Consider the following 72,089-nt stretch of genomic DNA (forward strand, 5'->3'; position numbering starts at 1 on the left):
CGACGCCTTCAAGAAACAGGGAAGCCTTGTCCTGAGGACCTAGACCAGTGGTCGCCAAACTGTTCTGCTCTAGAGCTAATACTGACATTGTGGAGGAGCATCTCGGACCGCATGTGTACCGATCTTATTGTTAACTGATAACCTACATAAATTAGTATGTTACGAGCCCCTAAAAAACTAGCTATGATAAGGGCGCGATGAGTTTGCCACCGGTCGCCAAGTACTGATCGCACCATTCGGAGCACCTCATATTAACTGTCCGCGGCTTCAGATTGTTGCCATCCTCAGCGACCCCAACCTGTGAAACTGTTATTGCCTGATGAAGTGCTCTTAAACTGTCTGCGCGTGCGGATGATTAACTGATTAATAACAGTAATTGTATTTGTATTTAAATGCATTAAGCAACAAAATGTTTATTAAATGTTTTGAAAATCATTTTTTCTCCTACCTATTGCATTGTTTTACTATGGCCTCAATTTAATTTCAAATACCTTGATACACTAATTATGTACGGTATTTGAAGATGACCTTTTTTATAATCTGAATTCGTCACGTCATTTTACTTCCATATGAAATTTATACCACAGCAGTTGATCGTTACGAGGAATACACACGGCCGTGAATTGTCAGCACTGGAAGACAAACTAGAACACATTCCCCTCACATTCCAATGACTGATCCATCTGCCTCTGCACCCAGTTTCGCCTTTGAGGTGGCCAGTCAACATTATGCGCGCCTGTAATAATTCCTGCAGTACACTTTTGATTCGACGAAAGAATCAGGTACAGCCAACGGCACCAGATGGTAAGTATTTTTTCTTCACCGGTTTAGGATATACGTAAGTCCTTCTTCTTCAGAAGCTTCAATTAAAATTAAGAATTTCTTAAAATATCACTGTCTCTGCAAGTGTTTTCATTTGTTACGGAGCTGGAAATTAATTCTATTAAGAATCTCTTAGCATTAGTTGACGTTTCGAATTCGAAATGGTTCAAATGGCTCTAAGCACTATGGGACTTGACATCTGATGTCGTCAGTCCCCTAGACTTAGAACTACTTAAACCTGACTAACCTAAGGACATCACACTTATCCATGCCCGAGACAGGATTCGAACCTGCGACCGTAGCAGCAGCGCGGTTCCGGACTCAAGCGCTAGAATCGCTCGGCGACAGCGGGCGGCTTCGAATTCGACTATTAGTTTCTACACGCATATTACTGCTGAGAACCGCGGGTCGCATGAGTATATGATTCGGGTTGCAGTTTGACGAACACTGACTTAAAGAGGCAAAAGACTCGACGTAAGCACACAGCATACTGATTCTGCTGTGATACAGAGGTCTAGTAAAGCACCTCTTTCATCCTGTACGCCTGCTGTGGGCGCAGCTCACCTAACCACATGGAATTTCTCTCTCTCTTTTTTTGGAGGGCACGAGGGGAGCAGATGGGGGCCGTCGGTCATCGCAGCAGAACATTGCACCAGTCTCATCTGAGAATAGGACCTACACCCAATTCTGAGATGTTGAAACTGCCCGGTAGATTCAAACTGTGTGCCGGACCAGGACTCGAATACAGAATGTTGCCTTTCGCGGACAATGCTCTATCGTCTGAGATATCCACTTACGACTCACGGTTTCACTTCCGCCAATTCCTCTCGGCACAGGCTGCTTAATTGTAGGAGGGTAACAACAGTTTCTGCAAACAAATGGTAAACATCGGGAACAGTATGTCTGCTATGACGAGCAACCTCTGCTTACAGGATGATGGAGCTCACAGGTACACCCTTGCAGATGCGCGAACACAGCTAATCATTGACTATGGATGTCGTTGGATGGGACCAGCAGGAACCATTGCGAACCCGGCGCTTTTGTCTGATTTGATGCAGGGTTATATTTTTCTTTCGAATTGGGGGGAGAGGGGGTTCAAATGGGTGGTGCACAAAAGCACATTTTCCAACAGAGCTGAGCTAACGACCGAACTAACACGAAACAGTATCCCTCCATTGTTGATTGAGATGGTCTGTCATTGTTAAAAAGACATCGATAATTTAATGAGGCTGAGGGAACACTGTTTTAACATTTCATAAATTTCGTGAATTTATTCAACCGAATCTTTAATTAAACGTAATTTGTTTGAATCACTTTTATTCAGTATCAAAAATTTCAGCGAGAGAAATTTCAGAGGGGCATCCATCCCGTACCTAGGGCCACGTTTAACGATGTTTCTATAAATGAAACGTCAGGGGAACAACAAATACAATTATCACTCTGCTGTCACTAAGAAATTAACTCACAGAGACCACCGATAGCTGAAGCATACTGCATGAACCAGTTGTCAGATCCTTGTCAACTGTTGCAAATGCATTCCGTTGCAGCTCATGTACAGCTGTATGTGACAGGAAGATTGAAATTTCATTGTCGTGCTTTAGTCCGTAAGGCTCTGTTCCGAAAAAGGAAAGTGATTGTGAGAATCATCTCGCTGTCGTCTCTCACAGCGTCAATAGACGATCCACACAGGCTCCATCTCTGATTATGCACACCGTCCACAATGTGCTTCACAGAGAGCTGAAAAATGACAAGTGTCTATGGGTTAATCATCACCGGCCATGAGGTCCTTTCCAAAACGATGCCTGACCCACATGCGTTTTAAATGATAGCGAAAACATTATGACCGCTGCCCACAGTGACGTTCGGTGCCGCCTGGTGGCGTTGCGGGCACATTACGCGGTAACGAAAGTATGTAAGCGAAGAAGACTCAGACGGGGTATCACCCCAGCGAAGATAGGGCTGCAAATGGGGAAAATCCATTAGATAAGCTACTTTGCCAAAGGGCAGAGCATCTTGAAAACGGCGAAGCTGGTCGAATGTTCACACGCTACTGTCGTCAGCGTCTATGGAAAGAGGCAGAAGGACAGTGGAATTGTCACTTGCGCTAAAAGGTTGGACGTTCACGATTCATCACAGAACGTGGGCTTCGGAGGCTTGGCTGCTGGATGAAGTAGGACAGATGGTGATCTGTGGCAGAACAACACAAAGCTGATACACGCACAAATGTTTCGGAGTACACCGTTCCTCATACATTGTTGAACACGGAGCTTTGCGTCAGAGCACCTCTACGTGTTCACATGCTGACACAACATCTTCAGTTATGATTGGAGTGGGTACGGGACCATCGGGATTCGACCGTCGATCAACGGAAACATGTCGGCTCTTCGGGTGAATCACATTTTTGCAACACTAGGTCGATGTTCCTCTCTACAAACGCCGTCCTCGAAGTGAATTGTGGCTCGAAACGCGCAGCGCGCCATGAACGCAGACTGGTGGGAGCTGTATTTGCAGTGGGAGACATTCTCCTGTGCTTGCATGGAACCTTTGGCAGTAATCGAAGACACGGTGACAACTGCGAACTATCTGCATCCCTTCACGCTTGATGTCTTCCCCATCGGCGATGCGATGCCACCTTTCAACAGTAAAATTGTCCGTGTCTCGGAGCTAGAACCGTGCAACAGGGGTTTGAGGAGCATTAAAGTGAACTCACGTTGATGCCTCGGCGACCAAATTCGCCTAATGTAATTCCTATGGAAGCCATATAGGTCGCTGACGGGCACTATCAGCGTGTGCGCAAATCAGTGGCCTGCTATTTACGCGAATTACGTAATTCGTGTACACATCTAATGGCACATACCTCCACAAACTAACAAACTATCAGATCCCTCATACACAGAGTCAGTGCAATATTTCGTTCCAAAGACGGACTAACAAGCTATTAACCAGGTGGTCAAAATGTTTTGGCTCTACATCTACATCTACGTGATTACTCTGCTGTTCATAATAAAGTGCCTGGCAGAGGGTTCAATGAACCACCTTCAAGCTGTCTCTCTCTACGGTTCCACTCTCGAACGGCGCGCGGGAAAAACGAGCACTTATATTTTTCTGTGGGAGCTCTGATTTCTCTTATTTTATCGTGATGACGCATTTCTCCCTATGTAGGTGGATGCCAACAGAATGTTTTCGCAATCGGAGGAGAAAACTGGTGATTGAAATTTCATGAGAATATCCCGTCGCAACGAAAAACGCCTTTGTTTTAATGATAGCCACTCCAAATCACGTATCATATCTGTGGCACTATCTCCCCTACTTCGTGATATTACAAAACGAGCTGCCCTTCTTTGTACTTTTTGATGTCATCCTTCAGTCCCAGCTGATGCGGATCCCACACTGCACAGAAATACTCCAAAACAGGGCGGACAAGCGTGGTGTACGCAGTCTCTTTAGTAGACCTGTTGCACCTTCTAAGTGTTTTGCCAATTAATCGCAATCATTTATGCACAACAGTGTATAAACACAGCAACATACTGATTCAAGGGCAGTGTTCATCTACTCAAGTGGAAAAGGGTAGTTTCGCGGCTAAAACTGTCGTTAGACGGGAAAAGTTAGCAAACGTTCACGTGGTGCTCTAAGACTTTTGTGAAGTCACTTCCTGCTATTTCATGTGACGAGCCATTTCCTCGCGTAAAACACAAAATAAGTCCTGCGATACTTCACCGACGTGCCACCTAGAGCAGAACCAATAGGAAGCAAGAACGCTCCCTACATCACAAGCAGAAAAGGAGATGCTATATTATACTTGTCCAGAAAAGGAGATGCTATATTATACTTGTCGTGTTCTGTAGAAAGCCATAATCGGTGGGTTTTATGTTACACCTTACACTGTATGAATATCTGCTGTTTCTAAACACCAGCACATTGATTGTCTCGAGAACGAGTCGTTTTTGGTACGATTTCTTGTAATAAAGAGATGGTAAACGTCATATTAGTGGTTAAGGCAACAGCACTTTGAAGATTCATGAAAAACATGTCGTTCTTGTTAGGATTCGTTATAATCAAATGTCAGTTAATAACATTCCGGCGATAAAAGCCTTCAGAAGACCGTAACATAAACTGCACTGTCTCTTACTGTACAGCTTTCGTGTAGTGTAGTTTATACAGGTGCCACGCTATAGAACAGAGGCAACGGAGTTCACGTTCTGCAGTAACAAATTTTTTTTTCATATTTGCATTTTCGATAAGGTAGCGTGACTTTCTAATGAAATTAATAGAAATAATTTGATGTTGTGCGCTCACTGTCAGAAATGAGATTTGATGAACATTTATAAGCTTATGTCGTTATTGACACGTGAGCCGTGCACGGCTCGTGTTCTTGCCATTTATTGTTTGTCATCTTCTATTACGGTACTGCCACTTCGTTTTCTTATTCCATTTGCTGGCGTCACTAACTTCCTGCCTTACTTGCTCGTGAGCGGCGGCAGCAGCAGCAGCAGCAGCATCACGTATCGATAAGTGCACTGTCGTACCATCTCTGGAGCGACTGATAGTATTTTCGGATCGTCGTGTGTCTGGCAGTCAGTTGGGGACGGACCAGCAGTGCAGTCGGGATGCAGCAGCAATGAAGTCGAGAACGGAGCGCCGGTGAGGCGCCGACAGCCAGTGCTCGGCGACGCCGACTGCTGGCGACACACATGAACTGTCCGACGGAGGGAGATTGGCGCGGGACGACCGTTGGGTGGTCGTTCGGTTGGTCGTCTCATCGGCCGACGTATTTTTGGTCCTTTCACCGTTTCCGGACCTGGGAGTTGGTCAGTTGGCATGGAGCAGCGAGGAAATCTCCACGGCGCGTAGTTTAGCCGGGCCCGCTGGTGGCCTCTATGCGGTGTCGGAGTGGGTGGTACTGTTCCCATTGCTACGAGGTTCGTAACTCACTGATCCTGGACATGAAAGTTAAGTTTTTACTTAATCTACCAGCAGTCACGAATGTTCACACTGTGTCGTTTGGAGTTTGTTATTGGGATATTCCCACGAGCAACAACATGTGTGTTGAAGTTGGCAAATTTTAGACACCCTCAGGTGGAGTTTAACTGCACTTGGTTATTTGAAGCGAAGTGCACCAGCAGAATCTTCTGCCTTGTGACCATTAACATTCCGGTTACCTGCCTTAGCCATTGACGTAAATTCAGGCAGTGTATTTTCCTCATCGTGTTGTCGCTGTCCAGCATGGTGTGTAGCTTGACAGCTCAGTGTATAATTGGTTGTGGCCGCCAATACCTTCTACGTTGTTCCATTGAACTCCCTGTTGGGTGCTGATCGGGTGAAGCGGAGGTTATCTTGTCGGTGGGTCTGTTGACTGTCTGTCGCTTGGGTTGTCGTCGGATCGACAATGGTTGGGCCAACTGCCTGTCTCACTTAAGCAAGTGTTAGTGTTTGAAGTCCAGGCCGACCCTCGGAACTTCTGAGCATCCTTGGGTGTACTGCCTTTTCTTGTTTGTTCTTGTTGTTTGTACTGGTATGGCTTCTAGCCAATTTTTAAATTAAGATTGTTTTGCCCTTAAGGTGTCAGACGGTTTGAGCCTTCAGCCTAATTTAAGAACTGTTTTACGTAAAGCCTTTGGCAATTTTTTTAAATTTCTGATTTTGGTTGAGCTTTAAGTTATTGGCTTTCAGCCGTTTTAAATTAAAGTAGTCATGCCATTAAGGCATGAGATTGTATGGCGCATTCAGCCGCTAATTAAGTTCCAAAACTAAAGCTGTGTTTTTTTTTAAATTTCTTGGATTTTGTAACGTTTGATCAAATAAAAGGTTGTATGTTCCAGTGTAAAGGACGCCACTCATTTTGGCCCCTTTCCACAACTTAAACTACATGTCCTGTCCTGCGGGTTTAGTAGGACGTTTCAGCATGAAACTTTCCTTTTTGTCTTATTACACGTACACGGGTACTGGAGTTTTTATTCATCTACACCACAGACAGAACCACGTACGTTTTAACAGAGCTAACGTAGAAAGTTTACGTGCGTCTGTTTTCGTGAGCTAAATGTATGATTTGCGAGCCAAATAAAACCGATAACTGCCGATGGAGAGCACTGAGAGAGCAAAATCATGTTAACCGGCTCGTCCCGTGTGCCAACGAAGCTGTCTCTCATGACGTTGGATTTCCCCACTTGTGTACACGTCATCGTTAGCAGTCTTATCCCGTGTGACGACGACGTAAGTGTAGGACTACATACACTACGTGATAAAAGTAACCAGACACGTCGCTGAAAATGACTTACAAGTTCGTGGCGCCCTCCATCGGTAATGCTGGAATTCAATATGGTGTTGGCCCACCCTTAGCCTCGATCACAGCTCCCACTCTCGCAGGCATATGTTCAGTCAGATGCTGGAAGGTTTCTTGAGGAATGGCAGCCCATTCTTCACGGAGTGCTAACTGAGGAGAGGTATCGATGTCGGTCGGTGAGGCCTGGCACGAAGTCAACGTTCCAAAACGTCGCTAAGGTGTTCTGTAGGATTCAGGTCAGGACTCTGCGCAGGCCAGTCCATTACAGGGATGTTATAGTCGCGTAACCACTCCGCCACAGGCCGTGCATTATGAACAGGTGCTCGATCGTGTTGAAAGATGCATTCGCCATCCCCGAATTGCTCTTCAACAGTGGAAAGCAAGAAGGTGCTTAAAACATCAATTTAGGCCTGTGCTGTGATAGTGCCACGTAAAACAAGGGGTGCAAGCCCCCTCCATTTAACGCGACCACACCATAACACCACCGCCTCCCAATTTTACTGTGTACACTACACACGCTGGCAGATAACGTTCACTGGGCATTCGTCATACCCACACCCTGCCATCGGATCGCCACATTGTGTACCGTGATTCGTCACTCCACACACAGTTTCTCCACTGTTCAATCGTCCAATATATACGCTCCTTACACAAAGCGAGACGTCGTTTGGCGTTTACCGGCGTGATGTGTAGCTTATGATCATCCGCTCAACCATGAAATCCAAGTTTTCTCACCTATTGATGTGGAGTACCTGGCAGTAGGTGGCAGCACAATGCACCTAATACAAAAACATAGTGTGTATAAAGGCTTGAAGTTGAATCCTCATCAGGTCGATCCGTCTCACAATGAGACGATTTTTTTTCTGTCAGCAACGAGTCTTTAAATCCTGACCTTTCTTCCCCTCTCTCCAAAAACTACCCTACAAGCTCCTCCCGTAAAAGTGACCGCAATAATTACACCTCGCAAAGACGCATATAAGTAACCATTCGTTTTTTGGTCTCCTATGACGTCATTTGGATGTCACTATGGTGGAACATAGGGTATCTCAACGACGTCTCGGCCGTTAATACCGGCTTTTCCAAACCGGAGCTATTTCTGCTACTTTCAGTTGATCTTCAGTCATTCTTCAGTTTTCCTCCGGAGGTTAGATACACCTCATTGTAGTCATTTCCCCTAGCACGAGAACAGCATGTTGACTTGTATAACGGTACCAACAGCTTAACGTGGAATCCTGTTCAATGTGCAACTTGGCATATTTCACTTGTACAAATCATTGAAAGGGTAGTAAATGACCGAAAGATGGAGGAAGACAAAGACATACCATCTCCAATATGACTATGCCTAGGAACGCAGTGTGAGGCTAAAACCAACCTTCAAACTGAAGACAGTTTCTGCTAGTAATCGTTTTAGTTTGGACTCGCTTTGGTCGACCGAAAAACGGTTGCAGATGTATGTGAAATAATTTCAGACGTCAGCACGTTTGTCACACTGTAGCAACAAAATACAATCGGACGTTGTCTGTATTGGCATGATAATACTACTATCCAACGACCTTCGCATATAGTTTCGAAAAAATTTAGATGGATTTCCTAGACTAGTTTGCTTAAATTTCCAATCTCCAACTCATGGGACGTCTTTGAAGTAAACGTCAGCGTCTGTAGCGTCCCAGATCCATTTTTCCTACTATCCCAGCAATAAACGCCGTCATCAGTGTTTCAGAACTCGGTAGGAAGTATTATCCCGAAGATGAAGCACTGTAACAAAAGCGAATGGAGGTCCCACAAGGTAATAGCCGTATGACTGACGTCTCTGGAACCGAGAGGAACGGGTGTCCTGAGACGTTGGTCCCCGTGCTGTGGACTCCGGTGGAAGGAGCGTGAGCTGACGGCCGCGGGCCCCGCACGCAGCACGCCACGGTGACCCGCCGAACGGCGGCCGCAGGTGGGGGCTGCGGGTGAGTCAGTCACCCCGGCTGACCGCTGTTACCTCCGCCGCTTCGCTTCTTCGCTTCTCTTCTCACGACGGAGCCACCACGAGCCGCTATAAAGCGGCCGCCGGCGCCCGCGACGCCAGTTTTCAACCTGAGTGCTCCGCGGACGGCCGGCGCAGCACACACACACAGACACAGGTAGGCGCTCCCGCTCACTGCCTGCGCTTGTAATCACTTGTCAGTCCAACTTCCTAGTCGCCTGCAGTTCAGAGCTGCATAATATCAAAAATAATCGGCCACGATACTTCTACACCTATTTATGCAACCGGATCACCACGGTTCCTAAAATATTTTAGGAAAGTCATATTCACCGAGATAAGTTGCTGGTTGGACCAATGATTTTGTTTACAATTAGTTTCGATTCCACATATAACCACCAGGTATTAAAATATGTTACTTCTGCATATTTAACAGATAGTACTTGTATGGCAATCACACATTCGTGAAGTGAATGTGCGTCTTGAGTGAACAGGATTTGAAGATTGACAGTAACAGATTCGTAATAAACATGTTTCACAATTTTTAACGTGACGCCATACGACTATCACAGCCATGATGCTGTTTGTCGTTATTAGTTAAAACAGAAACCCACAGATTATATTCCGTTATTGACGACAGTTGAGTATTCTGGATTGGTATGTTGATGTGTGTAATGGATACGGGTAACTGATAAAAAATAAAAAAAATAAACCCTCCGAAGTCTGTCTTGGTGACTATGGCAAGCTTCAAACGTCTGTCTAGATTTCTTGTCCGACAGCTACGGAACTGTGCATACAAAAGGGTACCCCCCAATGATATTTATAGGGGGAGATCAAAAAGTTTCCGTTTGAAGGCTTTGCTCAAGCTTATATGCAACGTAGCGCGACTCCTATGCCGATATGTAAGCACTCACGTGGCGACAAGGGATTACTGTAGCATTCGGGTCTTTCTGATGTGCGTGCGGTAAATGCGGGAAAGTGAACTATGCCGACGTTATTGCCAAATGCGTCCAAACGAGACCAACGTGTTGCTATTCTCTTCTAGGCTGTCGGAGAACGAACACCGGTAGACATCCATCGGAGAATAAAGAATGTGTACAGGGCAGCATGTCTGTCGGAAACCGGGAAACTGTGACATGCTCCTTCGTGATAACGCACCTCCCCATATCGCCAATGTTGTAACGCGGAAGTGAGGTCAGCTCAAGTGGGAGACACTCCAGCACCCGGCCTATAGTTTTCATCTCTACCTATACGGTTACCACCACTTGGTTCCCTTAGGAAAGACCTTGAAAGATCGATCATTCCTGTCAAACGATGACTTCTTCACGCAGCACGGCACGATATTTTACCAAGAAGGTATCTTCAACCTAATTTTTGACCGCCCCTTATACATCAGTCCGTCTTCGCACACTACTATGGCTGTTGTTTAGATGCAATCTCCTGCCCCGTCGTCGCATAGCAAATGTTAAGTTATCCATTCCACATCAGCAACAAAGGATTTATCACATTTATCCGAACCTATATGTAACAGTCTTCGTGTTCGTACTAGACACTTGACTTGCCAAGTAATTTTTTTTTTTCTTGGTGAGACAGCAGCAGTATGTTAACACATTTTCCTCCATACTGACGTCCAACTGGCGCCGTAAGAGATCATGAGACGAATGGCTACTTATAGCATTTAGTCGTCTCCCATTCAAAGGAGCCAACCCAGTATTCGTCTTAGTAGCTTTACAGAAGAAGCGGAAAACCTAAACCTGGATGTCAGAAAGCAGCTCTTCCCGAATGTGAGTTGAAAAACTTGACGAAACAGTCATCGCCATCAGTTGATTTCTTAATCAAAACACGTCCTCGAAATTTTGAACGTACTTTTCAATGAAATAAGCGGCATACTTCTTGACGCGCTTGCATGTCCAAATTTTAAACCGTTCCAGTGACATTTTACAGGTAAACATCGGGTCATTCATGATTTCCTTTGCGTACGTATAAATCAGCTGTGTGACCAAACTAATATTCGTCTCACACAAAGTGAGCAGTATTCAAATACAAGTATTATGATTTAGTGCAATTTATTTCCTACATGAATTACACTTCCTCATATCTTGCTAACGAACTGAAGACTGCCAATTTATCTATTGTCAAACCTGGGTCTATCCCATTTAACATATTTTGCTGTTGTATACGTGAAATCATGAATGATTTCCGACTCACTGGCACTGTAGCTCTTGACTACTAACATGTGGCTACTAAATTTCCACGCGAACTTCCAGAAATAGTTACCAATGTTATTAACATACGCCAATATTATTAAGATGTTACCTTATATTTAGACAAAACATTATGAAAGCATTGGAAAAAAGGAACGATATCAAATTCATGTGTTCGCATATTAAAAGAGAGCACCAGTAAGCAGAAAAGGATAAGACAGCTGCAAAGGGTACAAAATCGGCTATGAGTTTGTTAGGGAATCAGTCAACCACTCGCAAGAAGTTATTAGCGAAAGTACGACAACTCTACATTATGAGCATGGCTTCAAGGGAGTAATAACTACTGCGTCAATTCCACATTCAGACATGTCTGTAAAACCAAGTAAAAAATCTTTTTATCGACAAATCTTTTTTATTTTGCTACTTGTGACTGGTTTACTTACGAGTAAGGTGCGACTTTTACAGCTTCTGCTACTTCTATTACTAACATCAGGGGGGCGCCCCTAAACAGCATAAAAATATAAGTTCATTTGCACACAGCAAATGTGCTGTGACACCCCCCCCCCTTCCCACTCCTGCTCATTATATGGGCAACCACGCTGTATACGCGGTTGACCCGCAACGACCTACGACTTCGCCATCCTCTGCTAAAAATCACATCTCGCTGGGAAACCTACAAGCAGTGAAAAGTGAACTCTCAGATGCTGCATTGTAGATGGTATGCGACTGACGTCTTCATCAATTCGGACGACTGCTATGCCTCCTGGACGAAGTGCCAGTACATTCACGTGCACATGGAACCGCTCCTCAGCCGTGAGCAATGCATATCACCACCACAAACAGGACTTTTCCAGCGCACGACTGATGGGCAGAACGGATTCCGTACCGGTATGACCTCCAAAGGTCGGTCAGTGACATCTGCGGTGTCAGCGCAGCAATGGAATACAGTTACCACAAGGTCCTCTCCTTCATAAAACATTACACTATTAAGGCTACCGCTGACTACTAACCAGCAACATTTTCACCACCAAGAGTACAATGGAGTACTGCTAAAAAGTTCTATTTCTCGCTAGTGTGTCCTTCAGTTGGTCATCAGTTGGTCATCCTACGTTACATGTGCTGATTTAACATCAAATGGAAAACTTTCCCGCGAAAGGCAAAGGTCCCGAGATCGAGTCTCGGTCTGGCACACAGTTTTAATCTGCCAGGAAGTTTCACGAATAACATACTTGATCGCAGCAGGGCGTGAGAAGCAATGGGCCATAGGTTAACCATGACATCATTCTGAGTTTCATGTGAAGCGATTACGCGCAACGACACTGATCTTCGTCTCTAGAACGAGAGTAGACCTTGGTCACAGATACTGGCTGCCTATACAGCGCTTCCCACATTAAACGAAGGTTGTTCAGCGGCCAAGACCTTGCTTAAGATTCAGGTGCCGGAGCAAACACCTGGCGTGTTTTGCAGAGCGCCTTGGTCACTGACTCGGCAGGCGACGCTACGTGCGCGGAAAGTGGTAGGCAGCGAAAAAGCCATCACGTTTGGCTCAGACTTTGAGTCTTCCCTGAACTCCCATTTGCAGCATGTTGTTTCTGAATAGCAACTGTTTAATGGAAGAGACTGTGACGATTGCTTGTAGCGTTGATTTGTCTTTATTGTGGCAATGGCAGAAGTTGAAACCCCAGGCCAGCATACAACCTTTTCATCATGAATAATAACCGAGACTGTTGAGTTAAATGTCCCCATTCAAAGGAAGGGTCTCTCCACAACATATTACGGAAAGATTTGGAGTTCAGTCCAGACCCTTGGCGTGATGTATGGTGGCAAAAGCTTTCCGACACAATTTATCCTGCACTTACTGGCCAGATACTGGTTAAACTAGTTTTCTCCCGCAATGAGGATACAATTGGGCAACCAAAAGGACGACTGCCACCGCACTAATGTGTGTTAAAAACCTCAGCTACCTGTAGCGACCAGTTGTGATTACGGGCAGCAAATGTCTGTCACCAAACAAACGAATCTTCCTTTAAAAAAGTTTCCCTAAGAGCGAAGCGTGAGACGTACGCCCACTTCATCACAAAAACAATTACCTGAAAACATATAGAAATAGACCGTTGCGAAAATTATTTAAACAACTTAATTACCATGATTACAACAGCACTTTCGGATTTCCTGTTGCGAAGTTGCCACAGATGCTCGATAATAGTCAATTATCAATTTCTGGGCTGGTCACGTGACCTAGTCAAAATGCGGGCACAGGTAGCTCTGTGGTTTGGGACATTATCTTCTTGGAAAACGATATGTTTGATGTTGAACACCTTCCTCTTAAACTTGACTTTGTGGCACATGATTGTCAAAAACAAAAGCTAACCTGAAAGGACGATGATTTTGTACAGATGACGAGTTTCTGCAGGCATAGTACGATGAGTGTGTGTATCTACAGAAAACAAATTGATAAAAATGGTTACGATGAAAGAAGGAATATGTTCAGTTTAGTAGAAAATTTCTTACAGAGTAACGTAAATTGAGTTGTACTGCGAAACTCCTCTAGTACCCTCTGCACAAATGCAGTTTCAAAGTTAAGTGATAACATTTTTATTAAAACGTATTAATTACTCCATTTTCTGACACTTGCTGATGCCGGTCAGGTGTCCCGCTGTTTCAGCCTTTTGAATCACAATCGAAATTTCGAACATATCCTATAGTCGCAAAAGTTGAGACTATGGAAAAATGAATGTTGGCCACGTATGTGACATGTTTGGAGATCATTCATGTAAAAATTGTAGGTTACTAATATTGAGTGGCTTAGAAACAAGTTTTGCGTTTCACTACATCTTCATAGACAAGGTCCAATCACATTAATGTGAACACCTGTGTTCGACGTCAACCTGTGCAACAACCACTCACAGATAGCAATAGTAGCAGTAGAGGACACACAGGGTGTCTGGGGACGCGGAAAAAAGTGCACTGGTTGTAATGCGGAAACGGAGCGATTTATTTGACGCCTAAAAGAGCGTGATCATTTGCTTTACGGTCAAGGGTGGAAGCATTTCCGAAACGGCTAAATTTGCAAATTGCTCGTGCGCCGCATGGTTAAGGTATAACGTGCATTGGAAAATTGCGCTATCCAAAACCGGTGCCGAGGCAACTATGGTGCACACTGGACCCGTAGATGACAGGAGTGAACGACGGTTCCGGAGTAGTGTATGTGCGAATAGACGTGAAACTGTTGGGTAACTGATCGCCCAAGTGAACCAAGGGGCTACGAAGAGTGTCTCCTCAACGACTGTTCAGCGAACTTTGCCGCATATGGGCCTTCGCAGCGAGCACCTGAATTATGCACCCATGCTGACTGCTGTTCATCGTACGCCAATACCACAACTGGACGTCCACTGAGTGGCGACACGTGATATTTTCAGACGAATCGCGTTTTATGCTCCGTCGGGGAATTGGCCATTGGTGTGTACGGCGAGAAACGCCTGAAAAGAAACACCCTGCAACAATCGTCGTACGGGTCGAGGCCGGAGGAGGTAGCGTCATTGTCTGGGTAATATTTTCGTGGCATTCTCTGGGCGACCTCGTCATTCAGGAAGATTCAGTGGATCAACACAAGTGTGCATCTCTCCTTTGGAATCATATTCACTGCTTCACGCAGTTTGTTTTTCCTCGGCACGATGGCATCTACCATACAGTTTGTAGTGTACGTGGCAGTTCGGAGAGCAGATTTTAACCCAATCGAGTCTCTATGGGACCGCCTCGATTGGGCTGTTCGCGCCATGGATCCTCAACCATGAAAGCTAGCACAGCTGGGCACGTTACTCGAATCGGCATGGCTCCATATACCTATCGATACCTTACATAATTTCGCTAACTCTCTTCCTGCACGTTTTGCAGCGGTCTGCAAAAGGAGATTATTCAGGCTTGTGACAGGTGGTCATATTAATGTAACTGGATAAATTATCCGTAAGCCAATGTACAGTGGTTCGTAGCAACATTGGCGACTTACTATCCTATTCTGTTCGATTATGGAACGAGGAAAAACTTATTGTCCATATACTTTTATATGCCATACATTATTCTCGTCGCCTCTACGAACAGTATACGGTGGAAGCAGAGTTACCCCAAAATTATCCTCGCGAACATGTTGCCTGAACTTAGCCATCTGTTTCGAGAGACAGCGTCGTCTTTCTTCTAAAGGATTCTCGTTTAAGTTTCGTGGTCTCTCTGTTAAATTTCTGTATAGACTATACCAACATATTATGATCGTAGCAGTACGGCTCTGAATGCACTCGCAGTGTGCTGCCATGCCTATTTCATGAGGACTCCCAAATCTTCGTACATTACTCGAGAATTGGTCTCGCTGACATCTTATGCTGAATTTACTTGTTAAAACCACTTAATATAGCGTTTTGCTATTACTCGTATTTAATGTGTATGACAGGCTCCAGACGTTTAACTTGTGATTAGGGATTACTTATTCTCTCATTCTGCTGTGGTCCTTAACTTACATTCGTCTGCATCTTAACAGAGAAGTCACTCGTGACACCAAATGGAAATTCTGCTACGTCGTAGTGCATCTCCTTTCTATCATCCAGCAACGATACTTCCCCGCAGACAACAGTTCCGTCAGCGAACCATCTGACAGTGCTGTACTTCTGAGTTACCTACATGTTCCATAGGTCATTTGGACGATTCTTCTATCGAAATTATGTTTTAAATAGTCACTTTACAGGATTTGTATGTACTTTACTAAGAACACATTACAGTATTTTAGTCCTCCTCACGGAGCTACATTTAAAAACAAGTGTTTTTTCTCCAGGCTGTCAGTTCCTAAAAGGGAAACTCGACCACGGAATTGAAGGCGTTGTCCAGGAGAAATGATTTTAGGTTAGATTTTTAACTTGCTTTGCTATCTATCAGACATTTTACGTTACTGGGCACATGATCAAAACCTTCTGCTGCTGTGAAGTCATTTTCGAACTATTGATAGCTTTAATAATGTATAATAAATGTCATTTTTCCTCTATTGTTTTACATTTGGACATTACTATTCTTCTCAAATTGTGATGGATTATTTACGACGAATTTCATTACGAACATATGTATTGCGATGGTGCAGTCAAAATGCCATGAACAGGTGCCTACACTACGACATCTGGCGAATACCGCATATTATTCTTACTCCTCGGTTTTGTGTAATCAATTCTTTCCTTCTAAGTGACTAGTTACCGCCGAAAATTATTCAATAAGACAATATTGAGTGGAAATATACAAAATATGTCCGGAGGTTGATCGTTTGTTTCGAAGACTGGTACTTATATGAAGAGCAAAAATACCTGTAAATTGCTTGAGAAGCTCAATAACACGCTTCTTCCAGTTCAAGTTTTCACCAAAATGTACACTCCAGAATTTGGATCACTATACCATCCTTAATGACCCCTGTACACATGCATACCAGTTATTGGTACGGCTCTTTTTGTTGTGCAGAACTGAATATAGTGCGTTTTCTCAAAATTTAGGGAGAGTGTTAGCAGAGAACTGCTTAATTATTCCAGAATTGCTTAATTATTCTTTGGAAGACTTCGGTAACAATCTCTTCTGTTGCTTCCTTCCTTACTGACCCTATCCAACAAATGGCTTAAGCTTACTGAGAACATCTGTGGGCCCATTTCGCCTCCTGAGGCATACTTGATGTTACTTTCCCTTTTGTTGAACATTTTTCGCCTAATACAACGTACTACTCATGAACGACTAACTGAGTTGCCACTCCGCGAAGTAACGGAATTCTTCACCAAGTCTAGTTTGCATGTTTTATACACACGAATCTATTTTGATTCATCTGAGAGTCATTCTGTAGTGTGCTAAGTAGTTACGCCGAAAACAGGAAGGTCAAACGATGAAATAACAAACAAAACACTTGATACATTTGAGGATGACTAGTGACTGCGTGGAAACTGGTTTTGTGACTAAAACAACATAATACCTGGCAACTGAATGCTTTAATTTCAACAAAAATCATGGATTCTGATAATCAAAAATTCTTCAAGCAAACCACATATCTATGAGCATACTCTGTACGATCGTATCTTTATTATTAGTCGACAATATGGTGATAGTGTGGAACGCCTATCGAAAATCTATAGAGGCAGTACATACATCTGCTTTTGCAAGATACACTATACTTCAACGTGGCAGACGGTGCGTTTGGCACATTCCCCCCTCACTTCCCTGTGGCATTCGCGACATGTACGTGAGAAAAACGGCTGTCGAAAAACCTTCGTATGATCTCTAATTTCTCAGATTTTCTCGTCGTGGTCATTTCGCAAAATATACAAGTATATGGGAGAAAGTAATATATTGCGAGACTCTTCTTCGAACTACGCTCTCGGAACTGTAACAGTAAACCTCTTCGTGATACACAGCGCCCCTCTCTCATCTTCTACCGAAGGAATTTTCTGAATGTTCCCGTAACGCCCGTGAAGAAACCTGCAACTCTTCGTTGAGTCTTCTCACTCTCTTCTACAAATCTAAATTGGTAAGGGTTCCTGACTGACGAGCAGTACTCAAGAATCGGTCATACAAGTGTTGATTCTTTCATATTAGCTAGTATGCTATGGTTTGGAAAAACAGTCCATGCCTCTGGTGTCGTCACGCCGCACTGGAAAGCCAGTAGGTAACATGATATAATGAACATTTGAACGTACCTTGCAAATCAGTAACAAGAGTTGGTAAGCTTCGTTCCATTTGGGTTTATGAACAATGAGACAATGTGGAAATAGCTCATGCTTACCGTCACTGATCGTCCCCGCTGCCCCACCTCTGTATCAATGAGCGTCTGAAAAGAATACCAGCGATCATTGAATAGTGGCGTGGGAGAACGAGCAGTACAGCGATGACGCAGGGTTTTCGCGGCCTATTTGGTGATTCCAGACGCACTGGCGCACTCGCACCTGCATGCCTGTGCCTGGGACGACTGTGCGTCAAGTCATTCCAACGGCGCGGCTGGTAGCGGGCCAGAAACGGAGGCCGCAGGCTCGCGGGCAGATTCTTGAGACACTGCCACCTTACCATTAGCATAGCGCTCGTCCGGGTTCGTTAGTCCGTAACAAAACAACTGGGACGGAGATCGAAAGCCCAATGCTCGCACGGAAAACGCTACATCAAGCGGGAACCAACAGCTTCCAGGCAAGTGGGTCAAATATGGTTAGAGAGCGAGTATTATGCACTGATTCTCATTCGGATCCTTAACGGATGCTTTCTTCCTAGTAATGCACCCCGTGTAAAGCTCTCGCGCACGAAATTTGAAGCTTCTTGCTCACAAAACGGGGAGTCTGGAGTTTTCAGCTCATGACTCCAGTTAATTTGGCGGCTATCATTTCCTTGTGCAGTTAATGGTGAATAGATGTGGAAGAAACTATTTGTTTGTGGAATGAACACAAGCAGATGAGATATCGAAGAATAGTACCACTACATTGTGTTCACTCATTTTTAAGAAGCGGAGTTCCTTTAAACTTTACCTTTTAATTTTAATCAGGGTTGGAGAACTACGAACCAAACCCTTTCAATCGCTTCAGAAAATCAATAAAATTTAAATCTATGATATACGTTCGGCGTACTGTACGAGATGCAGATAAGTTTCGAGCTTGATTTTTTCAGATTATTTCATGTATGAAGGAAAAGTAGAATGACATCATAAGAGCTCCATTAGGCGTTCAGAATAATGCTTACTAACACATACTGCACGCTTCACGCGGATAACAGAAATATACATTCCAAATCTTTGTATGGCCTCAACGAATGTCGTAACTGGGTAGCTGCGGTACGACCACGACTAACAGAACGTATCGTGTGTGCGACGATGAAATTATTTATTCCCCTACCTACAAGAAGACTAAAGGCTTCCTCCTACACCAATTGGTATATTTTTGTAGGTTAAAGACTATACTGGGTGTTTTTCTTAGGCTTAATTTATTTGAGGGGCATCAGACGCGAGTTACTTTTAAGTATTAATTATAAAATGAATTACTTTTTCATGGTAGTGGGCGCTTAGAATAATATTAGCACTCGCTGCGTCATATATTCTGGTACAAATGGTTCAAATGGCTCTGAGCACTATGGGACTTAACTTCTGAGGTCATCAGTCGCCTAGAACTTAGAACTAATTAAACCTAACTAACTTAAGGACATCACACACATCCATGCCCGAGGCAGGATTCGAACCTGAGACCGTAGCGGTCGCTCGGCTCCGGACTGTAGCGCCTAGAACCACACAGCCACTCCGGCCGGCTTATTCTGGTACATAACTTTTCTTTACAGCCCAGACCGACAGGCATTGGGACACTTGGAACGTGTGCGGTGTTCTGCCAGGGCTGGCGCCATCAGAGACAGCAAATGGAAATACGCTCTAAGACAAAAAACAAAAAGGCGCACCACGAAGGAATTATCCGAATAGGACAGAAATCGGTACATGTCACATGTACAGACAAACAAATGATTGCAATTTCAGAAAAACGGATGATTTATTCAAAAAATAGAGCTTCACAAATTGAGCATGACAATAACATGCTGGTCCATCTCTTACCGTTATGCATGCAGTTATTCGGATTGGCGTTGACTGTTACAGATAGTGGATGTCTTCCTGGCGGATATCGTGTCCAATTCTGTCAACTGGCGCGTTAGCTTGTAAAAATCCCGAGCTGGTTAGAGGGGCCAACCCATACTGCTCCGAACACTCTCAATTACTGGGAAGAGGTCCGACGATCTTGCTGGCCGAGATAGGGTTTTGCAAGTGCGAAGACTAGCAGTAGTAACTCTCGCCGTGTGCGGGCGGGTATTATCTTGCTGAAATGTAAGCCCAGGATGGCTTGCCATGAAGGACAACATAACGGAGAGTAGAATTTCATTGGCGTACCCCTGTGCTGCAAGGGTGCCGCGGATGACAACGAAAGCGGTCCTGCTACGAAAAGAAATGGGCACTCAGACCATCACTCCTGGTTATCAGGCCACATGGAGGGCGACAGTCAAGTTGGTATCCTGGTACTCCACCGCCGTCCGGGACGTCTCTAGACACGTTTTCGGCTTGGAATCTCATTGATTGTCTTCAATGATTAGTCCCGCTTCGAGCTGTGACCCGATGACCAGCGAAGGCAAGTCTAGAGAAACCCCAGAGAGCGGTGAGATACCAACCGATCGCACACCATACGACCCGACAACCAGGAGTGATCGTCTGGGGTGCCATTTCTTTTCATAGCAGGACCGCTTTCGTTGTTATCCGCAGAACCCTTGCAGCACAGCGGTACGTCGACATATTCTACGCCCCGTTTTGTTGCCCTTCGTGGCAAGCCATTCTAGGTTTACATTTTAGCAAGATAATACCCGCCCGCACACGGCGAGAGTTTCTACTGCTGGTCTTCGTGCTAGCCAAACCCTATTTTGGCCGGCAAGGTAGCCGGATTTCTCCCCAATAATTGAGAACGTCTGAAGCATTATGAGCAGGGCCGTCCAACCAGCTCAGAATTTTGACCATCTAACGCGCCAATTGGATGGAATTTGGCACGATATCCCTCCAGATGACATCCAACAGCTCTAGCAATAAACGCAAAGCCGAAAAACTCCTTGCATACGGGCCAGCGGTGGACTAATGCGTTATTCACTTGTTCAATTTGTGAAGCTCTTTCTCTTGAATAAATCATCCAGTTTTTCTAAAATTGTAACCATTTGTTTGTCTGTGTATGTAAGTCAGATCTATCAATTTCCGTCCCATTAGCATAATTCCTTGGTAGTGCGTTTTTTTTTTTTTCTTAAAGAGTGTATAAGGCAAACGCTCTTCCCAGTATACAATTTGGCATCAAATAAAACTTATCAAAAGTTTGGTAAGAAGTGAACCATTTGGAGTTATTTCTATTTTACTGCTAGAACACCAATTAGCCAGAAAAAGCTTCGCCCACGACACACCAATTCTACGAACCGCATGGGTTCTCAGAAATTATGTATTACTATGTTAGGAGGCACTCCTCCCACACAGCTCACTGCTGTCCCATACAAACGCGCCATAAATAGTAACGGTGCTACAACAATACTTTCGTGCCTTTAAAGTAACTGTGTGACTGACGTAGCAAACTTGCTCAACAAGAATGTGTGTGTATCGAGTGAAAAGAACCGCTTTCTTCACTCACAGTTAAGATATTAGGGTAAGTAAGTAACCTCGATCAACTTCATACTTCTAGAAGACTTTACTGTCTGCTTCAGGTTTTCATCCCACAATAATCAACTAAATAAAATGCTTAAATGATTCGTTTAGTTGCCCGAATGGTTTCAGGTTTGTTTTCTTCGTGAGAGAGTAACAGAAATACTGATTTCAACTGGTAGACATTCAAAAATTCTAATACCTCACAGATTTTCAGGGCGGCACCTGCAAACATTCTCCAACCTCTGCAAACCGAATCTGTGAAAATAAAATATGAATAATAACATATTGTACAGTGGCATACAAACAATTACTATTCCCGCGGTCCACCCGTAAATGGAAGAGGGCAAAAAACCTTAATTTATTGAACAGAAGATAGCCTCTGAGACGCAATATCACATATCTCGATTCGTTAACGAAAGTGGAGGTTCCACTTATATTAATCCGCGAGATATGACGTAATTCCCAGTAGAGAATTTATGAATTACGCAACAGTTATTTCCTTCATTGTACTTATCACAGAAGCAAAACGAGATTACGACACTCGAGATTCCTTCCTCAGTTTCAAAAGTTGATTTATTACAATACTGTTGCAGTCTCTTGTAGTTCCTATAAGAATTTTTTCGCTATTTTGATTCAAAAATGTGGTTCAACGACGATTGTTCTGAAGCAATTAAATAGTTAATGTCACACTTATTCTGGGTGTTTGGAGAGCAAAATGCAGGAAGACAGCACTCTTCCGGGAAACATGGAATAGAGACAATTGCCTTTCTCTGACGATGCGGTGGCTTCGAAAGCGAGTGTGTCTAGTTCGAGCTAATGGAAAGATCAATGCTAGCCCGGTGAGCAAAATGAGCCAGTACCCATATATCCTCCTCACCTGCATCATTGTTATAATCTTGAATGTAGCATTTGAAGCACCTTGCTTGACGTGAATGGATTACCACGAATGTAAGGAAACGATAATAACAAAAAATACAATGGAGAGCTCTACCATAGAGACTCCATATCGTGGGCGATCGACAACAATCATGATGACTAAACGAAACGCTGCAGACAGGTTTGAGATCTAGTGTAGAACAGCCTCCACGTGCAAATTCGTGAACGTAAATCTTTTCATAAGTTCTAGGTAAATAAGGTTTCAAAAATGGTTCAAATGGCTCTGAGCACTATGCGACTTAACTTCTGAGGTCATCAGTCGCCTAGAACTTAGAACTAATTAAACCTAACTAACCTAAGGACATCACACACATCCATGCCCGAGGCAGGACTCGAACCTGCGACCGTAGCGGTCACGCGGTTCCAAACTGAAGCGCCTTTAACCGCACGGCCACACCGGCCGGCGAATAAGGTTTCAGGGCAGTGCTATCATCGGGGATTCGGCAGTAGGCCTACGAACGATTGGTGTTCTGTATCCTGAGATTCCTAAATTAGTACGATCGAGCAGTTGGTTATATATGTAACATCGAGATCACCTTCAGGTAAAATTGGTTTGCCCTCCCCTCCAAGTGTGCTTCCACTGTGTTCGCGAACATACACAGAACTACTCACAGTGTGACCAAATTGGCACGTTTCATTGATGTGTGTAAAGTCTTAGCAATAATTGGATTTTATTGACGTATGGCATTATAACACACCAGAAACATAGAACGTAAAAAAAATTCTGAAATTTCAGATTTGATACGTTCTCACACAAATAGTTAATTCGATCTGATGACACGAATAGGAAAAAATGGCAAAAGCCGACAAATCAGTAGACTTACACAGAAGCCAAGTACAGTATAATATGGTAACACAATCAAGAGAAATAGTTCTTAACACAATCACGAGAAACAATTTAAGTCGTGCGCTCATATTCCTGTAGAAGACACAGTGTATAGCAATCACAGGTGTTGGCAATGCGTATTCTGCTGTACCTTATACCTAGCAGAGAAAAACGTCAACTTCTTCTATGAAGTTTGTTTTCTGAAAAACAGTTCCTTTCATGCTGAACGTATTATGTCATTTGTCACTAGCAAAAGGTTTATATTTCGCAGTAGAACTGTTTCATTGCGGTTGAAACAAGCATGGTGGTCACGTATGGAAGCAGGTCAGCTTTGCAGGTCAGAACGTCCGATTTCATCCCTGTATCTCATATGGTGAGTCGATGTGATGCAGCAATAATAATAATAATAATAATAAGACTGTACCAGCCATTCGGAGACAGATGTTTAAGTTTTGGCCCAGTTATTCTTATTATGCTTTCCGGATTTTTTTAGTGGTTTGGTACATCATGGACAGCAAATTATTTGAGATAAAGTGTTAGGGCAGCTAGACAACTATGTTAAACAGGACTGGACATATTAATGAAGCCACCACCCTGGCGTTCATCATAAATAACAGCGTGAATGCAAACTCTGTGACTAGGATGACAAACAGCCGGCCGATGTGGCCGAGCGGTTCTAGGCGCTTCAGTCTGGAACCGCGCGACCGCTACGGTCGTAGGTTCGAATCCTGCCTCGGGCATGAATGTGTGTGATGTCCTTAGGTTAGTTAGGTTTAAGTAGTTCTAAGTTCTAGGGGACTGATGACCTCAGATGTTAAGTCCCATAGTGCACAGATCCATTTGATGACAAACTACCCTTCACTCCTGCCCTACCTCTTACTACCACAAATTACCCTTCATAAACTATACTATTATCAGAAATCAGAACTCCTGTCTGTAACAACCGCGCTTTCCACGGGACTGTAAGCCCAAATAAAAAGAGGCCTAAACGTAACCGCTAGTGACAACGTATCTATAACGCGGTTAAGGAAAGTTGCATTGCACCGTTAGGTGGGACACCTTAAGAGGAAGGATCAGGTGTAAAGTCGGAGAAGTTTTTTCTGTCTTCGTACACAATAGCAACTCCCGTTCGTACAGTTTTTGAATTTTAACTGCAATGACCAATAAGTGCGTGCAGAATTTAATGCTGGATTTGTTTTTTTTCTTTTTTTATGACGATGAGAGAGAAGTGAGAGGGTTAAATCCTGTGCTAATCTACTTCTCTCCAACAGCTTCAAATGGACTTCCGAGCTTAACGTCCCCATCCGACAAAGGAGTCACCATGCTCTCACTCTGGGACGCTACGAAGAACTTTGGGGTTTAACCCAGCAAACTGGTGCACAGAATGATACCCGCCACTATCGTCCACATACTAGCGGTAAAATTTTATTCTGAGCGTCTAACTGTGAAATGAGCGATACTGCAGTAGCTTGCGTTAATGACTGCTGAAGAGGGGGTTTGTCATGCTGTGAATGACACAGTTTAGGAACCACTATAAGCCATGTTACCTTTACAAATGCTACGAGAAAACCGACCCAAGTTAAGAACTGTAATACTGTGTGCAGGGATCCCTCTGACAAGAGCACGCTACACAGCCGAGATGCAGCTGGTGGCAGCGGCGGCGGTCACGTGGTTGGCGGCAGTAGCCGCGGTCGACGCCTTCGGCGGTGGCGAGGACAGGTTCATCAGGAAGTACGCCATGATGAAGGTAAGTGGCGCATGCAAAGCGAGGCGCTGGATACAGCTCTGCCGCCCATTTAATTTTTCGAAGTCCCATCAGCTGTTCGCAGTTACCAATGACTAACACAGAAAATTTTAAGACACACAAGACACATACACATTTCCCGCAACTAATAAAGCTTTTCATACAGTGTACATTACATCAATAAAGTGTGTCCAAACCCTTGAAAAATTCTAACCCTTGAAAAATTCTAGAGAGTGCATGTTATTAATGTCCTCGAAGGAGTGCTTGACAAAAATTTACAAACGAAAAATTCAAATAAGAATGATAGAAAAACTAAATTTTCCAAGCGTCTTCCTAGGAATAATGCAGCTCTGTTTCTTGGTTTTTGCAAACAAATATCTGCTGTGATAATCTACCAGGACGCAGTTAGTTCCAAAAAAAAGGCTCTGAGCACTATTGGACTCAACTGCTGAGGTCATTAGTCCCCTAGAACTTAGAACTAGTTAAACCTAACTAACCTAAGGACATCACAAACATCCATGCCCGAGGCAGGATTCGAACCTGCGACCGTAGCGGTCTTGCGGTTCCAGACTGCAGCGCCTTTAACCGCACGGCCACTTCGGCCGGCTGTTAGTTCCATTTGAATACAGTGGAGCCTTCTACCATCGCCAATGGTAAGGCATATTGTCCTTGTACTGAGTGTTTGGAACGTAATCAGTGCCAATGTACCTTTACCACATGTTCCGTTGCTTGAAAAACCAGAAATCACTGCATAATGATCCACTGGTTATGAGGCAGAGATGCCGAAACTTGTTTGTGCTCTAACAATAACAAGATACCTCTGTAAATGCAAAAGCCAAACAACAGACAAAATCTCACCAACTGGTTTTAGCAACTTTCCGGCTTCGCGATAAGAACGAATTTTTGCAGTTAAGTAACTTAGAAAGTCATCATCTTCCATCACGTATGTCGTCTCCGAAATTGAATGCCTGTTTGGGTTTTTCCACGAGCTGAATTCTATACGTATTGCAATATGTGAAAGTATGTTATGCGATGCCAAACTACGTGGCCCAGCGCATTTTTAACTCTTTAGCTGATGTATACGTGGAAATAATGGTTGATATGCGCTGCGCAAATAGGATTAAAGCTCACATTACGCAGATCAACACGTTATTTTTTGCGGAACGCTTCAAAGCGGACACAGACATGTGTTTTTTTTCCTTGATTCTTTTTAAGAGCTGTCGAATGCCGCTAAAATTACTTCTATATTCCGATAGATAAAAATTTATAGTTATTAACTATGCTACACTTTACTTCGCTCTGCACGCACTGCCACTAGCGAAAAATTGTTTCCAGTAACTTCTTTCCTCTGTGAAATATCACTGTTGTTCATGTTATGTGGTATCATGTATATCATACGAGAGTTTCATGAACAACAATGTTCTTATGGAGATTCTATCTATCATTTGTGCGGGGAGAACAATATCTGAATGCCAAACCCATGGGACTTACTTTGTTTCCTCTATCCAGTATTACCGTTGGGTTTTGCCATAGATTTTCAGTGACGATACTGACTTTTTTACGGGAACACTTTCATGGAACGAAAATTCGGGTTTAACGTCCCATCAATGACAACATCGTTAGAGACGGATTTGAAAGCGTTGAGGAATCCAGGCATTCGTCTCAAGCTATTTCGACCCAAATTTGAATGGTAAAAGGGCAATCTGAAAACCGTTCCTCCCGAACGCAAGGTCAACTTTTTCACCCCTGCAGCATCTTGTTCGCATCGTATTTCGTAAGCATTTCGTATGTCTTCTATGGTACAAGCGCCTAGGATACATGTCACGTGCTGCTATCGAAGAGTAACTATTTTTATCATTAAGTCATGGCAGGAGTTGTGTGTTGCAGTCCAGCTACTTATGGCAAATAAAATTATGGCTGTCTTATTATAAGACAGGAGAGAAACTTCCACCTTCACTAAAATGTCAAAGTAACACAAGAATGCTGCCACACCTTATGTGTATGAGGAAGTAATAACGATGCATAACTCTTCTGACAAGCCGTTACCGTGTACAGTAGGGAACCAGACACAGTACTTACAATGGAAGAGTGCGGGAGTCACGTCCCACTACGTACTGCAGAGTGTAACATGTTTATGTTTGTGAGTTAGTAACATTAATAAGTGATGGCACTGAAAAGGATTTGAAATGGTGTTCATTTTTTTTCAGGCAATGTAAATAATGTTTCTAACTTGAGAACACCAGGAGTCCTCTCCTTCTCAACAACCAACCCATTAATATCTTAACACAAGCCTACGAACTAACTGTCCCAGCCTTTCAGATTAGTCAGACGTGATAAAGTTCAACCGAGTGAAGTGTAAACCCTTGGGTACAGCTACTTGGTTTAGTTGTGGCTCCCAAAATCGGTTTTCGTTAACTAATTTTCTAACACGCCTACTGACTGCTAATGTAAACAGTCCAACATCTTTCTTCTCCTTTTTCCTGGCCTTTATCCCATACCTACAACTGGTTCGACATGTTATTCTGGATTTGGCAATGTTAGTGGTAGAGGATGACCGGATGTCCTTCCTGTCACCAGCATCTCCCCCAGGACCAAAACTGTGTACCTCATCTGTTTGCGTCTAGTGTTATACACGTGAAAGTGTGAGAAAGTTTTCGAAATGTTTGAGAATCGTGTAAATAAATCAGGGCACGCATATCAGGACAGTATTCGTCTAGCTGGGTGTGGGAAACAGCCCAAAAATCACATTCATGCTGGCCAGCACACCGGTCCTCGTTGCTAAACCGCCATGTCTCCCCGAAGCCCGAAAGCGGAGTGCTGACGCGCGCGGCTATCCGGACAGGTCATAAAAATTATTTTCGAAATGCGATTCTAGTTGCCGTATTTCCTCTTCCATAATCGATCTTCAATCCCACAAAAACACTCAACAATGTTAAAAACATGCTTGGATTGTTAGGTATCGCGTAATCTAGACTGAGAACTTTTTGTGCGGCGAAGGAGAATAGGAAATGCGTTGTAAGATATGTATAAAAACCGTCGCTCCACGAAGGAATTATCCGATTTGGATGCAAATCGGTAGATGTGATGTGCATGTTCAGACAAGCAAATGATTACTATTTTCATAAAATTTGATGATTTATTCAAAAAGAGCTTAACAAATAGAGCAAGCCAATAACGCATTGGTCCACTTTTGGTCCTTATGCAAGCAGCTTGGCACTGATTGATACACTTGTTGGATATCCTGTCCTTAGATCGTAAAAATGCCAAGATGCCTGAAGGACCCTGTCCATAATGCTCCAAATGTTCTCAACAGTAGAGACGACATTGCTAGCCGAGGTAGGGTGTGGCAAGCACGAATACAAGCAGTAGAAACTCTCGTCCTGTGTGGACGTGCATTATCTCGTTGAAATTTAAGCCCAGGATGGCTTGCCATGACAGGCAACAAAAAAGGGCGTAGGATGTCGTCGACATAGCTCTGTGCTGTAGGGTTATCGTGAATGACAAAGGGGTCCTGCTATGAAAATAAATGGCGCCCCAGACCATTACTCCTGGTTGTCGTGTGACGCCCGACAGTCAGGTTGGTATCCCACTACTGTCCGGGACGTCTCCAAACACGTTGATCTCTCATTGACTGGAGTAGAACCACCTCACTGACGAGTCCCACTTCAAATCAAGCCCTGATGACCAGCGAAGACGTGTCCGGAGACGCCCCGGACAGCGGAGAGATATCAATTTGACTGTCGCCCGCCATACGGCCTGACAACCAGGAGCGATGGTCTGCGGTGCCATTCCTATTCATAGCAGGACTCATTTAGTTGTCATCTAGGGCACCCTTACAGCACAGTGGTAGGTCGACGACATTCCACGCCTCGCTTTGTTGCCCTTCATGTCAAGCCATCCTGGGCTTACACTTAAGCGAGGAAATACCTGCCTGCACACGGCGAGAGTTTCTACTACTAGTCTTCGTGCTTGCCAGATCCTTCCTTACCCTGCAAGATCATCGGATGTCTCCCCAACAGAGAACGTTTGGCGCATTATTGGCAGTGCTCTTCAACCAGGTCACGATTTTGAAGATCTAACACTGGACAGAATTTGGCACGATATTCCTCAGTAAGATGTCCAACAGACCTTATCGTCACATCTACCAATTCCCGTCCCATTCCGATAATTACTTCGTGGTATGTCTTTTTTTTTGTCTTGGAGTCTTTTACACTGGGTAAGACGTTATCCATCTCTTATAAATCATGAAGGAGGAACTGTTATCGCCCTAACCAAACTGGAAACCAGAACAGCTGCCTTCCGGGGTACAATCGTATAATTAAACGGAACGTCGGAAAACCCAGATATGACAGAGCTAGCAAAATCTGTTCAGGTCTTAAGATGGAAACACGGTAACGGAAGACTGATCCGGAAATTCAGTATTCGGCTTCAGGAAGTTGTATCGCATGTAAACGTAACAAGTGACACATCTGTAAGTGCTGTCGCGCGGCTAGTTCAGACGGTTTTGCCGAACAATGAGAAATAACGCACACGCAACAAAAAGAGCGCCAAAAAATAAGAATGAAGTTGTTCCTTTTAATTTTACTTTTATGTTACCGCCAAGTCTTTCCTGGCAGGCTTGTTGTACAAACTGTTCTCGGTGCAGACGTCGCGTTAATTCCCAACGAAGATACGAGATTTCAACATCATCCGCCATTGTTCTCCCCTCAACTGACTGTCAGACAAGAATTTACGCGACAAGCGCACCGAGAGTCATTTATATTACTTTTACACTACAGCTCAGAAGATTTAGATCACCTATCACAACTATGTATTTGTCTTTAAAACTGAGATTTGATGTTCTATGATATCTCAATTCTGATAATAAAACAAGTATAAACATGCAAAGACTGAGCGCCTCCGTTGTGTATTTGACTGCTTGCTCGCATAGAAGGGCTCTGATGAGTATCCACAACACCGACGTGTCTTCAGCTAAGACAATTCCATTCGAACGGGCCTCATTCCATCAGCTCCTTGTGTCGCAATCACTTCGCATTACGCTACAGTACATTGTGTGCATCTAGCAGTGTGTTTGTATACCTGATCAGATTCATACTATATTACCTCCTGATGGGACGGAAGCAGGAAACCGGAATTGAAAAACGCGTTATAACTGTAGCTTTGCATCGGAAAGGTTACTCTAGTAAGACAATAGGAAGAAAAGTTGACGTAGCGCTATCTACAGTGCTGTATACATTGCAGCGGTACAAGTAAACTGGAGCCAATGCAAGTGTTTCGCCATCTGGAAGACCGACCCCGAGTCACAACATACAGGGAAGATAAGTTCATTTGTGTGCAGAGTAAACGTTAGAGGACTCGTACTGCACCTGAAATTCGGGAGAAAGTAAGTAGTAAGGGAGCAGCTCCAATCTGTCTCAACAGTGTAACGCTATCTTAATGAACAAGGTTTAAAGGGGTGTACAGTGGCCACAAAACGTTTATTACGCAAACCAAAATACGGTTTTGCAATGGGCGCAGCAACGTAACAACTGGAGCATGTGACAATGGTCCAAGGTGTTATTCACTGAGCAAATCTAAGTCTGAAAAATTTGGAAGCCAACGGTGAAGCATGGTGGAGGGTCGATCATGGTGTTGGGAGGTTTTTTGGGTGATGAAGTTTGTGATACAGTAAGAATTAATGGAACATTATAGAAGGAAGGATGTCACAGGATGCTGACCAACAATGTAGTTCCATCTGGCAAAAAACTTCTTGGTCGTGGGTTTGTACTGTAGCAGGACAATGATCCCAAATACGCTTCTAAATTGTGCACAGTGTGTGTCAACAGAAAAGAGAAATATGGGGTGCCGAAGAATATGATTTAACAAAGTCAGTCAACTGACTTAAATCCCATCGAGCTCTTATAGAATGAACTCGACAGGGAAGTCAGAAAATTAAGGTTATCTAATGTTGAAGATCTACGGAATAATTTACAGGTATGTTGGACGGCAATGCCTGCAAAGGCAGTACAAAACCTTAGCTCCAGAATGACAATAGTTTGTGCAGCTGTTTGAAGAGGCTAATCTCTAAACCACATTGTATTGTACTTGAATGATAGAGATAATATTTATTTTGTTGGTCTATTCTGTTTGTACGATGAGTTATTACATTGAAATGAAGTATAAGGAGTGTCTCTCCCGAGAGTCGTCAGGCCCATTTTCTCTAGTGTTTCAGCAGGTATTTGCAATTTCAGTTTTGCATTGTGTAGTTAGAGTCAGCCCAAACAAATAATGCTCATAACGTCTTTCATGCGAAGCCCAGTATCGACGAAAGTGACAGTTTGTTTCCCGTTACAAAGAAAGTTAATTTTAAAACGGAATTTTACGTGACCATTCGTTTGAGCGCTCCCAAATTAGACTAGTGCCATGTATGTTTTATCAATATGTATTAACAGAGACAGTAAAACAGGGTCCCGCAGCGACTCAGCAGCGCTGGATGCTTGGCGGTTAAAGTCAGCCCACTGCTGTCGCTGCTGGAGTACTGGTTATTCATCGACTTTTACGTCCCTGTTGATACAGTTAGACGAAACATATATCGCCTTAGTCTAATGGGACGGCTCGTTCGAATGGACGCGTAAAAATTTTGCTTTAAAAATCATATCTTTCACGGTAAACAAACCGACGCTTTCCGTTAACAATGGGCGTCGCATAAAAGACGTGACGGGCATCATTTGTTTGGGTTGACTCAAGCTACGCAATGCAAAAACGTAATTGCAGAAAATGCGCCTGGCGACTCTCTGCCGGCCGAAGTGGCCGTGCGGTTAAAGGCGCTGCAGTCTGGAACCGCAAGACCGCTACGGTCGCAGGTTCGAATCCTGCCTCGGGCATGGCTGTTTGTGATGTCCTTAGGTTAGTTAGGTTTAACTAGTTCTAAGTTCTAGGGGACTAATGACCTCAGCAGTTGAGTCCCATAGTGCTCAGAGCCATTTGAACCATTTTTGGCGACTCTTTAGAGAGACACCCTGTATTGTTTTTATCACGGGTGATCGAAAAATTTTGACCAGAAGTAGTGTCATCAAATATTTGTCTTTATTTCCCCCACGATATCTTCGTTAGCCGCGGTCTAGGGCGTCTTGTCACGGTCAGCGCGGCTCCCCCGGTCGGAGGTTCGAGTCCTCCCTCGGGCGTGTGTGTGTGTGTGTGTGTGTGTGTGTGTGTGTGTGTGTGTGTGTGTGTGTGTCGTCGTCTATACCGTAAGTTAGTTTAAGTTAGATTAAGTAGTGTGTACGGGACCGATGATCTCAGTAGTTTGGTCCCATAAGACCTAACCACACACATACATACACATACACATACATACATACATCTTCTTAACCCTAGAGCAAACTCTAATTTTCGTAACAGGAACGGGCGCTTGAAGTACTTTGTACACAAGTGAAGAATAGCTGTTTTTATGTTACCAAGGTAAACATGTACGAGTAAAATCACAGTTTAATCTCAGTTTAACTAAACAACAATAAAATGAACTTATTTGAGCTAAATCACTGTTGAATCAAACAACAATAAAATAAACATATTTGAGCTAAATCACTGTTGAATCAAACAACAACAAAATAAACTTTCATTATGTCACACTGTTGCCGCGTACAAGTGTTACCCCACAGTAATGACCCACTCGAAGCATTAAACGGCGCAGTTGCATCAAGTCCCAGCCAAACGCTTTTTCAGTTTCAAATTATCTCGTAGGCAACTACCTCATTATGGGGTTGTGTTGCAAGCTCAGAATCTGGGGCATTTTCTTGCACGTTTCGCGAATTTTTTCTCACAAAATTCGTTATTTATTTTATATTACTACTGCTCACTTGGATGTATGACAAAGCCACCTACCATTGAGTTTGATGAAACAATAATGAAGGAATATGTATGGGCTCACAATTGTAAAATAACAATGGAACAGTAAACAACTTTATTTACGGATAGCACGCTTTATACAGAAACACGCTGCTCGAGATTACACATTTTCATTCTTTGAACCCGGCTACTCTATTTTTCACTTGCGCTTTCTTCCCTACAAGTTCCTCAATTCGACGCAGAGCTCCACACGCGCTTTCAAGGTTGCCACCTCCCTATACAGTTTCTAGTGTAGTCACTACTATTGTGCTTGCAGGTGTACGAGAGCTGCTTCGGGGCCGACGTAGTGCGCGAGGTGCGCCAGGAGATGCGCGCAGCTTGCGCCAAGTGTGCGTCCATGGCGCACGGCTCGCCAGCGCCTGCCGCGGCGCAGCAGGAGGCGCGTCCGCCTCCACCGCCACCGCCGTCGTCCGCCCCCACGCAGCGGCCCCCGCAACGCCCAGCGCGCCTTCCCGTTGCAGTCCCCGCCCCCGCCGTCCGGCCCCAGCTGCAAGCTGAGGCGCTGGAGGCGGCCGCTGCTGCCATGGACGCCGCCAAGTTCCAGCATGCCATACTAGCTCTTAGCAAGCGCCTGGGCCCGGTGAGTTTCCCAAGTCGTGAGTGGAGGTTCACTCGTATTGTCTAGTCGCTACAGACCACTATATAAACTACAACAGCGGTAGCATCTTTGTGTTCCACAATACACAGCAAAGTTAGAGGAAGTTTATCACAAAAGTTAAAAAAAAAACTACACAACATATTTCTGGAGCAATGTGCACTAATGTATTATAGAACACAAATAAGGATCTACGTAACTTAAATTAAATTAACTAGATACCACAAATTACGTAAATGACAATGCCTTCAATGTTAGAACTATGGAACTGAACTTGCTTTCTGACTACAGGAATCAGTACAGTGAGCTTATATCGTACCACTAAAGGGTCCTGCACACGTTCAATATTTATTGACAAGCACTAGTTTGTCAAACCTTCAAGATACAGGGTGATTCAAAAAGAAAGAACAGATTCCAGCTCTTTATTACACAGAAATTATAAAAGAAACACAGTGTGTATGATAGAAGAAGCTTCGAATTTTTATGTTCGCACAGACACTATAGCATACACTCAACATGAGCATCATGCATTGCTCGAGAAACATCGAGACAATAATCCATTTCATTCCGCACATGAGTTAATGGGTCTCTATTTATTTAATCGACAGCTTCAACAATTCGATTATTCAGTTCTTGAAGAGTAGCTGCCATAGGTGGGACAAAGACTCTTTTTGAACCCCAACATGGGAGAAAAATATCGCATGATGTGAGGTCTGGTGACCTGAGAAGCCAAAAGCAATGAACAAGATCTTGTGCACCTCTTACAAACCAATGTTGCAGTGTGGTGCTGCTAAGGTAATGCCGCACTAAGAGAAAGCAGACAGGACGCCATCGTGCATAAAAAAGAAATCATGGGAACATGTCCTTATATGACATTCCTGTCACAGTTTCCTCCACAAAAATGAAAGGTCCATAAATTTTGTGAACAGAAACGGCGCAAAACACGTCATTTTTAATGCATCTCTTTTATGTGTGGCGATGACGCCATGATTTTGTGACCCCCAAATTCTTACATTATTGCGGTTCACTTTACCCAATGAACGAAACGTCGATTCATCCGAAAAGATGAGTCGTTGAAGCTGTCTATCCAAGAAACAGGGACCTGCTGATTCCCGGGTGGAATGAAATGGGCTATTGTCTCGATGTTTCTCGAGCAAATCATGGTGCTCATGTTGAGCGTGCGCTATAGTGTCTGTGTGAACATTATACTTTGAACCTTCCTCCATCATATGCATACGTCTCTATCTTTTATAATTTCCCTGTAATAAACAACTGAAATCTGTTTTTCTTTTTGAGTCACCCTGTATTTTGAAGGTTTGACAAACTAGTATTGTCGGTAAATACTGAAAGTGTTCAGGCCCCTTTACTCAGTACTGAATTCCAGCAGTAAGAAAGCAAGTACAGTTCCATAGTTCGAACATTGCAGGCATTGTCACTTACATAATCTGTGAACACAGTTAACTTAAGTTACTTACATCCTTATTTATGTTCAGTAAAACGTTAGTGCACACCGCTTCGGAAATATTTTGTGTAAGTCATACTATACACTCGACATTTTCATCAGACGTGCATGGCCGCCCAGTGCTCTTCTCTTCGCTTATGCTACCAACGTCCAAGCGTTTTATATGCGAATCATAAACTTGCTTGCGCTGACTTCTTAGTGAATCGACGACGGAAAAAGAATAGCAGTTTAACAATGGTTTGACTTCGCGCCATGTTGCTACAAACAAACAACAGTGCAGCTGTGTCTAAACCTTGAACCTTCTGTCAAATGACATGCGCAATGCGTTACTATCTTTTATAGTTCGTCTGTAATAAACAACTGAAACCTGTTCTTTCTTTTTGAATCACCCGATATTGAAGCGACCTCACACCATCAAAGATACTGGCCAAAATTTCAGTTGACAACGTAGTTTAACAAAGTTTAAGATATCTAACATCCAAAACAAAGCGAGTGCTCCAATTATATTAACTATAGCTTGCTAGCAACAGAAAACAACGAACAAGAAGAAATGGGTCCGAGAGTGGTTGGAAATAAGAAGCGACTGCTCAGATGTTATTTTCCTGACTGAAATGAGAACCACGGACCCGAAAGATTTCATCAAATATTATCGGATGAGTCCTGCACCATACAACAGGTTATCTATATCGATACGAGATAAAAATTGAGAGGCAGAATACGTTAGTAAGAGAGGCAATCACAGTCGACGAGAGGTTAGGTGAAACTTCGATGTTTCTGGCGACAGGTAGAATGCTCGCAGTTTAGTTCTGTAATACCAGCGAAAACAATTATTAAAATTCTATGGAAACCCGTGAAGCACTCTACATCTACAAGAATACTCTGCAAATCATATTTAAGTGCCTGGCAGAGGATTCATCGAACCACCTTAACCATAATTCTCCATTATTCCAATACCTCGAACAGCGCGCAGAAGAAACGAACAGCTGTATCTTTCCGTGCGAGCTCTGATTTCCCTTATTTTGTTATGATGATCGTTTCCCCCTATGTAGGTTGGCGTCAGCAATGTATTTTCGCATTCGAAAGTTGGTGACTGAAATTCCGTGAGAAGATCCCGCCGTTGTTTTAATGATGTCCACCCCAAATCCTGTATCATGTCAATGACACTCTCCTTATTTTGCGATAATACAAATATTGCTGCTATTCTTTGAACTTTCTCCATGTACTCCGTTAATCCTATCTGGTACGGATCCCAGACCGCGAATCAATACTCAAAAACAGGACGACGAGCGAAGTGTAGGCAGTCTCTTTAGTAGAACTATTACATTTTCTAATGTTCTGCCAGTAAAACGAAGTCTATGGTTAACATTTTCTATATTTTTCTCCAGTTTAAGTTGTTCGTAACTGTAATTCCTCGGTATTTAGTTGAATTTTCGGTCTTTAGATTTGACTGATTTACCATGCAACCGAAGATTAATGGATTCCTTTTAGTATTCATGCGGATTACCTTACACTTTTCATTGTTTAGGGTCAATGGAAAGCAATTGTATCTTCCTGGCAAGGATATGTTCAGACAATTACCGTACAACATTATCTTTCCGTTTCATTTCCCCATTTGCAACTCGTATCTTCTTTAGAATGATTCCCCATTAAATTCCCCCACATGGGCCGCAGGCTGCCAGCGGTACAATCATTACTCTCTTCAGCCACATACTTCAAAAGTATAATCGAAGACGAAATAAATGTGATTAAATAGTTCAATGTTCCCATTCCTCTCTGCCCCAATTACAAGCTTTCCTTACTGTCTCACATGCCCGCAACGCCACCAGGCGGCCTCCAATCTCGCGGTGGGCAGTGGTCATAAGGTTACGGCTAACCACTGTGTATTCTTGCGTGTCAAGCCAAAATTCACAAAATTCACAAAATCATACAGACGAAAATACTTCAAATAAAGGTAAAACACATCCTTTTGTTAAGAAAATGTAAAATCAAAAAACTTTCATCCATATAAATTGCCAGTTTTATTTTATTTGTGCAACAAGTTTCAGCATTACATTACGCCATCTTCAGGCCTCTGCCGACGTGTGGGAAGAATCCCACCTCTTGTCCACTAGAAACAGGGGCCAGCATTTAGTCATTGTTATCTATAAATTTCTTCTTAACACAGCGATCCCTTCGATCATCTTGCAGACTGTTGAAGATGGCGTGATGTAACACTGAAACTAGTCGCACACATAAACTGGAAATTTAGACTGCTGAAGGTGTTTTGATTTGACATTTTATTTTGAACAGCCTTTTATAAAATGGACATACAGATATTTCTGTTAACAAAGTTGTTGTTACTCCCTGTACCACAGTCGTATTATCTGATTTTCAGCTATTCTAGGAATCATACCCTTTTTCCAGAGAACGATGTCCTCTTTCTGGATAACATTTATTTTGGCTTACAGCCACACCAACACAAAACAACGAGTGCAACAAAATTGTTGCTTGCAATATCTGGTAAGGACAGACTGGGTACCTGTTAATTTGGTAAAGTGTTCACAATTACTATTAGGCGCGTCATCAGAAGAATCTGTCATAACATTTTCCGTTAAGAAAGTGGCGGCCAACTAATCTATGGTATGGCACCTTTTCATAGTAATATTTATAGCAATACAGACCACTTAAATTTCAACTTCGTATTTGCCATTACAGCAGCACTTAAAATTTCCCCTCCAGTAACAGTTTTGCGTGTTTTTTGTTACTTAGCTCTGAAAACATAAATTTGCTAGACTAACCTTTTTTGTTCCATGAGTTAATGTATGACAACACAACTTCCTGTGAAAAATGGTCAAGTGTTAAATCTGCAATCGAGCCAGTAGTTTCATTGCATTTGTCTTTTTCTGCTCCCTTTCGCTCACCCGAAAACCTACTCAGACTAGTTCTGGCAACTTCCTGGCCTTGTTTTCGTCTATATTTTCCTCGTTTTCATCTTGTGGTAGGCACTAAGTTCAAACCTCTTCGTGGCAACTATTTCTAACATTATTGTACTTCCTCAACCAGTGTGGTAGCACGTTTTGTTTCATAACAGCAGCAACAGAACTCATGTCATGAAGCATGAGTAGCATTTTTAATGAGTAACGGAAAAGATAAAATTTATTCCCATGCCAGGAATCGAACCCTGGCCTGCTGAGTGAAGAGCTATCGTATAGACCACATTTGGTATCACAATTAATAAAATGTTCCGCGCTATTATGCCGTGGTCGAATGGTTTTCACTTTAAAACCCGATTTTTCGTCCCCTTCTGCGGAGGGCATTTTCAAGAGGGATCGTAGCTTTGATGAATGTCCGATTCACACTCCGGCTCACTAATGACTATAGCAACATTCCGCTTCCGCGCAGTGGCGTGACATCGCGCGTTTTGAATACGCGAGCACACTTGGTCATTGTCAATTAGCGTCGTTCGCTGTTGCTATCATCCCATGGTGGACGACTTCTTCTTCAGCACCAAAATACAAATGTCACTCAATTTCACGCCCTCCTCCTTCCTATTGAGATACCTGAGGTGTTTACAAACTCTATGGTCTTTCTGCCTTGCGTTGTGTCGGCTTGTGGCTGCCAATACTTGAGTCCAATCAAAATGAATGTGGTGGTCTCCTGGCTGTAAGGCATGTTCCACCTGATCCGTCAATCTCCCCTCTTCTGCAATTGCCGTTGCGCTCTTGTAGTCGTTTTTTGACAGTTCTTTTTGTCGTACCCACGTACATCTTCCCCAATTACACGGAACCCTATAAATACGAGCTTTTCCCAGCAGTTGGCGAGCATCGTTAGCCAGTTTTAGGTGACCTTGTATCTTCCATGTAGGTATGTAGATTACTGGGATGTTCCACTTTTTTAGGATTTTTCCTATGCAGTCAGTCACGTCCTTAACGAATGGTAGGAAAACTTTCGTTTTCACAGGCACTTGAGCATCGCTATAATTTCTACCCTGAGGTATCAACGCTCCTTTCACCTCAGTGAACGAATAGTCATTCTTCAACAATGCCTTGGTGAGATGTTTTAATTCTGCGTCAAGCAGCTCTGGTTCGCAAATTTTCCTTGCTCTATCCGCCAACGTTTTTGTGATGCCTCGCTTTTATTGTGGGTGGTGGTTCGAATCCCGCTGCAGGTAACGATCTGTGTGCGGAGGTTTTCTGTAAACCATGCGACCCAAGCCACAACCTTCTATTTTGAATTTAATCTTCCGCCTGCCTCCTTCTCCTCCTTCGTAAATTGAATCTTCGGACCGACGCCGTTTCGGATGTTTGTGAAAACAATCCATTTCCTCCCTGCCATGCGGCCACAGAACAAATGTATCATCATCGTGGTGGAACCAGATGTTCGGTTTCTTGTTCGCGGTTTCCAATGCCTGCTCCTCGAATTTTTCCATAAAGAAGTTCGCTACACCTGGGGTTAACGGGCTCCCCATTGCGACACCATCCGTCTGTTCATAGAACTGTTCGTTCCATTTGAAAGTTATTGCTGTTATCCTATACCCATTCTTTCAAAAACAATTGGAAGTATGTTTCTGTAGTTCCTTTTGTGACCTGAGCACTTCATAATTTTATATAATTTACACTTCATACATATGTGGAATTCAATTTTACTGTCATCTCCCAGATCACTAATGACGTAGTTCAAGTATTACCCCATGAACCACATTGTTTTTTAAAATGGGGAAGGTGTGGAGCCTGCGACCTGCAGAGCATTATAGGTACCTATAGGCCTGTTGAAGATCTTATTAGAAAAGCTAGCTCTTCTCTGAGCCATTTCCAGTTTTGTATATTGCTGGCACATTTAAACCTAACCTTTCATTTATGTTGACTATATTATTTACAGTTTTATACCATGCTGTACATGTTTCACACGAAAGACTGCCCATGTCGATATTTTTCCATACAGCATCCCATTCGATATTTTTGCATTTCCTTTCTATTTTGTTTCTCCCTTCATGTTTCTTTCTGTGCAATACGTCTCTGGACGTTATACGTTGCGAAGTAGCGATCTCTTTGTTGAGAGAACTTATTTCCACAAAATACGCCCTTTCATGCAGTAGCCAACGGTTTATTTTTTTGCACATCTACCGACCTTTGGATACTTTTGAGCTTGGGAATTTCAAATAATTTCATTGTAATGTTGTCTGCATTTTCTTTTAAAATAACTGTGGTCCTTCTGTGCAGAGGCCTTGTTTTTTATGTCAACTAATCCTAAATCTCCGTTTTTGGGATCCAGAGTGGCTGTTCATGTGTCTACACTGAATACCTCTCCTTTCCACAGGTACTTGGTGTTGGTTGACATAAACTTGCTGGTTATCAGTTTGGGTAACGGAAGCAGTTGCGCGGATTAATTTTATCCTCTGCACTTGGTTTGTATTATGGTGTACATACACTCTTGTGACTCCCTGAATTTGTCCTGAGGTATTTCTCCAATTGATACATATCATCTTCAGTGGCCAAGAGGTCAGCGTTATTTGGTGAGCCCCGTAAATTTAAAAGTTTGCTTTTATTTTTATTGGTATTTGCTCCAGACACAATTTCTAAAGTGATAATATCATCATAATTTCTCAGTACAACCCCCACATCATCGGCATACGCTCTTACCCTTTTTGTTCTATGAGTTAATGTATTACTCAACACAACTTTCTGTGAGACATTGTCAAGCGTTAAATCTGCGATTGAGGCAGTAGTTTCATGGTTTTTGTCTTTCTCTGCTCACCCTTTCTCTCACCCGAAAACCTACTCACCCTAGTTCTGGCGACTTCCTGACCTTGTTTTTGTCTATTTGTTCCTCCTCGTTTTTATCTCTTTGTTCCTCATTTTTGTCTTGTGGTACGCACTAAGTCCATAGCTCTTCAAGGCAACCATGTCAAATATAATTCTACTTCTTTAACCAATGTTTGGTAGCATGTTTTGTTCCATAACACTTTCAGATGCAACTGAACTCACACCACGAGGAATATGCATCACTTTTAATGAGTAATGGCGAAGATAAAAATTTCTTCCCATGCCGGGAATCGAACCCGGGCCTGCTGGGTGAAAGCCAGCTATCCTAGCCACTAGACCACATGGGAGCCACGATCAATACCAATGAGTACAAAACATATCAATCAATAAGTACTTGCGTAGTATGTACTGAATGCCTAAAGAATGAATGCTTAAATGCCTTGCGTGCTGTAATTTTACCTAAATTCTATTTCATAGTAACTACAAGATGAATTTCGTTCAAATATGTTACGACAATATCACGAATATAAATTGTCCATGACTTATCTCTTGGCATGTTTACTTTTAAGTTAGGGTATTTGTTTCACATATTCTGTAATTTCTTTTTTGTTTTTCTTCGTATTGGTGCTTCGGAAGCGGCGGAAAAAGATCTTTTACTAATGAGACAAACAACGACTAAGCTCTATTACTGAAATGGAACGCAGACATAAACGCAATAAAAAAAATTTTCCTCATTTTTCTTCTGTTTTATGAATATACAATAAAACAAAAACACTTATATTCATGACCTTCTGGTCAATACGAACTGAATCTCTCACTTAAAAAGTCAGACGGAAGCAACAGGCAACATTCAACACCAAGAAATCATGGAATCGGATTATCTGCCAATTACAAAAAATTTAGAAAAACAGCTAGTAACATTGTTACTGTTATAGCTGCTGGCATCAGAGTTGAAAGAATAGTCAACAATACTTTGAAATGGTGAGGGGAGGGGGGGGGGGGGGGGGGGGAAGTTGAGCAATTTTTATCGATATTTTCAAATCTAAAGCTACACGTTTGGCAATTTTTTGTTTTCTGCTGCTGTCAACTACCTCCTACTTTCGATTCAGTTCGTTAGAATCCATATATCAGACCATACACAATAATATATGATTTGTCACAGATAATAGCACGTGACAAAATTTTGCACTTATATGATACTAAGTCTAATAAAATACCGAATGTATAGCTCAAATTCTCACATATAATAAGACTAAACACAATCTATTGCCAGACTGCATCAGCACAATGGGTTACATTACACAAATCTCCATCATTTACCAATGACAAAACATAGAGCAAAAAATTAATGTGACAGGAACACATCTAAATTTACATTTTTACTCTGTGTGTCACTAAAAAGGATTTGATGCAGAGCACTGTATGCTTGCTCTCTTTAACTCCTGTCATTCACAGATTCTACATGGGAGTGCAGCATCTTCACCCCACCGAAACATAAACATCCAAAGTCTCTAAAATATAAAATGAAAAGAAATGCTCAAAACTCCCAGAGAAGCAAATGTTCTCAAAATTTTAACAGCATCTGTTCCTGTGTTGTATAAAAGCTCTCTTGTAAAGTATCTCACTGAATGTAGCTTGATAATTCCTCATACTAATGGAAACCATGAAATATTATGAACAAAGCTTCCTCCTCTCTACTTAAAACGTCACATTAAATTTTTACAGTGCAAATATGCATTCAAAGGTTTGGATAAAGGTATCTATTGTTGACTTCAAAATATTAATATTTGCAAATTACAAACTTTCCACCAAAAGAAAATTGCACACCAGAAGATTATGTAACAGACATTAAAAGATGGCTATTTAAAATAGAAACCTTTCATTATTTAGAATAAATCAGTTAATACTAAAATTTTAATAATTTACAGTTATGAAGTGGCAATCAAATTGAAGCAAATTAGGTAACTGAAGTTAATCTCTTTTCTAGCAAACCTCTCCACAGATTCCACAAGCGTTTGGGTACCCAAGTTACTATCCCAACAGCCCGTCAGTTGGAGCAGCAACTGCTTGGTCACCACAGGCTGCATTCAGCTCACCACCTGGCTATCTGGCATACTATCAGCCTCCCACACCACAATTTGCTGCCTACCAAGGAGGTTACTACACCACAGGGCCAAGTGCAGACATGTACCCACAAGGTCGTGCCATCAACCAGCGCAAATCAGTAAGTGTAACGCTCGATTTTAAGTGGAAAACACACACACACACACACACACACACACACACACACACACACAGAGGGAGAGAGTGAGTGAGTGTGTGTGTGTGTGTGTGTGTGTGTGTGTGTGAGAGAGAGAGAGAGAGAGAGAGAGAGAGAGAGAGAGAGAGAGAGAGAGAGAGAGAGGGGGGGGGGGGGGGGGGGGGGGAGTGTTTAAATTTCATGCAAAGCATTTACACAACTTGTGATTCTAATTTCTCACAAAGCACCTACCTGAACTTTACCATCAGGTGTCACTTTACAATGGATTGTGAAGGTATGGAGGTATGAACTGTTATTACGAACAGTGAGAAATAGATCTCACAGACTGCTACAAAGTTTCTGAGAATACCATATTGTGTTGCAGTGAAACAGTCATTCACATTTCACCAATAACGAATGAAAAATGTTCAGTAAATCTATAACTTACATCCATTTCTGAACATATTGCACATAAATCCTTATTTTAAACAGTCATGAATGAACCAATTCCAAGTCACATTTTTATTTGTCCAGTGTCTCTAATTTATCAGTGTTTCACCTAGAGAAAGGGATACATCCAATGACTACTAAATCAAAACAATTCATGGTATATTACTCAAATGGTCCACGAGTCTTAAACTACTTTCTGCAGACGTCTGTTTGTAGTTCTTCATACTTGAATAAATGAAACAAGATGAACTAGACTGTTGCAGCTACATGCATCAAATCCAAGTCAACTGCACTGTTCTAAGTATATAAAACCAATAGCAAACAAAAAATAAGTAAACAACAAATTCGTAAGCTAGAAAAACAACAAAAACAGGGTGAGAATTGAAACATTTATGGCTCCATACAACTGCACAACTCACTGTCAATACGTCACTAATGAATGCTACAGAGAAAAGCAGGGAAACCAATACAAAGGAGTAAATATGAGATTTAAATTTCTGAGAATTGAATGAACTGTTAGTGAAGAAATAACATCAGAAAACCAATTATGTGTAATACATGCACAAGATTGAGTAAAACAGAGAGGGGAACGGAAAACACAATTACAAGACATCAAGTGAGGGAATGTATGATAAAAGCACAATGTAATGATGAGAAGCTGTTTCAGTGAAGGATTAAAGATCAAAATCAGATGAAGAAAATGAGAGAGACGTGAAAGATATGCCGAGGTTGAAGGTAACAAACTATAGCCAAATAGCGCATATTGTAGAGTTAAGTGAAATGCTATAACTGAGATGTTATATTCAAATGGTCTCAGTAATGAAGCTGGAGCCCAATGTTTGCTTGTGTGTTTCAAAGAATGCTGTGCAGTCGGGTACAGGATGAGGCTGGCATGCACATTTAAGTGTGAGTTTCACAGGTGTCAAGGATGGAAAACAAATGAATTAAATTTAAAAAAAAAAAAACAGTCAAAATTTTTTTTCTATTTCCATGACATATTTTTCTGGCTTTCCCAGAACTTAAGGTTTCCTAACTTTTCTAATAACTCATCTACATCTATTTACAATCAGCTTACCAAGTACAAGTCTGGGAATGGGCTTTTCAAAACTGGTATCTTTCTCATGGATAAAATGAGAGTAGTTTTGACTACATTATTTACTATCCTGAAAAATACCTGTACAATTTTCTTTCCTCACAGAAACCATATAACATGACTGTCTGCATATGTGTACCCAATCACGGATTTTAAAATCAATGAATACTTGTTTTCTTTCAGCGAGATCTTGATCTTAGAGGACAGCTAGAAACCTTGACATCCAGGATTAGTGGAAAAGTCAAGAACGTAACATGTGTAATGCAGGAACTGGGATATGTAAGTAATTTATTTAATATTAATAAAATTAATGAAATGGCATTGGTGGAAGAAGTTTTCAACAAAAACTAATGAAAATATTCATTCTGGATTAGCTTGACGAAAACCTTGAACCCAACTATGCAAAAATAACTGAAAGGATAAATCAACTGCCAATCAATGATGAACTAAAGAAAGACATGGTAGATGGAGTAGAATACTGCAAGCAGTTCTCTGTAAGTACTGACTGTTCACTATTCAGGTGTAAAAATGCTGTATACGATTAGTGAAAGTTTGCTAAATTGACTCAATTACTTCAGACCCATATCTGAGTTTAGAACTGAATTAAATACACTGTGGTTCATCATTTAGGCTACTTTTGAACTGCTGTGTTTTGTTTCAGCAATGTGTACCAGAAACAAAGAGAGATAAATTACCTTTATCGAGAGAACTGGCAAAACCAATGTTTTTCTTCAGATGTTACAAGGTGCGTACCTACTGCCTGTATATTTTAAAAACTATTACATATAGTTACTGTATCTTAATGAATCATCCACTCCTTTCTTTTTCTGGGCACATATCCAACAGCACATGTTATACTACCAGTTCATCATCTTCCATGTTACCCACATATATTATATATTTTTTCTTGCAGAACTGTTGTCTGTAGAAACTAGAATTGACTTGTAACCAGATACACACAACACTGTAGATTCCCTTGCATACAGAGTAACACAGCTGTGTATATCTCGGTGTCAGCAATTTGGTGTCTTTCTGCATACCTGTCAATCCAATAATTTGTTAACTATGAATGATACATATGAAATAGCTGACACATTGCAATAAATTAACTGACAGAAAGTTTTGAATCATATTCATTATTTCATCTACTGTCAATAAAACTGTGTGTTGGTGAACTGTTACACACATGAAGGGTGTGAATATAGGCTACGTCTTTTTGTATAGTGGTAAAGCATCTGAAATATGAAGCCATCTTATACTTCACATAATGAACAATTTACCAAAGAATCATATTAATGTGAATAACAAAAAATTCTTATGACTGTCAAAGCTTCTCCTTAGGTATCTTTTGTGCTCATCAATGAAGCATCCATGAAAATTTCAATATATTGGTACAATGCTTTTCCTCGACACTTAGTCCTTTTGTTTTATAAATAATTCCCTAACATATTTATATTAGGATTCCTAATTTGGTATATTTCTATCCATGTCTCCCTCCCTCTCTGTTACCTTCCATACTCTTGATCTTTTTTTGTTCTATTTAACGTTTATTGCCACTTGTATGTCAGCAGCTTGGCTTTGCTTCTTCTTACCCAGCTCTGATGTTTCTTTATAATTATTACCCTACTCACACTGTCTTTTGTTTTGCAGTAATGTTTACTATGAAGTAGGGGGAGTTGCTTTATTTAGAAATATCATTTTCTGCGTTAATAACAAGGATTTGTAACCATTCTACTATTTTTTCACTCTCATTGAATGTTACCATGTAATTTGCTGCACATTCACAAACTGGAGTCTTTTTATCAAATGGCTCTCCATGTAGTTACAATGTCTTCTGAAGACATTGACCAACTGATGTTGATGAAAATTTGTAATAAGACCGATAATTCTTATTTCAGCACAAGAAGCTGGAAGCGTGTGTCATGAAGGATGTGCGAGAGAGGTACAGTCAGAATGATGACATGTCTGACGTTGACAGTATGTCTGGTGGTGAGTTGCGATCCTTCTCATCTGCACAAGAAGTTGACAGGGATGACTACGAAGACATGGCTCTTGCAATGTATGAGTTCATGTATGGTGGAGATGGAACTGACTTTGACTCTGTAGCATAAAAGTTTTTCATGTAATTCCTTGAACAGGATATGATCCACATTGGCACAGCTCTCTAATAAGAATTGATGCCTACGGCGTCAGGGGGAAATGCTGAACAAACAACTGTTAAAGTGTAATTAAACTTTGTTCATGAGCCACATTTTATCACTGAATCACAAAACATTTTCTCATTCCTTAATTACAATGTGACATTAATAACATTGGCTCATGAATGAAAATTGTTTAATTGCTTATTACTGTTTTTAATAAAATATATATTACCTTACAAATAATTCTTGTTGTTTTCCTTCTATTTCAATTAAAATAATTACTTATTTAATTATAGAAAATATTTTCATAATTTTTATGACAATAAAATTCTTGGGCATGATAAAAATTCTTGGGCATGATAAAAATTTGTGAAGCGTAGTACGGGCACATTTACTTACCAGTGCACCAGTCAGGCTGTTGACAATGAAACATACACAACAGAACTGATAAGGCCAAGTGTTAAATAAAAGATTTTTTTATGACTCATTATGAAAATATTATTTGGAGATACTGCAGCATGTGTAAGATTTCATTCAGTAAAATAAGTTTGATATTGGTCGAGTGGTAGATTACAGACTGTGGAAATAATTCAGAACATTAGATTATAAGGGAAAGCATATGAAATAAGAAGGGAGAAATTATGCCATTGCAACAAGAATCATTCTATAACAGAAGTTAGATGTTTCCAGCATTAATGGTGTAACAAATGACTAGCTTACTTGATATGATTTACAGAGAGTATCTGATTTCAGTACAGGGAAATTATGACTGGCATTCCACAGCTTTTGGCCTCAAATCCTCTCACTTTCATTACTACACTGCAATAATTTCAATGGTTACAGGAAATCCAAGAAAACGCTAACCCAGCACCAGGAACCAGCTGACATGCGTTTGGGACTATTACACTAGGAAAAATATAACATGCTCAATAAATTCTCATGATAAAATATTTAACAGGAAAAATTATATTGTGGGTATTCTAAAATAACTAGATTCAGTGTATTTTGTCATCAGAATAATTTCTTACAAATCCCATACTGTACATCTTAACAGACCATTAGTAAGATATTATTGTTGTTGCAATCGCTACACAACCTTAAATGTGGGCATGATGACAATACTGTTACATGATACAATGCAATGAACTTCAACAGTATCGGACTCCAATTCAGATGAGGCTTTTCTGGTGAGAACTGTCACTTCAGCAAATCCAGCCATCTTTCCGGCCTCCTCATTTAAACTTCCAGTATTTTCAGTCCTCCACTTGTTCTTGCGTTATTTCACTCCCCGAACCCTGTTTCCATCCTATCCAATTCTTATCACTCACTTCCTTTGCACTTCAACACTGTTTCTTACTTTGTTTTTAGTGTCTTCATGCTACTCTGAACTTGTTGTGTCCTCCACCTTCCACATTATTTTCTCAGTGGTTTCCCAGAATTCTAAAATCATCATACTCCATCTATCATTCTCCCTGCTCCTTACCTCTTATGGTTTTCTCCTTCAGTCACCCTGAATACTTCTCTATCCACCTCAACTTTACCTGTAGCTGCCTGGAAGGCAGTACTGGTAAAAGGGTATTTGTGCATGATAAGGCACCTTTAAGAAACACTACTGCATTCTCTTAACCATATGTGTGAAATGCTCTGTCTAAGCATTCCAATACATATTACTAAATGACCATGTTTTCCACTCATCTGCTGTGACTCACGCTTAACAATTACTCTAATTTTATATTTAATTTAATATGGACAGAGCTGCCTATTTTTTTTAAAAAGCATTGTTTTAACACAACAAATATTAGTTTAGATTCTCTTCCGATACAGAAACAATGACTAAAGATGCCTGTTGCCCTTCCCTTGAATTAAATGACGATTTGTCTTGTCTTTACTTATCACTGTGCATGTAATTATTGCGTTCTTAAAGGAAAAACTAATAGTAAGCACTTTGTAATAAAAATACTGCTCTTAATGGTAAGGATGTATGTCTGCTTTAGAGTTGGAATTTTTTTCTGAAATTTAGAGCCATTATCAGGTTTATTGTAACATGGGAGTTTAATTTCTCAAACATGTGTGAAATATTCCAAGGACCTTCATTTTCATCACTTTAGACATCAATATGCACTGGTAAGTACAGTGTTGTTTATTTCTTATTTGGTCTCTTGAGGTATGGGCGCTTCAATTCCAGAATTATCCTAGTATAAAAGCCTGAAACTTAAAGCCTGAACAACCACTTTTTGCAGAATCGACCACTGCAAAATGTTCAGGAATAGAGTCAATGAGGCTCTAGAAGACACCAATGGAGATGAGGAGAAGTGCTAACTCCACTATGTTTCTCAACTGAAGATCCATGCTGTGCACAGTCTGATCAAGGTGCTGTCACAGATTCTCAACTGGGAGCCCAGGGAGTGTGGTGGCCAGGGAAATACAGTATACTAACCCTAGCACTGTTCAAGCCACATACATACACTGAAAATCATTACATGTTACATTGTACTGTGGATAGGTGCCCTCAGGCCAAGGAAAAACAAACTCCATGTAGGAATGCACATGGTACCCAAGGATAGATTTATACTAGGGATGACCCACTGTGCCTTTCAGTATCACCTAGAGAATGCCACAATAATATTCCTCGGACATAATGCTCCCTCCTCCAGACTAGGTGTTTGCTTTCAGACATTTCACACCATACACGCCAATGGCCACCTGTCCAATGGAACATTAAACATCATTCACTTAAAATCAGCATTTGTCACCACTCAGTGGGTTTACAGTTCTGGTATTGGGGTGCAAGTTCCAGCCTTCGTCACCGATGAACAGCAGGCAGCATGGGTGTATGAACCAGGCATCTGCTGTGGTGAACCTTACACACCACCATTCATTGAACAGTCATTGAGGAGACACTGTTGGTGGCTCCCTGGTTTATTTGGGCAGCCAACTGCACATCTATTCACCAGTACACATCTCCATAGCAGTCATTTATGGGCTGTGGTGCCCCACAGTTGCCTTGGCGCCGATTTTGGATAGCACCATTTTGCCATATGTGGTACACTTAAACCACAACAGTACATTTTTTTTTTTTTTTTTTTAAGAGTTTACAAACTTAGTCATTTAGGAAAAGCTTCCACCCTTGTCCTGAAAGACAATCACCATGGCCTTTTGGACGTCAGGTAAATCACTCTCTTTCTGAATTACAACGATGCACTGTTTTCCACCCCACCCCCCACCCCCAAACATTCTTTATATACCCTCCATTGCTAGTGCTGTCATCTGCGAGTGGTTATGGAACATTGATGTCGAAAATAGGCAGTGGCCACATTAATGTGGCTGGACCACGTGCAAGTGACAACTGATCCATCAGCTGCATATAAAAACAGGCCCACCCTGACTACCACAGGAAAAGTTTAAACAACAGATCAGCATACACAACCTAAAATTTTTATAAGTTCTCGGTGATAGCAGCCAAAACATCAGCATGGTCCAAGAACCCCCAAAATGATATAGACTCAACTCCAAAAACTTGACAAGTACGGAGTGCACACACACAAAAAAACTAAATTCAAACCAAAGCATGTGAGTGATATGCCATATAGCCTGTTACAGGTAAAGGATCCATAGTGGTTGAAAACTGAACGCTGTTTCAGCCTTTAGCCCACTCTCATACACTGTATGACTGGACTTTCTATAATTAACAGCTATCAGCCTCAGAATTTGCACCAGTACAATATTACAGTTTCTGTATACCTAATGCTAGCTTAAATGTCCATTACACATGGGTGATGCACACTTTCATGACATTTACTTAGAGATGTCACTGTGAGCTTCAAGTCAAATAGTTCTCACACAATTAATTAAAATATGATATGCAAGACTGCTCGATTTCACTATATTGTTATTGTGCCTAAGTTTACAACTCACAAACAGGTGCATGTAATTCTTCTAGAAACTGTTTTCCCATAACTTTGACAGAATTCAAATTACAAGCAATTTTAGTTACAAAAACATTAATCAACTCAAAATACCCAAATAAATAATAAAATATAACATCGCAGTATATATATATATATATATATATATATATATATATATATATATATATATATATATATATATATATATATATGGTTAGTCTTTCCGCTCCCGGGATTGGAATGACTCCTTACCCTCTCCCTTAAAACCCACATCCTTTCGTCTTTCCCTGTCCTTCCCTCTTTCCTGATGAGGCAACAGTTTGTTGCGAAAGCTTGAATTTTGTGTGTATGTTTGTGTGTCTGTCGACCTGCCAGCACTTTCATTTGGTAAGTCACATCATCTTTGTTTTATATATATATATATATATATATATATATATATATATATATATATATATATATATATAAAAACAAAGATGAGGTGACTTACCGAACGAAAGCGCTGGCAGGTCGATAGACACACAAACAAACACAAACATACACACAAAATTCAAGCTTTTGCAACAAACTGTTGCCTCATCAGGAAAGAGGGAAGGAGAGGGGAAGACGAAAGGAAGTGGGTTTTAAGGGAGAGGGTAAGGAGTCGTTCCAATCCCGGGAGCGGAAAGACTTACCTTAGGGGGAAAAAAGGACAGGTATACACTCGCACACACGCACATATCCATCCACACATACAGACACAAGCAGACATATGTGTATGTTTGTGTTTGTTTGTGTGTCTATCGACCTGCCAGCGCTTTCGTTCGGTAAGTCACCTCATCCACACATACAGATATGTGCGTGTGTATACCTGTCCTTTTTTCCCCCTAAGGTAAGTCTTTCCGCTCCCGGGATTGGAATGAGTCCTTACCCTCTCACTTAAAACCCACTTCCTTTCGTCTTCCCCTCTCCTTCCCTCTTTCCTGATGAGGCAACAGTTTGTTGCGAAAGCTTGAATTTTGTGTGTATGTTTGTGTTTGTTTGTGTGTCTATCGACCTGCCAGCGCTTTTGTTCGGTAAGTCACCTCATCTTTGGTTTTATATATAATTTTTCCCACGTGGAATGTTTCCTTCCATTATATATATATATATATATATATATATATATATATATATATATATATATATATATATATATCATAAATTAAAGTCACTCACCGCATTTATCTGTCTGTATGTGAAGGCTAATCTCTGAAACTACTGCAGAAATTTTGATATGGTTTTTGCTAATAGATGGACTAATTCATGAAGATTATCTGCAAGTAACTGCCTTTTACCAGCAAAATCTGATATTGCTGATATAGGAATCTAAACAGATGGGCTATCCCAGCTCTTTCACACGACACCTTGATCCTCTGTGTACCTCATTTGGGTAAACAGTTATTAATTTTACAGGACTTATCTGTTACCTTTTGTTTAACCATATTAAGCTCAGTTAATTTATTTGATACAGGTATGGACATGGTATCACACTGTTCAGTGTAACACATTCTTTGAAATGGTGTATTGCCTTTCTCTGTATCTCATGTAGTTCTGTAGTATGAACATATAACGATAACACAAGGAACGAGTGACCTTGAGCATTTATTTGCTTATAGTCTGTGACATCTAGTGGGGGCCAGTTCTGACAGGAGCACGTGGCACAGCAGTCACTTGCCTTGGCTACGGCTGCTTTGGCTAATCACTTGGAACCTTGACACATGCTGGGCCACACTCACCCTGTCAGGGGCCGAGTACATTCCATATGCATGCTTGCTCATATATCCTCTTCCATTTGATTAGAAGCCTACAAACTCATTTGATTCAGCCTAAATTTCATCAGACGGGAAGCAAGATTTCTTGCCATTCACTGTGTGTCACGTAATCGGATATGCTTGATGACAAAAATTACTGAGTAGTTCTGGAGCTTCTCAACACATGTGATATTATTTCACACATCTAACTTTTGAGGAGAGGGGAGGATGTGGTGTGTTGGGACAGCACTAAACATGTCTTCTGAATGACAGTAGTGTTCTCTATGCATGATTCTTTTCATCACTTTAATACTTGGTACACTACTTGATAATAACCCCGTGAAAAGAAAATATAGACAAACCACAAAATTTATTTAAAAGCATAGTAATGTTATTTCTCCTTTAACATTTTTTTATACCTTAGCACAGTAAATGAATGGAAGTAGTAAACTGTGCGATCTTTAGAGTCAGTATGTTCAGATTAAATTTGATTTTTGTTTCCTGGTACCATCATAACATTGTCGCACGACCATGGAACATGTCAGTATGTAAAGCGAATAATACTTAAACAAAATGGAAAATAAGAATATAATGTGTCTCCTTCTAGTAGAATTTTGGACCCTGGATAATGTAATCATTGTTAACACTCTGTTTAAGAATCACATTATGAAGGTTGTGTTTGTGGAAGACGTGTGAGACACTGGAAGGTTCCAGATTGATTATACAATGGTAAGACACAGATTTCGGAACCAGATTTTAAAATGTTCTGGGGCAGATGTGGACTCAGACTCTATCCATAATTTGTAGGTTATGAACTGCAGATTAAAACTGAAGATATTGCAATAGGGTAGGAAATGACAGAGATGGATTCTGGATAGTATGAAAGAATAAGAGGCTGTCTAGAGTTTCAGAGGAAGCATTTGAACAATTTATTGAAATAGGGGAAGGGAATAAAACAGAGATTGGATGGATAGCTTTGAGCAACGAAATAGTGAAGACAGAAGTCATACTAATGTGACCACCTGTCAAAAGCCTGAAGAATCATCTTTCTCAGAGCAGATGTGTGGGACAGAATGAACGAGGTTCTGGAAGGTACCAACATGGATGTGGAGCCATGTCAATTCCAGTGCTGTGGCCAACTGCTCTAGAATTCTCAGTTGAGGATCCAAGGCACGAACAGCCTGATTGAGGTGCACTAATTCTCAATTGGGTTTAAATCCAGGGAGTTTGGTGGCAAGGGGAGTATGGTAAACTCATCCTCCTGCTCTCTGAACCAGACACATAAACTGTGAGCTGTGCAACATGTTGCATTGTTCTGCTGATAAGTGCCATTGTGCCGAGGAAAAAACAAACTGCATGTAGGGGTGAGCGTGGTCCCCAGGGATGGGTGCATACTTGTGTTGATCCATTGTGCCTTCCAGAATTATGAGATCACCCAGGGAATTTCTGAAAACATTCCCCAGTTCATAATGCTCCCTCCTCCTACCCGGGCCCTTCTGACGATTGCAACAGTGCCATACATGCCAACAGCCATCTGTCCATGGTTGACCCTAAAAGGCCACCTGTCACCACTCAGTGAGTGTCCAGCTGCAGTAATGGCATACACATTCCAGCCTCCATCACCAATGAACAGCAGTCAACACAGGTATATGAACCAGGTGCCTGTTGCGGAGGTCCATATGTAGCAACATTTGCTGAACAGCCATTGAGGAGACTTGTTGGTAGCCCCTTGGTTCATGTGGGTGGTCAGCTGCTCAACAGTTGCGTATGTATTCACCGATACACATTCAGGCCTCCTATCAATGGACTGTAGTGCACCACCATAGTTGCTTTGGTGCTAGTTTCTGATACTACCATTTTGCCATGCATGCCATACTTTAAACACAGCAGCATGCGAAGTTTACAAACTTACCTATTTTGGAAATGCTTCCACCCTTTGCCCGAAAGCTAATGATCATGACTTTTTGGACACATGATAAATTGCTCCTTTTCCACAATGACAATGACTGCACTGTATCCTCCCAAGTCCCCACGACACACTTCATATATTTTCCACTGCTAGTGTTGCCACCTGTCATCTGAGAGTGGTTAGTGCATTCTGATGTTGAACATACGTTGTGGTCACTTTAATGCAACTGGATTGTGTAGAAATCTTTAGGTAACACAAGAGACACTGAATTTAACTGATGAATGGAGTATTCACACAAAATCAGAAAATGAAGCAAGAGAAAGGGAATACGTATGTTTAAAAAATGGGATTAATAAAAAATGCAAAATGGCTAAGCAGGAATGGCTGGGGGCCAAATGCAAGGCTGTAAAAGGACGTGTAACTATGGGAAAGAAATATGCTTTGACAGAGCATTGAAAGAGTGATGTCTAAACAAAGGTCCTGGAGTAGACAATATTCTCTCAGAATTATTGTGATCCCTGGAAGAGTCAGCTGACACAAAACTATTCCACCAAGATATACGACACAGGTGAAATATTCTCAGACTACAAGAAGAATGTAATAATTCCAATTCCAAAGGAGGCAGCTGTCGACAGACACGGCTGTCACCAAACTATCACTTAACATGCCATGGTGCCAAAATACTGACAAATTATTTACAGAAGAATGGAAAAACTGGTAGAAGATCATATTTGTATTTGCAAAGGCATGCAGTTGTTCACTTGGGTTTCCAAAGTTTGCAGAAATCCCTCCACCTTTGAGATACAATCCAGGTGAAATGGGGCACTAGACAGATGATGGATAAATCTGCAAGTGAAAAAAATCTGCTGACTCCCATGACATGAATTGCTGATCTTAAGTGGACCGCCTAGTATTAAATAAGTAGAAGCTGCTAACTCTTGGGAATAAGTTGATTTCATTAACAACAAATGACATTAAAGAAAATACGTATTAAGAGGCCAGAATCAGAATTCTCAGACTATTGGACAGGGGTCAACAAGAGGTTCGTGAACTTACACCACATATTGCTCATACCATTCATTTCTGAGCCAAAAATACCCTTTTTGAATCATAAGGTGGTGGTGGTGATGATGATTGGTTTGTGGGGCGCCCAACTTCGCGGTTATCAGCACCTGTACAAATTCCCGACGTTCGTTCAGTCCAATCTCGCCACTTTCAGGAATGATGAGGAAATGATGAGGACAGCAAAAAACACCCACTCATCTCGAGGCAGGTGAAAGCCCCTGACCCCGCTGGGAATCGAACCTGGGACCCCTTGCTCGGGCACAAAATAATACATCATAAGCAAATGAAAACAAACAAAGCAAACTAATTTTCATGTTGAACTATCACTTATTTCAGATACTGTTCTGATGGAAAATAAAGCAGTATTTGGTTTCTCAACATGGGCTTTCCACGACAGCTTACTATCTATCTGAATGCCTAGGAATTGGAACTGTTCAGTCTCAGTAATCATATGCTCATTCCGTGTAATCAAAATGTCAGTTTTTGTTGAACTGTGTGTTAGAAAGTGTAAAAATGAGTCTCACTATGACTTAGCATCAATTTATTTTCTATAAGCCATGAACTTATGCCTTGAACTGCATTATTTGATACTGTGTCAATACTGCACACAGCATCCTTCATACCAAGCAGATGTCATCAGCAATCAGAAATATTTTAGAATCACGTGTAATACAAGAAGGCATAGCATTTATATACATAAGAAACAGTAGTGGTTTCAGTACCAGCTCCTGGGGCACCCCCACTCAACTGCAATACATGGTCACAATGTAATACATTTACAAGAAAATCATGTCAAAATATCTGTACATATATACATGATAGTAATGTCTTGTTATTCTCATGACACGGTTTTACACATGGGCTGAGGAAAGGACATGAAGATGTGCATCGGGCATAGGTGCATATATACTGGCCTGGAGTCAATTTTCCAACCAGACTGTAGTGACTTCAAGGCACACGGAAACATGTTTGTAATCCAGGAGTCACTGGTGGTGTCCGTGTTTGCACTGATGCAGTGCAAAATCGTATTTCTTGTTACCTGTTATTCAATGCAAACTGTGTGAAAATCAAATAACATTGTACGACAGCAACCAGTTGAATGAAGCTGTGTAGTTGTTAAGGTACTGACCTTATATTTGGGAAGTTGGCGTTTGCTCTGTCCAGCCATCCGGATTTTGGATTTCTATGGTTTTCCTAAATCATTTCAAGCAAATGCCAGGATGATTCCTTCAGCAAGGCCGCAGCTGAAGACCTGTCCTATCCTCATAAAAACATATCTACCTATTCTATGTACAAACATATATTCAGCTATTTATTTTCATTGTATTATGATGACAAACCCCATATCATTGCGAGATTGTCCCTGGATTAATAAATAAATCAAATCAAATTAATCACATCTTAAGGAATAAAGAAATAGTTAACTTCGGAATGGAGAAACTGTGCAATTCTGAGAGAGAGGCAAAGGGTTGATTACAATATACAGATTCAAATGGATGTATGTTGTAGTAGTTACCATATTTTAGGGACTTTAAAAAATTGCCTCCAAAATTCAGATGCAACTTATACTCCAAATTAATATAAAAATGTTCATTGTTTTTTTTTTATTTAAAATTCCCACATGGCCATATATTCGATGCCACAGGAAACCTATCTCTATCTGGCGACATTAGATTCAACTGGCAGCAGCAGCACACCGATGCAACGAACATGGGCTGAGGGGATTCTCAAGCTCGCTAACACAGTCACTCTCTTGCCCCACCATTACAAACCCAGAACACTGTCTAGCCTATGATGCAAGAGAGAGAAAGAAAGAAAGAAAAAAAAAAAAAAAAGAAGAAGAAGGGAAGACTGAATGTGCAAATAGAGGACTGAATGCAAAATGGCCAAAAAGGATGTACTGAAAGGGATTCAAGGACACCTTCAAAATAGCACTGGAATTAATACAAAAATGATGCAAATACACGCTCGTAAGCATTCAACATCAAAATAAAACCAGTGTGGAACTACACCAAATAGCGAATATGGATGAAACTCCTCTGACATTTGACATGCCCAGTAACAGAACTGTTGTCATGAAAGGTGCTAAAACTGTAACCATAAAGACATGTGGACATGAAAAAGTGCACTACACTGTTGTCCTTTCATGTTGTGCTGACAGTACTAAATTTAAGCCGATGATCATTTTCAAGCACAAAACAAGGCCAAAACCTGAAACACTGCCACACATTGTTGTTCACGTACACAACAAGGGCTGGATGGATGAAATGTTGTGAAATTACGGATTAGAAGAAGAGTTCTCTTCTTGTACTACATCACTGAAGTAGTCATTTCAAAAGGTCTGTGAAAAATAAATTAAGACGGGGAAATACAGAGCTTGCCGTTAGTCCAAGCACTATTGCAACCTCTTGATGTCTTGATAAACAAACCATTTAAAGTGTTTATGAGAGAGGAATGGAACAAATGAATAATGGATGAAACCCAACATCAGTTCACGCCGAAGGGAGCTTTAAACAGCCTACAATCAAAAAAGCGTCAGTGGATAAAAAAGTTGTGGTCTAAAGTGAGAGAAGCCACACTGTTCAATCTTCGAGGAAGTACAGTATAAGTAATGCTCTCGATGGCAGCAAAGACCATCTTCACATAGAGGACAGTGATGACAATGAAGCGGAAGAGAAAGAAGAAGAAGAAGAAGAAGAAGAAGAAGAAAGTTCAGATGAAGATTTTTAGAGACTTTAAAGGTGAGTTTGGTTTAAAAACTATGATTTTTTTTAGTCTGGCTCTGCAATCTAATAATAAAAACAGTAAAAATATTATTTTTCAAAAAATTGCTCAAAAATTAAGGCGCATCTTACAGTCTGCAGTATCATAGTTCATAAAATATGGTATGCAGAGATGAAGAGACTCTTCCACAAAGCAGGACAGTGTTGCACAGAACAGGACAGTGTGGAGAGCTGCATCAAACCAGTCTGCAGACTGAAGACCACAACAACACTGAGAATACCTTGGGAAATCCATAACAGGATGCTGATTCAAGTAACACTTTGGACTTCTCATTAGAGAAACAATATATTATAAATTCAGTTTAATTGCAATCATACCCATACAACACCTGTAATGATAGCAAAGAATGAAATTTTTACTTATTGTGTGTATGTAGCATAGCAAAAGGTACATCTGATTAAATTTAGGCCCTTTTGGGGCATACAGGGTCTGAAATTAGCACACAGAGCTGTCAACTCCTGCAGTAACAGCAGCTTCATGTATGGAATCCTGAAGAGCTGTTGGATTCCTGATATGCTGAGTCACTCTTGTTTTGTTCCAAAGACGGACAGACAAGATATTACGCAGGTGGTCATATTGTTTTGGGTCATCAGTGCATGTTAGAATCAACTTATGAGTAAGGGACTAATTCAAAACATTTGTGTAAATTAAATTTTCTTCATTTATAGTAATATTGTTGGTTATGGTCTTATCGCGAGCAGTCACCTTAACCACTTAAGCTATGTGCGCACATCAATTAATTTCAAATTCATTTCAGATGGCTGCCAATCATCATCAATGACTATTCATTCAAACATGCAAGGAAATAATCCCTATGTGTTATTTTCAGGTTGAAAACATTAATGAAAATTCCAGCACTCCTGCACAGTGCCCCATAACCACCATTTCTGTTGGAAATTAAGCTTATTTATCACCTCAAAGTCCCAGAAAAGAAAAATGAAAATACAAAGGCTGTTCAAAAAAGAATGTGATGCACTAGTCCCAGTGTTTCTGTCAGTCTTCAAATACATGCTGGAAACAATTTTTTGAGAGGTCCTTCAAAACTGCCTTAACCACTGCTTCTGATGATTCATAATGCCTCCCATGAAGGCGTTTCTTCATGTCAGGGAATAGAAAAAAGTCACATGGGGCTAAATCCGGATTATAGGGAGGGTGAGGGATGCACTTCACATTGATTTTTGCAAGAAATTCAGCAACAACATTGGTAATATGCGGCCGCACTTTATCGTGGTGCAGCATCCAGCTGCTTCAAGGAAAAGTGGTCTTTGCTCTCAAGACTGAGATGATGTAGTCAAAGTCTCATCAGCAGTGATTACATTTGAAAGAAACTCCGGATCTCCCTCTAACATCAACTTTAACTGCATGCAGACCTGCATGCAAATGTCCTTTTGCTCAGGAATAAACAGTCTTGGAACCCATCGCGCATAAACACGTGTCATGTGCAACTTTTCTGCCACCAACATGTGGCTAACCCATGAAATATTCAGTATTTCAGAAAGTGATCTTAAGGCAATTCGTCAATCCTCTCTCACAACGATAGCAGCAGTGTTGATGTTTTCTTCCATAAGAGCAGTAACTGGAGCACCGGGTCCACCTACCTTTGAAAATGATTGTCTCCCCTCTTTAAACATTTTGAACCACCTTCGAGCTGTGCTGTAGCGAAGAACGGACTCTCCATAGGCCTCCTGTCACATTGTATAGGCCTCAGCTGAAGATTTGTTGAGACAAGAGCAGAATTTCAAAGCCGCATATTGTTCCTCGCGCTTTACCTCCATTGCAGCAGTAGGCGATACTGAAAATGTCTGACCTTACCTGCCTCTCACAGCCGGGAACCAGGAGTCCCAACAATGAAACTACATTGGCGTGTTTGTTGCACATTAAGCTAACAGAATATCATTAGATTAAACATGAGTGCGAGAAATTATGACCATAAAAAAATTCTTTATTGAACAGCCCTCATAAGTTTTCTGCAAAACCAGCATTTATAAAACAAAGGGTGGAAGCATTTCTGAAACTTATGAGTAGAAAGTTAGAAAATTTCCAAAGGTGTGGAGCAACAGTCATACTGTACTTTTTGAAGGAATACACCACCATTTGAATGTAAATTTTTGTATATTTTCTGTGTACAATCTAGATACATCCAGATATTAGCAGTAGGATGGATAGGGTGTGTGCATGCTGTGTGCGGGTGCAGGAGGAACTGGCCACGGTTCGCGAGCAGCTTAGTGTGCTGTTGGCCATGGTCAGCCACCTTCAGGCTGCTGCCTCGAGGTGCAGCGACAGCGGAGGGTCTGGCACGTCGCTTTAGACACCCCAGGTGTCGCTCGCTGTGTCCGCTGACTCAGCCGCCGAGGCACCTTCTAGTGTACCCTGCGCGTTGGGGCCGCCCTCACCTCAGGGTGAGTGGTGGATTGCAACGTGTTCGCCTCGCCCGTTCATCCTGTCAGTGGGCAGGTGGCCGCTCTTTCATCAAGGCCTGAGCAGGCACACGGGGGCAAAGCCTTGCTGGTTATTGGGAGCTCCAATGTTAGGTGGGTGATGGAGCCCCTTAGGGAAATAGCGTACAGGGCTGGAAAGAATTCCAACGTGTACTCGGTTTGTATACCGTGGGGCCTCATCCAAGATGTGGAGGCAGCTTTGCCTGCAGCTATTGAGCGTACGGGGTGCAGTCGTCTGCAAGTAGTTGCTCACATCGGCACCAATGATGCCTGTCACTTGGGTTCTCAGGCGATCCTCAGTTCGTACAGGCAGCTGGCGAATTTGGTGAAGACCGCTGGCCTCGCATGCGGGGTGCAAGCAGAGGTCTCTTTTTGCAGCACCATTCCCAGAGTGGATCAGGGTCCTTTGGATGGAGCCGACTGGAGGGTCTCAACCAGAGGCTTCATCAACTCTGTGACGGTCTTGGCTGCAGATTTCTAGACTTGCGCTATTGGGTGGGGAATTGTAGGACGCCCCTAGATAGGTCAGGGGTGCACTACACAAAGGAAGCAGCTACTTGGGTAGCAGAGTACTTGTGGTGTGCACATGGGGGTTTTTTAGGCTAGGCAGTAGTGCGAGGTGTCCTGATGAACACTCACCAGTCGACGTGCAGGCAGGGAAATCAGGACGCACTCAGTGTAAAGATACTTCAGCTTTCAAGATATTAGCAGTAAGTTTTTAGAGTGTTTGGAATAAAGTTCCTGGATTTACTGCCCTCAGGGAAGCGTGTGGCGCGCAAATTATTCTCGGGACTGAGACCTGGCTGAACCCTGAGATAGGAAGTTCTGCAATATTTAGTGAGGGTTGGGACATGTATCGGAAAGACAGATTAAACACTGTAGAAGGTGATATTTTCATTTCTTCATTGCAGTTGACAAAAATATTGTGTCTACTGAGGTTGAAGTAGAGTGTGATTGTGAAGTTATCTGGACGCGTTTAACATAGCTAGGAGAAATAAAGTTAATTGTTGGGTGTTATTACCAGCCACTAGGTTCCACTGTGACAGTTCTAGAATCATTCAAAGGGAGTCTACACACTGTATCGCAGAAGTATCCGAATCATGGTATATTAGTCAGAGGCGACTTCAACCTACCTAGTACAGACTGGGATGTCTATGGATTCATTACAGGTGGTACAGACAAGCCGTCGTGTGAATTACTTTTGAACACATTATCCGAAAACTATCTTGAGCAGCTAAATCGACAGCCAATGCGTAATGGAAATATTTTAGATCTGGTAGCCACAAACACACCAGACCTCATCGACGGTGTCAGTGCTGAGACAGGGATTAGTGATCATGATGTTGTCATTAAGACTATGGTTACGAAAGTTAAAAAGTCGGTCAAGAAGGCTAAGAGAGTATTCTTACTAGAAAGAGCAGATAAGCAGTTGATGGCATCCCACTTAGTAAATGAATCGACTTCATTTACTTCCGGTATGATGGACGTGGAAGAATTATGGGCAAATTTTAAACACATTGTAAATCACGCATTGGAGAAGTATGTGCCGAAAAAGTGGGCTACAGACAGAAAAGACCCACCGTGGTTTAACAGCGCAATTCGGAGAATGCTCAGGAAGCAAAGACAGTTGCACTCGTGGTACAAGAAAGATCGGGAGAATGAGGACAGGCAAAAGTTAGTAGAGACTTGTGCTGCTGTAAAAAGAGCGATGTGTAAAGCATACAACCACCACCACTGTCATACCTTAGCAAAAGATCTTGCTGAAAACCCAAGGAAATTCTGGTCTTACATAAAATCGGTAAGCGGGTCGAAGGCTTCCATCCAGTCATTCACTGATCAGTCTGGCCTGTCAACGGAAGACAGCAAAACGAAAGCTGAAATTTTAAATTTAGCATTTGAGAAATCTTTCATGCAGGAGGATCGTACAAACATACCACCGTTTGAGTCTTGTACAGATTTCCGTATGGAGGACATAGTGATAAGACATCCCTGGGGTTGTGAAGCAGCTGAATGGGTTGAAAATAAATAAATCGTCAGGTCCTGATGGGATTCCAATTCGGTTTTACAGAGAATACTCTACTGCATTGACTCCTTACTTAACTTGCATTTATTGCAAATCTCTTGCCCAACGTAAAGTCCCGAGCAACTGGAAAAAAGCACAGGTGACACCTGTATATATGAAGGGTAGAAGGACAGATCCCCAAAATTACAGACCAATATCCTTAACATCGGTTTGTTGCAGGATTCTCGAACATATTCTCAGTTCGAATATAATGAATTTTCTTGAGACAGAGAAGTTGCTGCCCATGCATCAGCACAGCTTTAGACAGCATTGTTCCTGCGAAATGCAACTCGCCCTTTTTTCACATGATATCTTGAAAACCATGGATGAAGGGTATCAGACGGATGCCATATTACCTGACTTCCGGAAAGCATTTGACTCGGTGCCCCAATGCAGACTCCTAACTGAGGTACGAGCATATGGCATTGGTTCCCAAATATGTGAGTGGCTCGAAGACTTCTTAAGTAATAGAACCCAGTACGTTGTCCTCGATGGTGAGTGTTCATCAGAGGTGAGGGTATCATCTGGAACGCCCAAGGGATGTGTGGTAGGTCCACTGTTGTTTTCTATCTACATAAATGATCTTTTGGATAGGATGGATAGCAATGTGTGGCTGTTTGCTGATGATGCTGTAGTGTACGGGAAAGTGTCATCGTTGAGTGACTGTAGGAGGATACAAGATGACTTGGACAGGATTTGTGACTGGTGTAAAGAATGGCAGCTAACTCTAAATATAGATAAATGTAAATTAATGCAGATGAATAGGAAAAGGAATCCTGTAATTTTTGAATACTCCATTAGTAGTGTAGCACTTGACACAGTCCCATCGATTAAATATTTGGGCGTAACATTGCAGAGCGATATGAAGTGGGACAAGCATGTAATGGCAGTTGTGGGGAAGGCGGATAGTAGTCTTCAGTTCATTGATAGAATTTTGGGAAGATGTGGTTCATCTGTAAAGGAGACCGCTTATAAAACATTAATACGATCTATTCTTGAGTACTGCTCGAGCGTTTGGGATCCCTATCAGGTAGGATTGAGGGAGGACATAGAAGCAATTCAGAGGCGGGCTGCTAGATTTGTTACTGGTAGGTTTGATCATCACGCGAGTGTTACGGAAATGCTTCAGTAACTCGGGTGGGAGTCAATAGAGGAAAGGAGGCGTTCTTTTCATGAATCGCTACTGAGGAAATTTAGAGAACCAGCATTTGAGGCTGACTGCAGCACAATTTTACCGCCGCCAACTTATATTTCATGGAAAGACCGCAAAGATAAGATAAGAGAGATTAGGGCTCGTACAGAGGCATATAGGCAGTCATTTTTCCCTCGTTCTGTTCGGGAGTGGAACAGGGAGAGAAGATGCTAGTTGTGGTACGAGGTAACCTCCGCCACACACCGTATGGTGGATTGTGGAGTATGTATTTAGATTTAGCTGTAAATTTCGGCTTTCATGTCATTATTGATTACAGTGCTAAAAGCAAGAATATGCAAACAGTAAGTAAAAAAATCAAAAAAAAAAATAAAAAGTCTTACTATTTGCATATTCTTGCTTTTAGCACTGTACTTGATAATAGCATGAAAGCCGAAATCCGATTTGTACACAGGAAATATGTAGAAATACACAGTCAAATGGTGGCATTTTCCTTTAAAATAAAATATAATGAAAAGTAGCTTCATTGCCATCTGAAGCTAAAAGCAGTGGCAGTTCAGTTCACAGCTTGCACTTGTGAACAGTATTGAATATATAAGCTTATGTGATAAGTTTTTAACAGAAGATTTATCACAACTAATTTCATTAGAATTTCTTTTCGTAAAAGTTTTCATTTAGCTGGTTAGATTGCTTCCATTTTGTAAGAATGTTGATTTTGAGCTGCATGAGCAAGCAGCTACCGTCTCACATTTAGTCAGTTTCAGTATCGCATCAAGCACAATACTTGACTCCTTAGAAATGAAAGGAAGCGCCCTCTACTTTCCTTTCTGTATACTGTCTATTCTGTGGCACGGCATGTTGACTAATGTTACAAGACCAGATCAGTCAATCATCCAGTCTGTTGCACAGCTATTGAAAAGGTTGCTGCCCCTCTTCATGAACCACAAATCTGTCTGGCCTTTCCATAGATACTCCTCCATTGTGATTGCACTTGCAGTACAGGTATCTATATCGCTGACGCGCACAAACCAACCCACCTCACTGTGCCTGTTGTTCATAGGGCAGAAAAAAAGTATAAGAACAAATCATAACAATTATGTTGCAATTGTCATCTGCAGCAGATCGGTAACAGGCTACTGAGGCAGCAGAGTCATATGACAACTGCGTAGAGTACAGACGGTGCAACCAAACTCATGGTCTGATTGGTTGTTGTTGTTGTGATAGCTGTCGTATAAACCATCAGCTGTCAGCCACATTCTTACTCTAATCTGTTGTAGTAGTACAAGATTATATGTCTATTAACTCTATAGATGTGAAAGAGATTGAAACAATATATGATATGGTGAAAAATTATTATCCATGTTAAGATAGATAAAAATTTAGTTGTGATTAGGAACTTGAATTAAATAGCAGTAAAAGGAAGGAAAGGAAAAATTTTAGAACATGGATGGAGGGAAACAACTGAAAGGGAATGTCACCTGGTAGAATGTTGTACAGAGCACAGTAAAGACACTGCTACTACTTACCTTGAGAATCAGAGATTTAGAAACTGGAATATAAACTGAAAAACATTTTAAGGGGCAAAAGTGTACTCTGACCATAGTTTATTAGTTGTGAAACTGCGCATAGGTAGGAAATTAAAGTGATGCAAGTTGAATAAGTTGAAAGAACCAACAGTTATTATGACTTTCTAAGGGAGCATGACTGACTGCAATAAGCAAAAGAAATGCAAGAAAACAAGCCTCCTCAAACAGGAGCATTTCTTCATAATCCCCACTCACTGTCATACATGTAATTAGTAGTAACAGTATATAAAAACAACAAATTTTACAAGTTTTTACATAAATATACTATTAAAGAACTACAATTCAAAGGGGTTGATTAACACATCAAAAATGGAAATGAACAAAAAAGTTATAAAAATTAAACTTACACTAATAAATAATACACCACACACAATTTGAATATAACGAAGCAGATGTTACTGAAGGCTCGGAAAAGGTAAATTTACCTTTAATGTGGTGGATGTGACTTTATGCTGACAGTAGCTTGAAGTGTAGCTTAATAACTGTCACTGCTAGTCTCATGGTCCGCTCAATGTTCTGAAAACCTGAGCAACATTTTGAGTTAATTAACACGCTATTGAAAATTACAGTCCACACAAACAAGTACCTGACAGTCACAGAAATTCTGCCTTAACACCAAGCGAAAAAACTGTTTTCCCTTGAAAAAGCCATGTTTTTGATTTGAGGCAATGGATTTCAAATTCCTCCAATTGATTTAGCATGAGATTGTTTCACATGTACCATTAATATTGCAAAATAATTCTGAAGTGATTGCTGTTTAGTTCTGGTAGAAAATCCTTTACAACATTATTTTCCAAAAATACCAAATAATCAATTATTGTACGCTTCACTAAATAAAAATAAATTTATTATCAACAGTAAAGCTGTATGTGCATAAAGACATTTCAGAAATGTTAATATCACGTTATACACAGAACCTTTTCATTCTTTCATAAACGTCTCTTTACGTGTCATTGCAATGATATTCATGTTTTATCCCTGAAGTAGCTCATACTGTGTCTCAAATTAATCTGACACATTGCACAATTTTAACGCTGTTAATTGGCATTGTGGCACAAAATGAAATATTCAAAATTAATTTGGTTTTAAAAAATACTCTTTCTCCATTTTTTAACACTAAGAGCCATTTCAGAGTTCACCCTCTTGACAACCATTGCAATTCTGAATGCAATAAAAGTGTGCTGAAATTCGATTTCATTTGATCACATGAGTCTGTGAAAAGCTGCACAACTTTTGAAAAGATTAATAACTTTAATTGTATTTTGTCAGATAGCATTCATATCTGCAGGAATTTTCTTATCCAAAAAATTTTCTCAATGAATTATGCAATGAGCATAATTTCATAATGATCTGATAGAATTATATTTTCTTTGAGACATACGAATCTCATACTGACAATTAAATGTCATGTGGCTAGGGCCTCCCATCGGGTAGACCATTCGCCTAAGAAGGAGAAATGGGCTAAACGCATGAATTTAAGTTTATGTTATGAGGGCACTGGACTAGGGAAGCCCATGTAAGAGGATTAACCATACTACTACGGTGATGCAATAGATAGAACATCTGCCTAGTAGGCAATCAATTTAATTCATTTCTCCAGCTTCTATCATTATCAGTTTCATGTAAAATGAAATTCAGTTACTCTTTCCTTCATTGCCACTGTATACACTGTAACACAGTTTACTCCATTCCATGACCATTTCATTGACAAATTCATTCAATTTTTGATAATATTTCCTCACATCTAGCGGTAAACAACAAAATTGTAACTCTTTGTGCAAACTCTTAGCACAGCAATATCCAACATATGCCAACAACTGCAGAGTCATTAACATCACCTCATTCAACCCCCTCAGTCACAAATTTTGAACTGTCTTTAATGCTTTCAGGAAGTTACACACATTAGTTATTTGTAATTTCCAAAATATGCTACTTACTGTATCATTTAACAGTGGACTTTCTTTCTAATTAGTCTGTGTAGTTTTGGCCCAGAATAATTTCACTCAGTCTGTTGCATCAGTAACAAAAAAGTTTTGCCTATACTATACCTTTTGCCATTAAAACTGCAACACCAGGAAGGGTAGTAAACAAAAAAAAATTACTTACTGTGCCTATACAGTATAGCAAGAGGAATACATGATTAAATTTGTAACTAATTTGTGGGTATAAACTGTGCTAATAAATCTGACACCTCTGGCAGCAACAATGGCTCAAACCTGGCTCAGCCTAAGGACAAACTCAGCTTGCATGACAGGTATGGGTAAGCATTCCACATTACGTCACTCTACAACAGAGTTCATCAATAATAATGGCTCTCAACAACTTCTGAAAACATTGTGACCAGAGCAATAATCAAACACCCTCTGTGCTGAGGTAGGTCAGGGCAACATCTGCAACATGCAGTCTTACATAATAATTTTATTGAAATATAATGCCACACAGGCCTCTAAGACACAGCAAAGCCCCAGCCTTAATACATCCGACATGCAACAGATAATGTCCAAATTCTTTTGTGTACCAAATGTCTGTGTAGGTACTTGTCTTGTTACAAAATAGACTATTTTCTGAATCAGGTAAGTGATGTGACATGACTATACAAACTTACACAGCAAATCTTTGAGAGTGTAGTTGGTGTGCTTTTATGAAAGATGTGTTATATGAGTGATCTCTGATAAAAGTTACAGCATGCTCCTAGCTTTTATAAAAGTTTGTCATTGTGTCCTTGTTGCTTCACTGGCTTTAGTGTTTTCAACATATAAAATTACAATCGAGTATATTTGATGTTGACAATCACTACCAAGAGGACTGAAAGGTCTGAAGAATACAAAATTCTTCATAACACAAAGCATGTTGGCTATAAAAACCACAATAAGCAGTTATAATCTAATTAACAAATAGCTGCAGCAATCAGCTACATTCGAAGTGTCTGCACTTTGAATGATGTGCAGAAGAAATTTAATGGTCCGATGAGTCAGTATCCAGCAAAAATCTGAACGTAAGCAGATTATTTTATGAAGTGAAAATACATTGAAATACATTGTTTACATACATTTGAGTTGGTTTATAGAACACAAGAAGTGTCAAGAGCATTGAGAACACACAATTTATTTTTAAAGCCAGTGTTTACTGGTACCCATAATGGGTTTCCTTAGCACTGATGCGGGACATAATGATCATGATGATGTGGAGTTTATTGCTCAAAGGATGTGACAAAAGAGACTGATGAAAGTTCATGAAACACGCAATCAGCTTTTTCAAGTACACCATCACATGTTTGACATATGCCCAGATGGAAGAAAAAGAAAACAATTTTTCTGTATGGTCCTGTGGAAATCCAATTCTCATTAATAAAGCGTACAAGAACTAAAGAAATTCATTTATTTGTTACTCCAAATATGTTGTGGTTACTTTCATAAATTCTTCCTTAAGTGATTTATATATTGCTTCACAAGTTTCTGACTTAGATACTGAACAGGCCTAGACTATTTTCAAATTTTTTGAAGCACAAGAGAGGACAGTTTCATTTGATGTTTTATGAAATTTTAAATGCCTTGTCTTATCAGAACAAGTTTGTTCCATCTGCTTTGATGCCCTGAAGATAGTTTGTAATACCACTTCAAATACGATACATTAATTCAGCAAACAAATCTTCGAGACATGCTCAGCAAAACCCACACAGCAGCAAATAGACTTCCCTGCTTAACTTCATTTTAAAATATAGCTGCATCATTACAGCGTGATTTCAAATTTATCAAATAAGGCATTCGGCTTCTGCCCGAAGTAACAGTCTGTGTGGTACAAATACTAATTGCTACTGTGTTGTACATTCCATGGATTCCATACAGCTTTGTTGCTCAGGAACAAGTTGTGAAAAATAATGCCATGACAGGGAAAATAATGATTTAAAATGCAAGTGATTCTAGTATGTATGATAACGAGCTGCCGCTGGATGGCAATAGGTGGCTCCCCATCCTCAGCATAGAGACTAGGGTTGGTACTGTAGGTTTCTACTATCAGTCTAATCCCTTCATGGCGAATAGTTATAAAGTACATAAGTCTCACTGTTCGTAAACTTTGCATACATTATCTGGCTGGAATAGTACAAAAGCTTTACAAAATCGGAGCAGACGTTCCCTATATGCTCGCCCAGATCTGTGACTAATGCAATTCATGCCTTAATGGACCTTGCCTTCAGATCCTTAGGGTGTGTTGTCCACGACAATTTCTGTCAAATATGTGGCCTAGAAACCTTGGTGTAAGTCCTTAAAACTTGAAATGGCACCCCTCACGGACAGGTGATATAAATTTAAAATCCAATGAAAATGGTTAAAATCAAAACACACACACACACACACACACACACACACACACACACGCGCGCGTGCGTGTATCTGCAGAAAACCCAAAATCAGTATGGACAGCTAACTCTTCCAACCTAATCATAGGTTGCAGCGGGCAAGTTGCTGTTTCAGGACTGGAAAATAACAAAAAACTGTAAAATTGTCTACAAATAAGGAGCAACGCACTGGGCTCCACATTGTGAATATTACACCATTTATGCCAACGGCAAATAGGGTGACACTTGAAATTCTGCCTTGAGAGACACCATTCAACTGCTCAAACCTGTCAGACAGAACTTCACCATTTCACTACATAAAGAAACACTGGGATAAAAAGGACCACTGATTGTAGATAGGCATCCACTGAAGTCCCAGGGATCAAACTGATTGAGAACATTGTCTCCAAGTATTAGCATATGTCTTTTAAATGTCAAGAAATATGCTTATCAGATACTGTCTCCTTAGGACAGCAAATTGTATGGCCAACTCCATCAGGGTCAAACCATCAGCAGTGGATTGACACATCCTGAACTCATACTGAGAGTGGGTAAAAAACTAGCAGGACTCTAGGATGCATACAGGCATTGGTTTACTGTACATTCATTTGTCTTGCCTAACAGGTAGTTAGGGTGAAGCCTTGTTAACTACTGGAGCATACTAGGTTCTTCCCAGGTTTGAGACAAGGTACCAACACTGAATACCACCATGCGATGGTATATTGTCCTGCCCTTTATTTTTTAAAGGTTCTACAATGATTTCCTTTTAAGCTGGTTCAGGCATACTGTATTTGTTTTGATCATGACTGGTAAAGTATGATAACTATCACACTATGCTAAATACAGCTCCCATATGAAGGAGGAATAGTCATAGGACTCAGCATTACTGGAACTGATGCCCCACCCCACCAATTCCATGAACTGACAACAGCAAAGGGATGTCGGATTCAGGCTGGCAGTGACAGTAGACTTTGCAAAATGCTGCACCATTGACTACGTGATGCCTCTGGATGTTATTTGGTGACAACCACTCGAGTACACCTGCTTGCCAGGAATCACTGTGATGGCTTCCCATCCTTGTGCTAATGTACCGGAATGATATAAAGAGTTCAGGAATTCTTGTCGCAATTTTCGTGTATCCTTCTTCATAATGCAGCACCAATTGGCACTCACCACCTGAAAGGCTGGAAGGTTCTCTGCAGTTCATCAGCACCTGAACATACACATTGCACCCACCCGACCGACTGCACAAAATCATTCTCCATTCCACAGTGCATTGGCAGTCTTCATACTATTGTCCCATCACAAACGTCCATTTGTGAGAGGGGCAAGGAACACAGTACAAGAAAAGTGTCCTGTGTGCATGCGCAACACACATAGCAACATCCTAATCGCAAACATCAGTTGTCTCACTGTTAGGTGGTGAGTAGGCCAATGCTGGCAGTTAGGCAGTAGTGTCAGTTCTAGCTGGCATGCTTACAAGCTGCTATGGATTTTCCTGGTGCAGGGATGGCAGTTGGCCTGAAGACTTTAGAGTAGATGCATCAGTGGCTTGCTGAATCACTGTCACAATTTCATCCACTCAATCCTGGACACTGTTGCATGGTGACTGTACAGCATACAGTTTGCCTTCCTGCGCATCAACATTGGTGGTTTACTTTTGGGCATCACTTGGTCTATCAGATATATCCACATGGGATATTGCTCACTGAAATGCAAATCCCCGAACTGTTTCCCTCTATGGAATGTTCGTGAGAGATCTATGGCAGGCAACGGCCCCATAACACAATGACATATCCTGCATTTGGAAGGCATACGACTTCTGAAGGCGTGACATTAACAATATCCTGACCCTGGGGACAGATGGTAGTAGATTTTCAAACCACATTATGTGAATTTAAGTCCCCACAAAGGAGGGTGTAATGCATCAGAAAAATAGCCAAAACCCTAATTGTGACCTGTTCCACACCAGACATCAAATTAGTATCTGCTACAGTTTTGTATTATTATTACATTATACATTAGGCCATGTAAATACACACTTAATTTGGAATTAATAGCAATTGGTGTTAACAATATTTCTGTTCGGTATTGTTTTGTACAATGTGTAAGTGTAGCACTCTTCTTGTTTTTTTACACATTCTATTAGATACTTAAGGAAGCACTCACAGATCTAGGAAATTATGAAAGTATTATTTAAAGTATTTTGGGCAGAACTTTATTAGCCAGTGCTACGATGTCACTTTGATGACTGTAACTGCATAACTGGTTTCACTAAAAACATTTTATTTAAAGAAATATAAATGTTACAATGTAAACAATATATTGTGTAACATTTCCCTATGGCTCAAGGTTGCTTGAATTATGTTGAACAGACCTTATCTGAAAGTTCTCAGTATCTTCTTTCAATCAAACATTTCGATCGAATAAAAAACTTCTTCTTTCAAAAGTAAGTGACAATCCAAATTTTCATGTTTTAGAAAGTTTTAAGCTAACATCAC

At 41.3% G+C, this 72,089-nt stretch overlaps 1 protein-coding gene and 1 non-coding gene across 2 annotated transcripts; one reads left to right on the forward strand and one right to left on the reverse strand.

Annotated features, from left to right (window-relative positions):
• Positions 1 to 9,130: 9,130 nt before the first annotated feature.
• LOC124777023 lies at positions 9,131 to 46,818 on the forward strand. The gene is made up of 8 exons (XM_047252276.1): positions 9,131 to 9,231; positions 24,831 to 24,973; positions 33,114 to 33,437; positions 42,643 to 42,879; positions 44,621 to 44,716; positions 44,812 to 44,931; positions 45,099 to 45,182; positions 46,336 to 46,818. Exons 2-8 carry the CDS (start codon positions 24,866 to 24,868, stop codon positions 46,546 to 46,548), a joined length of 1,182 nt encoding a protein of 393 aa, XP_047108232.1. The 5' UTR covers positions 9,131 to 9,231; positions 24,831 to 24,865; the 3' UTR covers positions 46,549 to 46,818.
• Positions 40,931 to 41,002, reverse strand: Trnae-uuc. The gene has a single exon. It is a non-coding gene; the product is annotated as a tRNA-Glu (tRNA).
• Positions 46,819 to 72,089: the final 25,271 nt, after the last annotated feature.

This window comes from Schistocerca piceifrons, chromosome 2, assembly GCF_021461385.2.
Source record: "Schistocerca piceifrons isolate TAMUIC-IGC-003096 chromosome 2, iqSchPice1.1, whole genome shotgun sequence".
NCBI classification, from domain to species: Eukaryota; Metazoa; Arthropoda; class Insecta; order Orthoptera; family Acrididae; genus Schistocerca; species Schistocerca piceifrons.

Bases quoted from the DNA above. Each gene is read 5' to 3' on its own strand.
- LOC124777023 (XM_047252276.1), top strand. From the start codon at position 24,866: ATGCAGCTGGTGGCAGCGGCGGCGGTCACGTGGTTGGCGGCAGTAGCC. The intron at 44,932-45,098 runs GTAAGTACTGAC...GTTTTGTTTCAG, and splicing joins AATACTGCAAGCAGTTCTCT to CAATGTGTACCAGAAACAAA. The intron at 45,183-46,335 runs GTGCGTACCTAC...TTCTTATTTCAG, and splicing joins TTTTCTTCAGATGTTACAAG to CACAAGAAGCTGGAAGCGTG.